We start from the raw sequence: 72,089 nt of genomic DNA, 5'->3' as shown, positions 1-72,089 counted from the left end.
GTCCACTACTGGACACAGGCCTCCACAAGTTCACGCCAAAAATAGCGCGAACTCATGTGTTTTGCCCATAGTCACCACGCTGGGCAGGCGGGTTGGTGACCGCAGGGCTGGCTTTGTCGCACCGAAGACGCTGCTGCCCGTCTTCGGCCTGTGTATTTCAAAGCCAGCAGTTAGGTGGTTATCCCGCCATCGATCGGCTTAAGTTCCAAGGTGGTAGTGGAACTGTCTTAACTCTTAGTCGCCTCTTACGACACCCACGGGAAGAGAGTGGGTAGCTATATTCTTTACTACCGTAGCCACACAGGGGAGTTTGTTGTTTTTAACCGCATGAAAATATCCATTTTTTTTAAATACAATATATACTTAATCTATCCATCCATCACCTTTTGGAATTACACTGCTGGACGTAGGCCTCTCGTTCGCCGTCTTCTCGTTCACGTTTGCCGCTCCGTCCGGTCCTGTGCCCTCTGAACCTAGCGGTTTCTTAAATGAACTTAATATTAAAAAATAAAATTATAGTTATATAAATAGGTACATAAATTTTGATCTCAGCAATTACTACATTAGTGTTTGTACAAATATCTGTCTGGGTGTGGGTGTAGGTCTCGCCACCGACTCTCTCAATTAGGTTCATGGGTGTACCCACGGTCGGGCAAGATGCGGCATGTGCCCCACCCAAACTCGAAGCTAATAATTTATATTTTAAATAATAAGGAAATTTTAGTTACATTTAGCTAGCATATTCACAAACTATTACTGATTGCAATAATTAAAAATTATTTAATTTTCCACTACTAATCAAGTTTCACATTCATTTGTTTTTGCCCCACATTTACAAAATTTTGTGGACGCCCATGAAGAAGTGTATTGTCTTTATTATCAGAACTATGTTAACGATCTTTTCTCGTGTTCAGGAATTTATCCACCAGTCCGCTTTGAGCAACGGGGTGGATTAAGTTCCGACCAATGGCGTGCATAAAGTTTTTAGACAGGGAAGGCAGTCAAAAAAAATATGAACAGCCACACTGCACCTACTTTCTCGATTTTTTTTTTCTAATTTATTTCAATTTTGTTGGGAATAGAGGCTTTTAGATAATTTCAAGAACAGACAAGTAAATTATTGGACACGTAAAGTGCATTTATACTTATAATAATGCAGGCATACACATACACGTACAGCAACCAATTGATATTTATCAAACAAATCAGTTACTGGATAGACTTTGACCTCATAAGCCGGCACTCTGATAATTTCGTTTGTGTCAAACATAGGAAATCATTGATAACACTATTAATTAGTTAGGATTGTATGCTTAATGAAAGTACTTGTTTATTTATTTATAAATGAAAAATTATAACGCCATTGTTATTTATATGTTAAATCGATACGCCTGAAGAATTTGTAATTTATCCGTAAAATCGAACGTGTTGAATTTGGATGCACCATTTACTTTCATCAAACACACATCTCCGTTACATATTTCACAAGTAAACTTATTAATCACTAATATATTAATATTTTCACTAATAACAAGAATGCACAAACGAAAAATTCAAAGCGAATTACTAAATTACTACTATTACGAAATTAATCTGTGGAATGTTGCGATTATGCGACCGTGTCAAAATCATAATTATTGGTAAAAACGGTATCGAATTCAAGACAATTTGATTTAACAGGTTATTCTTAGGCTGTGCCTACTCCAAGAAGCTTAGGTATACAAAACACTTCTTGGCCTACTCTCATTGTTAAACCGACCAATGTTAAAAACACAATACTTTGTTCGTATTCCATATGACGCGCGACATTATAAAATTGTAGGATTAAATAATGTCCTACTGTTATTTCTAACATTTTGTTAGCGATTTTCGGCAGAAGTTTTATAAAAGGCCCGTCGTCGATTCGCGCGAAGCGCTGATATCGCTTATTACGGCGGGTTTTTTAGTTGAAGCGGATTTAAATTGAATTACGGTTTATGTTTTTTTTTTTTTTTTTAATATGTAATGTTCATGTTTTATATATCATTTTTAGTAACATGACAAGGTAGGCAGTGCCTTTCTGCCTATATGGAATGCACTCTACGGGTTCCAACCTATCTCCTATATGGATAAGAGGCCTTTTACTATCAGTAGGATGCTTACAGAATGATTTACTTCAGTTGAGTTTCTCCGAATAAGTCTTTTATAAGTCCAAATACCACTTTTAATTAGTCTTAATACATAAAATTCTCGTGTCGCGGTATTTGTAGTTAAACTCCTCCGAAACGGCTTGACTGATTCTCATGAAATTTTGTGTGCATATTCGGTAAGTCTGAGAATCAAACAACATCTATTTTTCATCTCCCTAAATTTTAAGGGTAGTCCACCCCTAATTTTTTTAATTTTTAGATAAATTATTATTATTATTTTTATGATATAACATTAAAAAATACATACAACCCTAAATTTTCAACCCTCTACGATCAACCCCTATTCTTAAATAGCGTTTAGCGGCAAGACAACGTTTGCCGAGTCAGCTAGTTATACTATAAAAGTTTATAATTCAAACATTAAAGAAGATTAAAATAAAAACAGATGAAATATGGAAACCCACGATGGATGAAGAATGGGTGAATCGCTTCAGACAACCATACAACCCAGCGTGGATGGACTATTGCGACCCTTACCACTGCAATGACTACCACAAGTTAGCATGCGGCCTGAACAGAAAGACGATGAGATTTAAATGGTTCCAGAGCGCCTGTCACGTCATTCTGAACAATAAGTGCGCGAAATACCGAGGCAGTTTGAGTAAGTATATTCATCATCATCATTCCAGCCTATTGCAGTCCACTGCTGAACATAGGCCTACACAAGTTCGCCCAAAAAATGCGTGAACTCATGTGTGTTGCCCATAGTCACCACGCTGGGCTGGCCTCTTAAGTTCCAAGGTGATAGTGGAACCTCGCTATCCCTTAGTCACCTCTTACGACACCCACGGGAAGAGAGGGGGCGGCTATATTCTTTGGCGGCTATATATATTATATTTATGTTACTATACTTATACTGAGGATACTTTTATTAGGTTAGGACATAGCAGGAAATATCCTGTCAACATCTTGAGCGTTGACTTGGGAAGTGGGTTGACTTTATACAAGATTACAGACAAATAATGCTCTCAAGTAGGTGTTCCAGTAGTGAGTAAGGTAGCCAGAGCTCCCAAGAAGGGCTGTAGATAGGTTCGGCAACGCACTTGTTACTACCCTATGGAAAAAAATCTCTTAAACCATGGACAAATGCAGACCAAATTCTCATACCGAGTTATGAGTCTACGAGATCTCTTATGGTAGAACTTTGTATAAAAATTTGGTCTACATTTGTCCATGTTTTAGGAGATTTTTTCCATAGGGTAGCTTATAGACGTCTGCAACACCAGAAGCATCGCAAACAAGTTGGCGATCCTACACGACACTGCTTTGAAGCAGTATTATTTAGCTGTGATCTTCTGTAAGGTCTAGGTACTATCACAGTTGGGCTGCTCCATATTTAGAGCTGGAAATTTCCTGCTGTATCCTACCTCAGTTAAACTTTCGGTAACCGATTCTCATCGAATATACCGTACGTTTGTTTAACACCTCAGTTGTATAAATAGCTTGTTCCTTTTCCAGAATACGATGTGATCGAGACAAAGTACTGTATGCAATATGTGAAGCACTTAAGGTCTAGGTGTGAACTAGAATGTCCAGACAATTTAGACCCGGTGTGTGGGATCAGCGGTTTTGATAATCACGTAGTTTTGTTTAGAAATGACTGCGCTTTTGAACGTGCAAACTGCAGGAGCGGACTTTTAGAAGGTAACATTCATAATATTAATTTATCTTTCGTTTTCTCCCGCAAAAATTTTGACTATGTCATTCAGAGATACGCTTGTGAAAAAGTTTTTACAATCACTGTTCTACTAGTTTTTTAATTGATTGATTACAAAGATTAAAATATACAAAAAGAAAGATCTTTCCTTCTTGTAATCTAATATATAAAATTCTCGTGACGCAGTGTTTGTAATTAAACTCCTCCGAAAAGGCTTGACCGATTCTCATGGAATTTTATGTACATATTGGGTAGGTCTGAGAATCGAACAACATCTATTTTTCATCCCCCAAAGTTTTATTACTTATCTCCCCTTATTATAGGGAGGGGGTTTAAGGGTGGTAATAACAAATATGGCAAAACAACGTATGCGGGGTCAGCTAGTATTAGTATATATTTAGATAAAGAACAGTTTATTTAAATGCACTTTGACAATGACAATGACAATGACTTGAAACAACTGTTTTAACGTAAATGTGTATAGGTATATATAGAAGATTCATTATTGGAAAGATTCATTGTCGAAGAGTATTTGCTTAGATGTCCTGTTTATAATTTATTAATAAGTTATTTTATGTAGATTACAGTTTTGAAATGTCACAATTATTCAAATTAAAAGAACATATATTGGAACACAAAGTACTCATATTTTTTTTGTTTTTTTTTTACAGAATATGAAAAAGTAGACATCAAAGTTTGTAGTTATTATTTAAATATTTAAAAATAAATAACTGAAAAGTATGGTCATTGGATTTTCTTATTGATATCCAATGTCTAATAAAACAGTGTTGAAATGCTGCAATAAATAAAATGTATACGTATAATGTTCGTCACTTAAGCCAAATAATGTCTATACCTAATCCCAAAAAGGCGTCCATAACTACGATAACTGCCTACCAACAGGAAGACGTTACGCTAACTCTACGGTGTAGCGATATGAAAAAAAAGCTAAAAAAAAATCATAAGAAACAGATCATAATTATTATATATTTCACAACTTATCATCATTTCATCATTTCAGCCTATTGCAGTCCACGCGCTGGACATAGGCCGTCACAAGTTCGCGCCAAAAATGGCGTGAACTCATGTGTTTTGCCCATAGTCACCACGCTGGGCAGGCGGGTTGGTGACCGCAGGGCTGGCTTTGTCGCACTGAAAATGCTGCTGCCAGTCTCCGGTCTGTGTATTGCAAAGCCAGCAGTTGAATGGGTGCTTATCCCGCCATCGGTCGGCTTTTTAAGGTGGTAGTGGAACTGTGTTATGCCTTAGTCGCTTCTTACGACACCCACGGGAAGAGAGGGGGTGGTATAACTTATCGTAGCTGAATAAAAATAGATATATAAATACGAGAAATGCCGCGCGAGACTTCTACTTAGTAATTATAAAATACTTATTTTTAAATGCTTGAATTATTTCTTTATCGCTAACGTATAAACGAAAAAACGTTCGATTAAATCAACTCTTACATTTGAAAATGGAATACGTAATAACGTTTTTATTTTTGGGTATGTTATCTTTTTAATATTTTCCTTAAATATAATATTAAAGTTACTGACGTTTTTTTTTTAAACTAACTAATTTATAAAACCAGAACTTTATTAAAATATTAGCTTTCGCCCGGGACTTTGCCTTTTTCCGAAACGCTACAAGCCGACTAAGCTTTTGCAACATTTTTCATTGAGGGCCTGTTTGACCTGTTGTGGATAATGCTAATTGACAGATAACAATTCAATTAGACTTTGACAGCGGGTTGTAGAATAGGTCAGTAGGACCTGTTTCTCCTTAATTAATTAACTGCAACTTTTAGATTCACTTTTGCGAAAAGAAATGCCTCATTAATATAAATGATAGAATTCGATGATAAAAAAGAATAATGAAGCAAAAACTTGTTACTTTCGTATACTATCATTCGTATCAATATCAAATAGCGTTATCCACAACTGCTGAAATAGGCCACGAAACTCCTCTCCTATCGATCGTAGCTTGATGTTATTATAGCCTTCTACGATATAGAGGCTATATATCAGATACTAAAAGACGTTTCAATTCGAATCAGCAGTTCTTTAGATTAGCGCGTTGAACTAAGAAAAATCATTAACTTTACAATACTAGTATAGGTAGATATAAATATTTTAAATTCTACCTTAATCAAGCCTAGTCTAAAATCAATTTAATTGAGTGTCCTTATGCGTATTGGAATATATTATCGTATGTATTATATTATGTATCGTTTATGTGTATGCGTGTATGTATAAGTATCGTATTATTTGTATCTACGTGTGTATAAATTATTATGTATCTGTGCATTTATATATTGTATAATTATGTATTTATATTATATTTTTATTATCTATATGTTTAGATTGTACACGCTAATTTTGCGACTGTTTTATAAGTTTCCTGTAGCAGGACTACTGGAAGAGATTCCATCATGGGATAATTAGTGCCTTTGTACCAGCATTGTTAATAAGAGCTATTTCCTTTTGCTATCCTAGTGTACATAAATTGTTAAAAAATTAATTAAAATAAATTTTAAAAATAAAGTAGGTATGTATTTGCCATTTCATGACAGTAACACAAGATCAAAAAGTGGCACTTGTTTACAACTTTTATTTATTGGACTTTCAAAAGAGGCGTAAAAACAAACGAACGCCATTTCTTAAATCAGAAAAGTATGTATGAACCAACTGTGAAAACATATACCCTTTTAGTTGCAATTTGTTTTTTTTTTTCTTCAACAGATAATTTAAAATTCATAAATTCATAAATAGATTCAAAATATACTTTTATTTATATACTTTATTGCACTAAAAATAATGTACAGAAAAATTATACATAAAGTTGATGCCAAAGGTGGACTTATCTCTAGAAGAGATCTCTTCCAGTCAACCAATGGTCATGAGAGTGTCATATAGCGGAGAACACAGAGCAAGAACGTAATATCTAAAGAACTGTAATATATTACATACTTACAGGTATAAATACATACACTTACATAGATACATATAGATATCATACATATACATATACACACACTACTTAAATACACATACATACGTACACACATAAATACAAATATATGATATAATATTATACTTTACTTTATTATACTTTCTGTATAATAAAAATGTTTTTATAGTTCTTTGGTTACAAGATACTAATTTAAAACTAACATCAACAACGCTCAGCCAAAAAGAAAGAATACAAATATTAAGGCAAAAACTCGACGAAGAAATCATTAAAAATCGAAAAACAAAGGACTTGTATCCTATAGATATACAAGACCCCATAATAGAAGATTACGAATATGTAGAAAATGAAAAATTACCCATTACCCCCATTATGGAACTAGATACAAAGAAAGTTAACGAAAAATTTAAATTGCGAACGATAAAAAATAAAACGTCATCTGTCAAACAAACAAACACGGACATCAAGAATGTCACAGATAATAAATCAAGTAAATTACGTTCGAAAGAGAAACGTCTTCGTAAAGAAAAAAGGGTCAGCGTTAAAAAACCCATAGAGATCTTCTACAGACGATTGTACAATACAGAAATGTTGCAACAAAAGTTGGAATGGTTGCACTGTCAAGACACAATCACACCAGTCTTAAGTGGTGTTAAAGTTGATATAACACATCCAAAGAGGTTGTCTCAAAAAGATCAAACTGTTTTAAGGTAAATATAAAGCCAAGCCAATTTCTTTAGTCATTATTAGTAAAGTCTAGGTTGATTTAGTAATTTTAAAAATTGCACAGTTTTTCGATTACTTTTTTGCAGTGGAACAATAAGGTTTTCTTCTCCTATTATCTATATCTTCTCAATAAAAGAGGCAAAGGTCCAGTAGAGGCTGTTTCGCTAGAACAACTGTTTCAATGCAATTCAATATAAAATAATTATTTTATGCTCGTAATTCAGTATTCGTGCTGATAGCTATCACAGTGACGTAGCGAGCTTAACTCGCGCCCAGTACGCCTACAGTATCTTTTTAACACCCCTCCCGCATTCGAAAACCATATAATATGTCCAGCAATTTTTTGTTTTGAGGAACATTTGGCGCCCCCTTGTGAATAGCACTCGAGGCATGATGCCCCCCATTGCCCACCCCTCGCTACGCCGCTGAGCTATGCTACATTTTTTTTCTAGATTTATTCAGCTGCTAAGTGTAAATACATCGGCATACAGTCGCGACGACGTCTACTCGATATTGTACCAAATCAGTAATTTGCAACTGAGACTGTTCCAATGGGACGTTGTGTCTATAAACATGTTGTTAAACGTTGTTATAAAAGGTAAGAATATAATCTATATATTAATACGTGAAATAAAAATTTGTACACCTTTTTACAAAAATTGCGCGGACGGACGAGTATGAGATTTTGCACACTTATAGTTTATATAAAGGAGTGCAGAATGCTGATATTTTTTTAAAACTATGCATAAAAATATATTAATTCAATAAAAAAAAAAACATTACATACACATTACCGTGTATTTGACACACATGTATATATACTCTTTTGTTTATTATTATAGATTGTATAGTCTTTGACAACAGAACCTTAATTATATTCAAACTTGTAATTTAACTGAATAATGGTTAAATTTCGACTACTGGGCGACCACTAGTAAATATAATAATACATTTGTGTAGCCCTTTTAATCTTTAAGGAAATTATTAAACTTTCGCTATGGGTGCGTTCAAGTATTACGTAACGCAAATTGTAAAGATTTTTTTTTAATTATTCCGTAGGGACAGACCTAAATATAACTCGTTCAATATTATATAACCATAGTTCCCTACACGACCAGTTTAATTAAGATTTTACTGATTTTTAGAAAGAAAACACACATTCGGCAATTTGAAACGCGGTATTCGAGATCTTTTCCACAATTGGCGTTTGGACATTAGTAACACAAGTACTTTACTACGACAAGCACGTATATTCCGACCGCCTTGCGTCCAAGTGTCTACATTTGACGGTAAAATTATTTTACTACAATTGCATCTTATGGACCCGGATAACATTCGTTTCCGTGGAAATAGATAAAAGAAGTGAGTGTGTCAACTCCAAGGAAAAGATTAATACCATACCAAATTGTAAATAGGTAAGGAAGGTAGGAATGTAATGGTGTGATTTGTTAAGATGGCGTTAACAAAAACGTAACGAGGTCATTCGTTCAGTAGATTTTACTTCTTATGGAGCAAACTTCAAAAAGTAGCCTGATATGGGGTTCCGCTTATATCCTTACCGAATTTCATTGCAGTTTGACAAAACGTTGGTTACAGAAACTGTGTGTACATGACAAAATCTCTGTATGAGCCACACAGATTAGAAAGAAAGTTTGTCATCGTTTGTGTCTGCCTGTGCTTGATCCACGACACACTATTTTTAGATCGCTATTATTAATTAATTAATAAACGCTTCACATTCAACGGCCCCCAGTAGGATTTTCTCCTCTGTTGAGGGTCAGGAAACACAATACACAAGCACAACGCCCAGAACACGACAAACATTTATACGGCCGATATAAATATCTATCGTGAGCGGGAATCGAACCCGCGACCGCCAGCGCAACAGCCAGTGCATTGACCGCTACGCCAAGGCGTCGTATACTATACTATTTCAAGAACATTTACTTTTGATCACGAATGACTTACACCGTATCTACGATTTTAATACTTATGAAATAAATTGCTATTTTTCATAAATTTTTTATTTATTTATTTTTATTTTTAATTCATATTTTATGATAAAATTATTAAATGAAATTCGAAAAAATGTTCGTATATTCGTATATAGCACATGTGGTTTAATTTTTTGTCTCGTTTGTATCCCACTATTATATGACTTTTAATATTCTACGACAATGTCTGTAACATATTTTGTATTATAGGGTCAACAAAATCACCGAAAGGCACGAAGTATTCTAAGAGAGGTCGGACACAGACTACACCTTGCGATGACGACGAAGAATGCTAAGATTAATTATAACTATTATAGATTAATTATAGACTATTTTGGTATTGAAATTAATATGTCTTTATTAAATATTCTGTGAAATTAAATCGAAGGCGAATATATTTGTAACACTGTAAATTAATTATTTGTATTTGTTCGAATACGAAAATACCGACTTCACAATTACATCGACAAGTAATACGATGTAAGTAGCCAGTAAAACTCTGAATTAAATACCCGTTACTATAGATAATAATTAAATTAAAAAAGTAATCGTCAGATTTCGATTCGATTCAAATAGGACTATAATTTTAACAAGTACCAGCTTTAGGTCAATTATGAAAAGAATCATCAAAATCGGTTCACCTAGTACACAAAGTACAAAAACAACCGGCCAAGTTGCAAGTCGGACTCGCGCACCGAGAGTTTTGTACAAATAAAATTATAAAAAAATATTTTTATTACATAATGTAACGAAATTTATGCTTTCCCTAATTTTTCCTTTATCTGTGCTTCATACCAAATTTTCAGATTCTGAATTCGCAGGAAGTTTTATTTACCTTACGAATGTCGAAAATTTGCAGCATAAACGGCTGTATCTTTTGATTGCGTTGGCTTAGAAGTTTGATTTTTTCACAGCTCTAAGTGACACTATACCTGAGTATTTGATGTGAATTTCAGCTTTATACCTACACGCAATCTTGAGAAAAAGGATCTTGACAGACAGACGGACAACAAAGTGATCCTATAAGAGTTCCGTTTTTTCCTTTTAACCCTAAAACGGTCGAATTTAGTACCTTCTCCTTATTCCAAAGTCAGTTGGGTATACCTAGAGGCTATCCATTTAATACGTGACACGAATTTTTTACCACTTCCCCATCCTTGTCAAAGCAGGTCTAATTTATGGACACTTTTTTGCAATTTTACACATACTTATTAATTATTATTTATTAAATTAAAACATGTGTTTCGACCCTTTTTTATTTCCAATTGAATGATTTTTTAAATAAAATCAAGATCAATCCAACGTAGGTATAAAAAGTAGTATTATTTTAAAAATAACAATTAGATAAATCACATTTTAAAATGTGATATCACGAAATCTTAGACCCCTCCCAGCCCCATTCCACATTTCGTAGACCCCCTACCCCCACCCCCATAAGGTGGGACATATTATTGATTACGTAAAATCAATTAAAATTAATTATTAGTCATTTTATACCTATTTAACTACTTACCGAACCATCCTTTTGCGTCAGTCACTCACAAATCAGGCGATAAAAAATTTATAATTACTGCTTATGTCGACAGAATCTTTTTAAATTAAATTTATATTATATTTAAAACTGTATCAATATTAAATGTAAAATTCAATATAAATAGGAAAATATATTTGAGCTTGACTGGATAAATAAAAAGTAATTTTCTAACGATTAAAAATTTCAACAATGTAAATAAATATAAGTAAAAAGAGCGAACTAACAAAAGGCAAGTACTGAAAAACAAAACAATATAAACAAGGTGTCATTTGCATAATCGTACTTTTACTAGTGATTACTCTTGTTAGCAGTAGAGATGTGCCGAGTCGCTGTTTTGTGGACTCGAGTAAACTCGAGTTGATTTATTTGAATCATAACTCTAAACCAAAATTAAAACCTAAATCCTAATCTTAATCTAAATCCTACTCCGAGACTCGAGTGCAGGATTAAAAAACTCATCTCGGATCCCAGATCGTCGACCAGGGTAACCGTCGCTGCGCAACTAGATAAACTTTTTGTTTCAAAATCGGAATCGAATTCGTCGATCGAATCGCCTTGGATTCGAATTTTAAACTTGAGTCTTGGACTCGAATCGTGGACTCGAGTTCCGGTTCCGAATCCTGGACTCGAGTCTTGGATTCAATTCCTGAACTCGAGTCCGGACTTGAGTGTAACATACTCGAGTCAAAATAAATTTGTACTCTATCTAGTATAGAAATCCAAAGCAGGAATCAAGCCCTGACTCAAATCAAGCCGTACTCGTCACATCGCAAAGCAGTAGTACTTATAGCGGAAGCTTAGCATAGACTTAAGGCCCATTTCAACCACGGTTTTATCCAATTTCAATTGCGATAGATTAGTATGATAGTGTCATAATTTTTCGTTCGCGTCAACGCCTCTGTATGTCACTGCTATCGATGTGTGCGTCGACGTGGTGCGATGCGCAGTACGCACTGCGCACGTCGCTTTAGTGACGTTTCATTGTTATTGGTTATATTTAGTGACATTTCATTGTTATTGGTTATATTCAATGACGTTTCATTGTAATTGGTTATATTTTAAAATATAAATGCGGTACGTGTGATAGAAAAAGAGACAGAATGCTATTCTATCTTCGTTACATAGCACACCCATCAATCGTCATGCCTCCGGCGGCCGTAAATTAAAAAGAAAAGCGCAACCATTAAGCCGACGTACCCTTGTGTAAAAGACCGTAGTTTCAACTATTTATAAAGTTTGTCCTGAAGATAAGTTACGAATAGGCTCTGTTTAACGTCAATTAATAAACTGCAACTTTTAGATTAACTTTTGCGAATAGAAATATTTCATAATTATGGAATTTGATTGTAAAAAAGAACAACACATCAAAAACTATATCTACGAATATTAGATATCGCCAGCCGTCAAATAGTTATCAACCACCAGTGAGACAAGCCCTTAGAGACTGAAAACAAATATACGCTTTGTTTGCAGTTTTGTTTGTTATCGACGTTCGCAGAATGCTTTAATTACTAACTTCTAGCGAATTTTAATCAACATCTCGCATTGTATACCGTACGCCATTATCCAATTATTGTGGATATGTCTTGTCGATTCGGAACCTTTATTTAAATACGTTCTTTAATTTGAGGTGAGAGTTTGCTGTATTGACGGGATGAACATTTAATGTTTGACAGTTACGAAATCCATAAATATTTTGTATTAAATTTTTTTCTGCTATCCTTGACGGAGACAAATACACCAAATCAAAAATCAGTTGAGCCATACTCGAGCTATAAGTGCGTACTCGGATTTGAACGAAACACGACTTGGTTTTATATTACTAGCTGACCCCGCAAACGTTGTTTTGCCTTATATGTTATAAACCCCCTTATCCCCCGACCTCCTTATAACTTAGGGGTATGAAAAATAGATATTGGCCGATTTTCAGACCTACCCGATATGCACAGAAAATTTCATAAAAATCGGTCCAGTCGTTTCGGAAGAGTACGGTAAGGTACATTGTGACACGAGAATTTTATATATAAGTCTAACTTATCCTGCAAACGTTTGTTTTGCCTCACCCATCCCTTATAAGTTAAGGCTATGAAAAATAGATGTTAGCCGAATCTCAGACCAAATATACAAAATTTCATAAAAATCTGTCCACCCGTTTCGGAGGAGTATTTTAACTAAAACCGTGACATAAGAATTTTATATATATAAGATATAGATGTAGATATGTTACGGCATAACTTTTGACTGGAAGGACCGATTTTGATGATTCTTTTTTTATCAAAAGCTGGTGCATGTCATGTCATGTCCCATTACAATTAATTCTTTTGAGTTAGTTTTTGTAGGTATTTTAAACTATTGTGTGTTTGAAACGGGGATTCCAAAATTTTCATACAATTTTTATCTGGGCTATCTGGATCCAGATAAAAACACTTCCCATTCAAATCATCGCTTTTTATTTTGAATTTTTAGCAGGATCTAATAATATATCGCACTAATTGTTGACGTGATTTAAAGTCGATTTGTTTTTTCAATTGCGAGCAAACACTATTATTTTATATTAAAAGTTACATTAGAGTAATCTCACTTATCTTTATAATAACCACTAGTAGCGTCCCGCGGTTTCATCCGCCCAATTCCCATTCACGTGAGATCGTCGAAATAAAATTAGCCTATGTGTTACTCTAGATCTCCAGTTATCTACGTACTAAGTTTTATTACAACCTGTTCAGTACTTATTACTCAATCATCAATTCTCACAGTGTCGTATTTATATTAGTACGAATTTCTTCTATAAATTGTGCTTTATATTGTTACTTAGATAAAAAGGTTTACTAACGTAGAATCATCTTTAATACCATTCGCATTACATATTAAAAAAAAAAAAACTATTATTGGCATGATATGTATCAAAAAAAAAAAAAAAAAACAATTTCAAGATTGAAAATCCATTTATTTTAACCAGCACACCGTAAAACAGCATAATAGAACATAATTTAGACTAGAATTATAAAAAAATATATATTCTTACACCAATTATATGTGAATACTAAAATTAAACCATAGAGCATAGACAAACGTAAAGGTAACACAATAGATAATAATTTTGGGACTCACAAAAAACAATACAATTTTTTTTTTGCTTAAATTTTACAAGCAAGTATTATCTATGACTATTTCAAAAACTTAAAATAAATCTTTTTAAATGAAAACAGCTTTTACAATAATATATGAACACTGCTAGATCGAAAAAAATTTCAATTCCTACAAAGTTGTACAGGAAATTTTTAGGCAGTTTTTACTAATGTTATGTATCATATACATTATTTTGACAGATATTTAGCGAAATATTTATGTATAAATTTTACAACAAAGGAAAAACACTTAAGCGGATACTTAATGAAATTATCAATAAAAATAATATTTTATTAAAATTAAAAATATGGCAACACCATAATTGCACCACAGATTATAAATGACACTCTAGAGATCATGATAAATTCAACAAAAAAGAAAATATTTACATTAAAGGCATTTACAATTACCTACGACTAAAATACAAACAATAACTATATTTTAAAACAATATTTTTTTCTTGAAATGAGAACATAATTATTACTTATTTAAACAAAAACTGCTATAGTTAATTCCTTTTTTTTTCATATAAAAAAAACTTAATACATCTTTTACTGGCCAATTACACCCATACAAAAAAAAAAAAAAAACCGTAACGTACGCTAAGTGCGAATTACAACACTAAGCATTAAATAAATTCACATTTATCGAAATATCTATTTCAAAACATTTCTTTTTTAATTTGCATGTGCCTCCATTTTTAAACAATTGTATGTTTCAAATGGCGATAGTCTTGTTACTGGACAAGTTTTAATATGTCTTACAATCATATGAGCTTTGAGTTCCCGATATTTTACACTACTGCAATCGCCATAGTTCAGTGGCATAGCGTGGGGTGTGCCAGGGGACCATGACTCAGGGCGGCACACGAAAGGGGTACGGCAATATCATCAAGACTTTTTTCAATTTGCAAAGAAAAATCAAAATTATCACACACACACACATAAAAATACAGTAGAATCTATAATAGCTTCAAATGAGTGTAAATTAATTTAGACAAAAAAAATTAAAGGATTTGGTAGGGGCAAGCTTTCGGTGGCCCCGGGTGGAAAAATAACCACGCTACACCACTGGGTGCAATATCTGTACATGGAATGCAAACATATATTTAATTATTATATGTAAATCAATCACCATAATAGTTTAAAAGTACAATTGTTTTAAATGAAGCAATTAGCACATTTAAAGAATAAGTTTTCATAACAGATTTTAAAAATCATATGCGACCTATTAGTAAAACTTATAACTTGTGTTGTGTTGTAACTTTAAAAAAAGTGATAGTAAATAAAACCCTATTTGAAATAACACTACAGATAATTTAAGTCGAAAAATCTTACAAAAATACCGAATTAAACTTTTAAAAAAAAAACGTCCTTTGGACTAGATATTTGCCGATTTTTTTTTTTTTAATTTATATATAATTTTTGTATTAATAAAAATAGCACCTTATTCAAATTAAAGTAAGCATAAATGAAAAATAATATAATATGTCAAAATCTTCAAAGGATGCGTTGACTACTATTTTAATTCGATGACGTCATAGGTGATATTTCAATCAACTTTAAAGAAGTGATTTCTCAATTATGAAAACATTTCATTCAAAATTAGGTGGCACCTTTCTGGAAACTAGAGTAGAACTTAGTTATACATTCAAATTAAATGTAAAACTCTTATCTATTATAATTATCGGCACAGATGTTGAGCGCTGACCTTAAACAAAACTATTCTCTGTTGTGACTCCTGCACGATATGCAAAGCGATCTCCACTCTGTCACCAAACGCTAAAAACCTCTAATACTCAATGACTGAAATGAAACTCTAAATTGATTGAATATATTGTAACCAACGCATTTGCAATCCAATTTTAACATTTCTTGGCCTTGCCAAAGCAACAAGTAATGACTTTTCTTAAATCTACGTTTTTCTTATCGTAATAAATTTTAAGGTGCACGGCGTTGTAACTTATTGAAAAAATATATCTTTACCCGATCGAGCATATGAGTGTTATGCTTTTTTAATAAACTCATATGAATATAAAGTTACTTTTTCAACGTTTAAACGATTACCAAATTAATATTTATGTCATATTATTTATTTATTTTATATTGCAATAAATAGGCTTCACAAAACATAAGTATAATATGTAATTTCAACACGTAATTTTTTTCTAATTTAAATTCAAAATAACATTATCTTAAACAATATGTCAAAACTATTCCTGACGGCCAAGTCACAAATGTCTGAACAACCGTTTACTTCAGAATCATTAAAAATTAATTTTCGTAACAAGTCAAACGCGATGCATCTCAAAATCTGTATACTAAGATATGGAATAACAAATATGGTCCTTTGAAAAAAAAAATCTCAGGAAAACAATTAAATAATGCTTTTTAAATATATAAAAAAAAAAACTTATGGGGATAGATCAGCGTTTTTGTTTTATGTTCTCATTCTCATCCGTTTAGATACGTCCTAATGACTTAACAACGGAGATATTTTGACTAAAAAAAAAGAAGATAGTTTTTTTTTTTTACGTTCTATATCTAATTATTACTCAATGGTGAATAAATAAATATTATTAATGTGTTGTCATGAAATAACATTCTTTCGTTTATAAAACACAGAATTTTAATGTTACCAATGATCAACATACAAGCTAATAGAGAACCATTTTTTTTTAAGTCAGCTATAAGACAAAAAAGCACAGACCCACGCTTATTTTTGTGACAAGGTAACCTTTTCTCTGGACCATATTACGTTATTCCATAGTCAAAAACTTACCATAGACTATTTCCTCCCTAACACTGAAAGATCTTAAGAAAAATTTTGTATTTACCTAACCTAAGTAGACGTTTCAAGGAGATTTTAAATCTAATATGCTTAAGATTACTTTAAAATTTTGTACTGAAATACTTCCTCCATACCATTTTGTATGCTCTGTGCCATAGATATTTATTGCGTAGATTTATAAATAAATAATCTTAATCGTGATGATGGTCACACACAAGTCAAGTCAGGAGACACACGGTCGTCTACTCCTATGATAGGTAACGACTAACATACCTCTTTTTAATCACATATATATATATATATATATATATATATATATATATATATATATATATATATATATATTAAATATCTATATTTTCCCAAACTTGGTGGGAATCGAGGCCACGAACCCCGTAGCACACTACAGACTACCCCGACGGCCTAGTCAACTGTAGGTAGCATATAAGCTAGTATAATTATGTATAGCATATCTCTGACACAGATCATATATTCACTACGCTACGATCACATTCCGACTGATCACAGATTTAAACCCTGCCATACAATTATTGCTATCATTTTGGTGTATATTAAACTATTTTCTTTATCTTATTTGATAAAACAAAGATAGAATGCATAAAAAAATAATAATGAGTACCGAACCCATGGGTCTATGTCCGGGGCGGCGATTCCGAGTACACGTACTGTATCGATTATTCGTATAATATCGATTTTTTTCGTTTCACTTTCGACCATAAATAAAATTTTAATTTGTATGATGACGATTTGAAATTGATTTTGAAGACTATTTGAATCAAGTTTTGATTTTTTTTTACGTTTTCTGATTTTTTTTCACAGAAAATCGAAAAATTGAAAAAAAAAAAAAAACGTAGCGACAACGTCTAGTAAGTGAACCAGTTTTTCTACACCCATTTATAAAAATTCGGAAAAATAAAATAGTTTAATAAACACCACAGCGATGCAATAATACACGCCTCTCCTTCAATAAATTTCAAAACCTCGAATTCCACTAACTACTAATACCTATCTATTATTATTTTATGGAAATGTTAACCATACCCCCATGGGATAGGGGGTTAAAAATCTTATACATAAAGATGGATGTTTCAACTCAATAGTATTGGTACTTTTATAAACAAAAACATAATCATAAACATAAAGGATCACTGAAATATTTAAAGAAATGTGTTAATTTAATATAATTTGATAGATATAGGTATATTGACTGTAACTCCCAAAACGGACAAAACACCCCCTGAAGGGCGCTAAAATCCTGAGAAACTAAAAGTGCTTATTTTAATTGTATGATCGATTTTATTAAAATTTGAATATCAATTAAAATTTTTAGAATGTACATCCTGTTTTCTCTGGTAAATAATCCTTAAGGGGTCTAAAATTAATTAATGTTTTTTTTTATTTATTTATAACCAACTAATGTATATAAACATTGGTCGATAATATTAAGAAACTCTAAGGGAGCTGAAATAACTGATTTCATAATAATAGTTGAATTCAGTTTTCATTGGTATGAAGAAACCCAAAGCATTATGTCTAAAAAGTTAGTAGTTGTCCAATATTTGCTTTCATGTACCAATATTATTGAAATAACGAAAAGATGCTCAACATAATGACAATAATGATCAAATTATATTAGTTTCTATAGAAATGAAATTGTACATTGATGTAACTTAATTTACAAATCAACTATAGTACTATATTTGTTAATTTTACAGGAATTTAAAAAGAAATCTATTTCGAAATTTGAATTTACTAAATAGAAAATGTACGGAAGCTTCTTATCCCATACGAGATAAGTTCCAAATTTAATCATATATTTCAAATGGAGGAATCAAATAACAGATACAACAACTTGTAGACAGTTTGTTTTGTTTCTCTTATAACTTTATCAAGAGGCTGATTTTTATACATAGGCGTTATTAGATCTTGTGTAATATGAGTGTTTGTTAACGATGAAGTTAGCTAGATTTTGTATTAATTTTAAAACTTAAAAGTCAGCATTTTTGACTGCATTCTTGTAAATACCTTATGATATGTAGTGTATATAATTTAATGACATCGCTTGTATCCACATTTATATCACATTATGTAATGTGTGGTATTTTTTAAGTATCCCATATAAAATTAACGAATATTATTTGAATTTATAAATTAAGGTTTTAATGTTAATCTTTATTTCATTCTGTTAAATTTTACAATCCCACGGAATTGGATTATCGGTTCTTAATTCTTATTACCAAATTTCACTTCAGTATTTCATACCTAATTTATTTGGATTAATATGTTTAAGCAGTTTTTATACTGCGTTAATATCGCGATAGGTTTATAACCTAAAAAAAATATATATAATTTTTTCATGTCATTGTAAACAATATTTTTTTAATAAATTATTTAAAAATAATAGTGTTCATTCTGAATACTTCTATCCATTAATTTAATTCTTGTTTTTTCATTCTGTTGCACTGTATTCAAAAAGGTTCTATATTAACACTATTATCAAACTAAAGAATAATTTTTTTCATAAAAAACATTGCATGTTTTTTTTTTTCTTCAATCACCAAAAATTTCGATATAATTAATTTTTGATATTTTGTGAACTAGCAACATTATTTTTTAACTTAAGTGATATTATCAAATTTACCGATTCATATTGATTCTTCTTTTTTGTTTGCCTTCTTTGCTTCTATCGGGTCTATTACATGCGACATTGTCATGTGGCGTCTAGAAAGAGGTAAAATATTCATTTTAATTAAAAAAATACAACAGTAAGGAATATATCTGCCATCCCGTAGTGCGCTGCTCCAGTGCAGCAAAATAAAAAATTAAGTAAAATAAAGATTAAATTTACCTTAAACCCCTTTCGCCACGAAACGACAAACTGCAAATAGAACAACTCCATTCCGTTGGTTTCTCTTTCTCTACCTTGTCTATGGTTTTTTTATCGTTTTTTTCATCTGTAGTCTTGCTTTGTTTATCTGTGCCCTTGTCTATGACTGTGTCTTTGGATTCTTTTACAGGATTTTGTTTCGATTCATTTTTCTTCGTCGATTTCTTTTCTAGCACTGGAAGCTTGAATTTTTTCAGATCTGAAAGTCGGTTATAAATTTTAAAAATTTTTTTTTCATTAACTGCAATGGCTTCGCGCAGCCGCCATGTTTGATTTTTTTTTAATGTCACCTATCTAAGAACACTTGGGAAGCTAAGACGAACCTAACGATACCTCAATTATGTAAATCCGTTCAGTGGTTCTGGAAATATGAGGTAGTAAAGAATATTACATACAAATATACATACATACAAGATACGCGCGAAAAACATAACCCTTCCTTGGCGGTCGGGTAATAAAACAGATATTTATTGTTATTAGTAGCTGGTACTCGGAATGTTATCTGTATCTTATTCGTTTTTAGTAACTCCTCTTCATGCGTTTTTGATGCGATGAAAGGTAGTCTTTACTATAACTTTCCCAAGATTTACTCTATCTTTGTAGCAAATTTCATCCAAATCTCTTCAATAGTTAAAACGTAGAGTTACTTTCGCTTTTATAATTAGTGTCAATTTATATGTGCCCGTGGGTGTCGTAAGAGGCGACTAAGGGATAACAAGGTTCCACAACCACCTTGGAACTTAAGAAGCCGACCGATGGCGGAATAACCATCCAACTGCTGGCTTTGAAATACACAGGCCGAAGACGGGCAGCAGCGTCTTCGGTGCGACAAAGCCAGTACTGCGGTCACCAACCCGCCTGCCCAGCGTGGTGACTATGGGCAAAACACATGAGTTCACGTTGTTTTTGGCGTAAACTTGTGGAGGCCTATGTCCAGCAGTTTACTGTATAGGCTGTAATGATTGATATATGTACTAAATTTAGGATATACTAGATCTATTTTAAAAAACTCTAGAAAGACTTAAGAATATAAATCAGCCACTTACCAATAGGGGTTATAACAACATTTGGTACTCCCATCACAGCATGAGACGGAGACGGCGTGACTCTGTTCAGAGTGAAGTCTAAATCGACAGCTCTGCTCAGCGGCAGGGCTTCATCACTTGACCCATCGGAGTCTCTTTTAGAACGTTGTTGCTTTTTGACGCGTTTACGGAACCTGGAAAAATAATGGATAATTTTTATACATATATTTCTTTCATGGGAAAATGTTTTTTTTATGTTGAAGGTAGGACGACTAATTTGGACTCGCATGGATTTGGGCATAGATAGATATCCTTGTAAATATTATTAAACTTAGAATAGTTTATTATTATTTTTATACCAACAATTTAATGGCAGTCAAGAATATGGCCTACATGGTGGTAAGCGGTTACCATAGGTTAAGGACATCTACAGTTTCAGAAACATTGTAAGTCCATTGTCAATACCACAATAACTTGCCGCCATCTCGTGGGTAGTGACAGGATTCTGACCTCTAAGATTTTGAGCAGGATATTTCCTACTGTGCCCTACCATAATAAAAATTATATTACATGGCATTGACAAAATTATTTGTATCTAATTGAACGAAAAATGAATTAATAACAAAAGAAGGTAATCTACCTTTTCCGAGGCCTCTTATAAACTGTAGCCGGTTTCTTCTTAGTCTCTTCATTATTATTGTTATTTATGAACTTCTCACATATAGCACTGCCGCGTTCCAACGCCTCTAACTCTGTACTGCTTGATATTGAACTTTTGTCACAAGCGAATAGGTCGGTTTCATTGCTCAATTCATTGCTATCTATTAGATCACTAAAAGACAACGTAACATAGCTGTTACTGATAGCTGACGTCAAGAACAAATATTACTTTTATTAATTAATGAATGTAATGATAAAGATTGATAGAGGTTAATTTATAAACTATGTAAAATAAAGTAAATGCTAATTTAAGAGTCTGAAAAATGCATATGTAAAGGAGATAGGACCATAGTATGAGACAGATATGTAGATGGGAGAGCGATGGGTATAGTGTGAGATACACATATGAGCAAGAGAAGGCCATAACTATTACACCACTCTTCTAATTCGCAATTAAGGTTTGCTATATAAACCGCTACCAGGAGATGGTCAGGTCACTCTCTAATGAATATTCGTCACATTCGCAACAGGAAGAAAATAAGAAAAAGAGAAGAAAACAAGAAAAAATTTGAACTTTTATTTTTGGAAATCTGATGAATAATTTTTTATCAAACATATGACAGCTAAAATAATAAATTACAAAGAACTATTGCATTGCATAATAATGAAGTAACGGAAACAGTCTCTGGGAGAATTTACTACTGTTTTAAGGGTCTGGAAACAATTCTCAAAACAAATTAATAACCGTGTTTAAATTTAAAATGGACTTCAATTACTTCGACCAACGACAACACAGTGGATGAAAAAATAGTTGAGTAAAGACACATTTTAAACTAAAGATGCTTTTATAATAATATGAAATTAGAGATTATCATCGAAAAAAACCAACTTCAATTACATTGACAAGTAATACAACGTTAGTAGACGAAAAAAACCTTATGTGTAATTAGAAATAACACCAAAAATACATGTCAGATCTCGATCATATTTAAATGTATATAGTCCACGTGACAAAAACCAGTTATTGATTTTAAAAAAAAGAACCAACTTATTAAACAAATCAAGCACCCAAACCAAAGGACATCAGGTAGTTGCACTAGTGCACAATATTATAATTTAAAAAAAACTTGATTTATGAAAACTATAGATTCTAAAAGACGAAAATTTTAAAATTGTACACATTATCTACTTAAGCAATGAACAAACATAACAACAATAAGTTCAAAGTCCCATAAGTATTTAAAAGAAAAGTTATCATCGGAAATTAAGGAGACAAATCTTTTCTTTGATGGAAATCGTTGTCTATTTCTTCTCCATAACAACTAGATTTTTTGTATTTTTAAACTTTAATTAAAAAAAAAAAAACTGTTTTTATTTATTACCTGTAGTCAGAATCACTTTGTGTTCCCGTCTCCAATTTTTTAATTTTAAAAGTTATATCGATCCTCTTATAGATCTCCTCGGTAATATTCCGACATTTTTCATACTTCAAATCTGTATTATCACTTGATATGTTCCAGAAGGAATGATTATCTTGAATAGTTGACATATTTATTTTTTATATGAATCGTAAATCCTATGAGACTTGTTGCGATCCACACGTTGCCCCGGTGCTGGTATTTTTTCTGCTTATATTAAGCAATTGTTTCATTTTTTAAAATATTACAAAAAAAATTATTACGAAATAATGAAAAAAATTACTTGCAATATTATGGCGGGACTTCTTAAAAAAATGAAAATTTTAGCATTTATCACATTCAGGACACGTTATGAGCAATTTGCGATCGTTTTTGGAACTATTTCGCTCCATAACTGCCGCGTTAAGCACCGAAAATCACTATTTTCACAACAAAGAGGCATCCATCAACACTTTTATGGCACATTAACGAACGTCAGGAACCTCGGATTGCTCCCTAACTAAAAAATACATGTTTAAGACTAGATAAAATAATAGTTGGTACACTTTTAGGGAAACTATCAACTATAATAAAACAGAAATAAGTTTACAAACTAAATTAAAAACTACAACAGTTGCCTTTCGGCTTTTTTTTTTGGATTTTTTGACGTTTATTTAAGTGTTGCTTGACACTAATTGCTCATAATTTTAATGAAAAATCATTTTTACCATAGATAATGAACCTGTTTACTTCCGTGTTGTAATCAGTAACCTTGAATGCAATTTCGAGATAAACGTAAAGGTAAACAAGAACCACTAGTATTTCAATGGCTTAAGAAATACTAAAACGCGATTTTCTAGCTTTCTAGTTAGATCAAATTCTATACGTCAGAACTACATAATATTATATCTTGTTCGATATGTAGACAACAACAAACTCCGTTCTTTAAATTAAATGCTGCGATTATTGACAATTATTTAAATATCTCATAAAAATAAAATAAAAATTATAAGAAAATTATTTCTAAAATATTGTTAAATACAAATTAAGGTTTTAAAAACATTACAAAATTTATGTATATTTTTGAACGAAAACGAACATTCCCGCCAATCGGCATTATGAACTATGAAGGCATTATTTTCATATTTTGTTTAGACATATGGAAATGCCATGTCTGAATGTAAATGAAAGTAATAACATGGTTATTTTATTCATTAGTTTTATGTTTTTACTAATAAACAATAATGTTATCAGATTTACTTAGTTAAGTGTTTTTAGTGTCTTTTCGTTTTACTTTAAACGTGTTTAAATCATGGCGTCAAAGATAGTTTTTAAAATAAGCAAGTATCGAGCTACTTTAACTATTAAACAAGCTCCCTGTGCGTTTTGTCACCGAATGGTCGATGAAGAAACTACTTATGGCAAGTTATATAAAATCGGCGATATACATTGTCATTACTTTTGCGTGGTAAGTTATTACAATTGATATTCTAATCAAAAATTTACAGTTATTTCGCTGCAACAATATAGGCAGTTTAGTATGATAAATAGTTAGTAAAACAACTAGGTATAAGCTGGAATTATTCAAAGTGTAGTTAGTTAGAGTAGTTAGTTTTGCTATAATTTCTGTAAATTTATTAGAAAAAAGTTGTCTGCAATTTTTTTTCGTGAATAACACACACCTCGTAGTATTTATTTAAATTGTACTTAGTTTTATTAAAATATATTCAGTTTCGGCTTGATGGGACTTCAAAGTACAGACAGACAATAGTAACAATGAATATTTTTGGCTTTAGTTCCTATTAAAGAGTAATCAATTTAAAGTTTAAACAAAAGTTTGACTTTTGCCTGAACTTCCGTTTTAACTTAAGAGTGCTGGTAATTATGTACAATCGAGGAGTTTCGTTTAACAAAAAAAAAAAATAACCCTAACCTATCTAACTTAAGAAGTACAATGTTTAACGACAGTTTCGTTTAACCATAAATTACACTCCTCGATTGTACATAATATCCAGAGTGCTAAATAAAAAAACAGTTTTGAATTTATTTTTAATATACAGAATTTGTCCTGTTACAGTATTATTGCAACTACAGATCACATAATCTCCGTATTGTGAAAATATTTCTTGTTTGCCTATTTTCCATAGAATAGCCTCAAATTATACTCCAAACCTTCAATATAACAGGAGAGGCTTGTTTTGTTAGCCCTACTATAGATCTTTCATAGGCTATACTACTGTATAGTACATTATAGTTTAACTCAACATTAAAAATGATACCTACATGATATTTTGATATATTAATTGATGATATAGTATTCAGCCTGTAAAATCTCACTCCTGGGCATAGGCCTCTTTCTCCATGTAGGAGAAGAATCTTAATCCACTAAGCTGCTCCACTGCTGGTTGCCGGATATACTCCCTACATTGATAATAACCGGGATGGACTACTTAACATTCTCTCCGAGGCACGGTATATTAATATAATATAGTATGGGAATATCAATTCAGCACCAAGATATATTAATATACAATACAATATTTGGCTATGTATGGATTAAACTATGTCAATATTTTTTTTATAATTAAATTTATATGAATCACCTTACTCAATACCATTAGTTAACTACACCTTTAGGTAAGGCTTTAGATTAAGAACCGTCAAATTATCTAAGCTCAAAATTTTACCGCTTATCGGTATAATTTCATTACAAAAAAAAGACCCTAACCTATCTAACTACCAAATTAGACTGTTTATCGACATAATTTGGTTACAGAAAAAAAATAACCTATCAAACTTTAAAATGCGGCTCTTAATCTAAAGCTTAGCCCACCTTTTTTTATGGCAAACAAGCATATGGCTCACCTGATGGTAAGCTATTGGTTTCCGATAGATGGCGTTAACAAAAACGTTACGAGGTCATTCGTTCAGTAGATTTTACTCTTCATATTTTTTTTCATACCGGATGCCTTATATGAAAATCGATTCTTAAGGAGTATACTCGCAACAATGTTATTTTGTTACAGCTGCTGTCCTGCTGCTTGATACAGAAAGGTAGAGACGAAGATGGCCTCTTTGGTTTTCTATATCCCGATATATTGGCTGAAATCGAAAGGAGCAAGAAGCATGTAAGTTCAAATTGACACCAACATAATATCCTCTCGAAGTGAAATGTCTTTAGAATCATTGTGATTTGAAACTCGGTGAAACGAAAATGCGTCGCGATATAAAGAAGAGAATGAGATAGTATAAGTTCATCATTACAGCCTATACAGTCCACTGCTGGACATAGTGTTTTGCCCATAGTCACCACGCTGGGCAGGCGGGCTGGTGACCGCAGGGCTGGTTTTGTCGCACCGAAGACGCTGCTGCCCGTCTTCGGCCTGTGTATTTCAAAGCCAGCAGTTGGATGGTTATCCCGCCACTGGTCGGCTTTTTAAGTTCCAAGGTGGTAGCGGAACTGTGTTATCCCTTAGTCGCCTCTTACGACACCCACGGGAAGAGAGGGGGTGGCTGTATTCTTTAGTACCGTAGCCACACAGTACAGATATATATATATATATATATATATATATATATATATATATATATATATATATATATATATATATATATATATATATACATATATATATATATATATATATATATATATATATATATATATATATATATATATATATATATTCTTTATTTCACTTTAAAAAAATCATAATTACAAGTCATTTTTACAAAAAATGTTGGCAAGGGCGAACTTATCTCTGTAAGAGATCTCTACCAGTCTACCCATGGTGGTGAGAGAAGATGTTATCGTGGGACTCATAAGCGCATTTGTGATAAAGTGAAAAAAAACTGAACAAAAAGTTAAAAATAATAAAAAAAAGCCATATACATATTTTGCTATATATACATTCAAAATTAGTGATATAAAATACATATATACTTAAATACATACATAGTTACATGCACATATACATGCATACATACCCACATACATACCTACAAATACACATACATAAATACATACATACACACATACATACATACACATATACATACATAAATACATACATACACACATACATACATACATACATACATACATACATACATACATACATACATATATTGAGAGTACAACAATTATGAGAGGTTCATAGCTTCGGAGAGAAGATGTTTCCTTAGCCTGTCCTTGAAAGCATAAATTGAAGTGCTGTCTTGGATCACTCTCGGTAAATGATTCCAAAGTTTTGCAGCGCGTATTGTGAATGAATTGAGGATATATATATATCTATATATATATCTATCATATATTGAGGATATATATATATATATATATATATACAGGGTGTGGCGTAAATAGTGGTCCACCGTTAAGGATTCGATAAACCAGGTAATTTACTATAACATATTACAATTTTATCCATTTTTACCCAAAGCTTCCGGAAATATTTTTATTCTTTATTTTTTTACGATATTTGTACCCCTTGTTACAAATTTGGTTGTAGTTTTAACAAATACCATTATTTTTTCATTTTGATTACTGGTAATTACTGCTGAACACTAGAGCTATCGTTAAATAACACGTTTTTAATGTAAATTTAAGGCTTTTGAAGAAAAAAATTGGTTTTACTCTACTTTAAACCCAAATTTTTAACATATCATGCTAATTTAAGAGCGATTTTTGTAAAAAAAATGTACTAAGCTGTCAGTGCCCATTCATTTAAAAATATGCCTACTAAATACCAATTTCAAAATGGTATCACAATAGCAGATCCTATTGTTTAACAGAAAGATATCCAATTTTAATTGAAGAAAGGAAGATTTTCATTAAAATACATTATAAAATTTAGTTGCGTTAATACTTATGATTTTTGTAAAAAAAGTAACTACACTGTCAGTGCCTATTCATTTTAAAACATTCCTACTAAACACAGATTTTAAAACGATTTGCCATCCCATTAATAAAAAAAAAATATTGCAATTTTAATTGAAAAAGACTTTAAATAATAATAAAAAATTACTACTGTTACAGGGTGATCTTGGCCTAACTTGTAAATTAGAACAAGGTATTAAAAAAAACAAGTCATACTGTCATCGTTTATTATTATTCTTTGACATGATTACAAACACTGTAAAAATTACACCAAATGCTCGAAATGGCCCCCATTCGCAGCTATACATGCTCTGCAACGTCGAATATACAGTGTTTGTAATCATGTCAAAGAATAATAATAAACGATGACGGTGTGACTTGTTTTTAACCGACTTCCAAAAAAGAAGGAGGTTCTCAATTCGACTGTGATTTTTTTTTTTATGTATGTTACATCAGAACTTTTGACCGTGTGGACCGATTTCGAGAATTTTTTTTTAATCGAAAGGTGGTGTGTGTCAATTGGGCTCATTTAAATTTATTTGAGATCTAACAACTACTTTTCGAGCTATATCTAATAATGCGTTTTTACTTGACGCTTTTTTCGTCGACCTACGGTGTATTATACCGCATAACTTTCTACTGGATGTACCGATTTTGATAATTATTTTTTTGTTGGAAAGGGGATATCCCTAGTTTGGTACCATGATAAGAAAACTAGGATCTGATGATGGGATCCCAGAGAAATCGAGGGAAACTCTCGAAAATCCGCAATAACTTTTTATTGGGTGTACCGATTTTGATAATTTGTAATTTAATCGAAAGCTAATGTTTATCATGTGGTCACATATAAATTTTATTGAGATCTGATCACTACTTTTTGAGTAATCTTTGATAACGCATAGTTACTTGACTATTTTTTCGTCGATCTACGTTGTAGTACTCGTCGATGTAATTGAAGTCGGTTTTTTTTTTCGTTTGTAAGCAAACACAATTATTTTTTAATCCCTTGTTCTAATTTACAAGTTAGGCCAAGATCACCCTGTAACAGTAGTAATTTTTTATTATTATTTAAAGTCTTTTTCAATTAAAATTGCAATATTTTTTTTTTATTAATGGGATGGCAAATCGTTTTAAAATCTGTGTTTAGTAGGAATGTTTTAAAATGAATAGGCACTGACAGTGTAGTTACTTTTTTTACAAAAATCATAAGTATTAACGCAACTAAATTTTATAATGTATTTTAATGAAAATCTTCCTTTCTTCAATTAAAATTGGATATCTTTCTGTTAAACAATAGGATCTGCTATTGTGATACCATTTTGAAATTGGTATTTAGTAGGCATATTTTTAAATGAATGGGCACTGACAGCTTAGTACATTTTTTTTACAAAAATCGCTCTTAAATTAGCATGATATGTTAAAAATTTGGGTTTAAAGTAGAGTAAAACCAATTTTTTTCTTCAAAAGCCTTAAATTTACATTAAAAACGTGTTATTTAACGATAGCTCTAGTGTTCAGCAGTAATTACCAGTAATCAAAATGAAAAAATAATGGTATTTGTTAAAACTACAACCAAATTTGTAACAAGGGGTACAAATATCGTAAAAAAATAAAGAATAAAAATATTTCCGGAAGCTTTGGGTAAAAATGGATAAAATTGTAATATGTTATAGTAAATTACCTGGTTTATCGAATCCTTAACGGTGGACCACTATTTACGCCACACCCTGTATATATATATATATATATATATATACATACATCCAGATACATTTTTGGCGTCAAGCACAAACTGCATTATTACGACGTCCCTCAGTTATGCTTACATTTTATATGTTTTTTCTGCGAATGTTGCTTATTTTTTTCATTTTAAATTCCGTGAGTTATATCAATTTCTTTAAATTTCTTTTTTGAGAATATTCTGCTTACAGTTGTGCCCAACCATTTATGAACCCCTTTCATGATACTTATGTTATTGCTTCCTCCATATATCCATATAGCCTCACTTAATGCACCGATTATTTAGCGTCCTATATAAGTAATGATGAAATGAGTGAGAAGTAAGCTGAAATGCGACGTTGCCAGTTTTCTAGTAGGTGTGATCATCTATCGTTAACTTAAGAAATAATTCTATTACGCTCGTTGAAATTTTAACATGTAACGGTCATAGGAACACCTCCAATTTTTCATCTTATAATAGCTCTCTTAATGAGTTGCAACATATATTATATTTAGGCTTTTAACATTTTAATTATTGATGACGTAGCACATCATCAGAATAATAATATAATAAATAATTATTTATCGTTGTGTCCATTTGTTATAAGTATTCTTTGACGGTTCGCAGGTTATGTCCACTTTCCTGCGAACCGTCAAAGAATAATAATAAATAATGTTCCCTTTATCCTGCCACGGATACTTTCTGTACATTGAAGATATTTAAAAAAAGTGATACGGTCTATGAATACAGGTTACTGAATCGAACATTTTTTTTTATATGTTTGTATGTGTCGTTGTGTCTTCATCACGCCAAAACAGCTAAACGGATTTCAAGTAATTTTGGAACATGGGTAACTGGGCATCCAAGAATACGAGGATATTATTTTTTCTTCTTCGCTGACGAATCTTATAGGTTAATTAAGTTTAATAGCCACAAATAGTTGTGCTGCCTGCTTTTACAAACAACATATTATTATCATTTTCAATATAAAAATGTCTCACGGCTAAAATATTTTTTATACAGACTAAATAGTCTAACTACTTAACTCTATTTCACTAGAATGATTTACCTAAGTCGTCGTCTGGCAAATATAAACGTCGTCAAACAATATTTACTTATAAAATATAAAGTATATCTTTTAAGTAGGTTTCTAATTTTTTTTAAGTGGATAACAATAGTTTATTAAACATTATACATATTTACAATTCACAACTTAAGAACTAAATATTTACAGATAGTTTTGGTATAAATCATGTCCGCGTGGAATCGTGTCAAGAAGGCTGACAGCATTTTCTCGTTGAATCGCTATGCCGATTCTCTGGGCAAAAAAATGCACCAGCCCTCTTGTCACCAGTGGAGGCAATAAGGCGAGGAGTTATCTCATTTAAAAAAAAATTTAGCACTGCTACTCCAAGGTCCAAGTGTTTCTTCAAGTGACGAATACTTGTGCCGTTTAGTCGTTTCAGCTTTTTCCGCTGTGGCTCCCGCTTTTAAGGCTGTTTCCCTGACATGAGAAGGAGCAAGTGTGTCAACGCAGGTTGCGTCCCACAAAAGCGCCCGTCCCCTTTCCCAGGGAACCAACGTCAATCCATCAGGTCTCTTGCCATCATTGCGACTAATTCCAGTAGGCTCGATAAGAGCAGGAACGTCGATGGTGGCAAGAGCTTTTTTATGGTATCGTTTAGGGAACCGTGGCGGGAAAACCTACATGAACTCTTGTTACAGGAAAGGCCGTGTAGTCCGAAAGAATCGACCTCTTTTCCGCACGGAGATCTGTGTTCAAAGCACAGTGGAGCTCCCAACCGGAGACCGAGAGCAATTCTAAAACTTTCATTGTCTAAAAGTGTCCCAAAGTTTTTTGACGGCATTGCGTGTAGCCTGGATTGGGTCAAAAGCCAGAACAGCTGCAAAAAAACTTCGTATCCTTAATAACAGTATGCGTCAAACTAACGTCCGTATATGTGTTACGTATTGCGTAGCCCTTACCTTATATACGGACGTCGTAAATCTGTATACCTACTATTCGAACCACTACATATTCGACGTCCATGAGCAAACCGTCAGTAAACAAAAAACACAAATTTTCAGTAGGGGTGCTCAGTAACCAAATAAAAAATCATTGCAAAAATGTATTAAATGTAACAGAACCTTTGTTTTTTCAGATTCAAAGACTGCTACCCAGCCTGGCTTCCATATTCATGCAAAAAAGTATAGATAATGTATATCTAATATATAAAATTCTCGTGTCGCGGTGTTTGTAGTTAAACTCCTCCGAAACGGCTTGACCGATTCTCATGAAATTTTTTGTGCATATTGGGTAGGTATGAGAATCGAACAACATCTATTTTTCATCCCCCTAAATGTTAAGGGTAGTCCACCCCTAAATTTAATTTTTAATTTTTAGATAAATTATTTTATTTTTTATTTTATTATGATTTGGCGTTGAAAAATACATACAACCCTATGTTTTCACCCTTCTACCACCAACCCCTATTTTAAAATAGCGTTTAGCGGCAAGACAACGTTTGCCGAGTCAGCTAGTTAACTTATAGAAATATTTTTATTTTTATGACAAAATAGTGTCACTTTTCCGTTTAATATGTAAATTCAATTCGTAAATTCGTTAAAGCCTCACTTTTTCCTTTTAAGTGTACTTTTATTTTATTTTACTACTTAAGCAGTATTTTGCAACCGAGCGTCAAATAAGCAGCGACACGTGCGTAGCAACTTCGGCAAACTGTTTTTAAATGATTTGTTTTGACTTAATTGAATATTTCAAAACCTTCAAATACAGTCAGTTTGGCAACGTCGCAATAGGACGTCAAATAATCGGTTGTATCGGAAGAGTTTTAGCAGAGTATACGCTCTGTCGATATACGCGCTAGACTAGCGCTGCACCGTGCGGACCGGTGCGGAATTTCGCGGAAGTTTTAGTTATACAAATGCAAATGTCTCAACGATTTTTTGCCTTCCGGCGATTTTTGTTGTACAGGTAGCTAGAGCCAAAAGGACTAATGGGACATCGATTAAAAAAGTGGCCTCCGATATGCGGACGTCTAAAGGAGGTGGACGCCAGTTTAGATGCATTTCGGCCCATGTGGGACGCCTAATTATTAGCAGGATGTATATATATATATATGATAGATAGTATACGTTACTGCTCCAAAACGCGTAAGCGACGCGTTGTGTATGGCGCTTACGACGTTTTGCATGGCCGTGATCATCGTCAATAGAACAAATCGCATTTGTCTATCTCACTACGACTTTCCAGAAGTTTCACCTTTGCCGTGTGTGAAATGCATATACACACTTTACATACTTTTTTCACACACAAATTTTTGCATATACACACTACACACACTTTTTTAACCGACTTCAAAAAAAGGAGGAGGTTACTCAATTCGACCGTATATATATATATATATATATTTTTTTTATGTATGTTCGGAGATAACTTCTTCGTTTATGAACCGATTTTGATAATTCTTTTTTTGTTGGAAAGGAGATATTCATAGTTTGGTACCATGATAAGGAAACCAGGATCTGATGATGGGATCCCAGAGAAATCGAGGGAAACTTTCAAAAATCGTAAGGGTGACTAGTAAATTTAATCATGTTTTCATTAAGTACTATAAAGCACTACTATTTAATAAAGGTCTGGAATCGATCTGATGATGGAGAAGAAAGATAGTCGAGGGAAATCTTCAACAATTTATAGCAATTACCTGCTTTTTGAACTTAATTCGTTTGTATTGATGAGAACTTTCCACCTGTATGAGTTATAAGTGCCATTATAGTCTGATGATGGAGACAAAAGATAGTCGAGGGAACTCTTTAACGATTTATATCAATTACCTGCTGTTTGAACTTAATTCGTTTCTATTGATGAGAACTTTGCATATATATGAGTTATAAGTACCATTTCAGTCTGATGATGGAGACGAAAGATAGTCGAGGGAACTCTTTAACGATTTATAGCAATTACCTGCTGTTTGAACTTAATTCGTTTCTATTGATGAGAACTTTGCATATATATGAGTTATAAGTACCATTTCAGTCTGATGATGGAGACGAAAGATAGTCGAGGGAACTCTTCAACGACTTATAGCAATTACCTGCTGTTTGAACTTAATTCGTTTCTATTGATGAGAACTTTGCATATATATGAGTTATAAGTACCATTTCAGTCTGATGATGGAGACGAAAGATAGTCGAGGGAACTCTTTAACAATTTATAGCAATTACCTGCTTTTTGAACTTAATTCGTTTCTATTGATGAGAACTTTGCACCTGTATGAGTTATAAGTGCCATTACAGTCTGATGATGGAGACAAAAGTTAGTCGAGGGAACTCTTTAACGATTTATAGCAATTACCTGCTGTTTGAACTTAATTCGTTTCTATTGATGAGAACTTTGCATATATATGAGTTATAAGTACCATTTCAATCTGATGATGAAGACGAAAGATAGTCGAGGGAACTCTTCAACGACTTATAGCAATTACCTGCTATTTGAACTTAATTCGTTTCTATTGATGAGAACTTTGCACCTATATGAGTTGCAAGTGCCATTACAGTCTGATGATGGAGACGAAAGATAGTCGAGGGAACTTTTCAACGATATATAGCAATTACCTGCTGTCTGGTCATCTGTGTCGCAGGACCAGGTTTGATCATGGAGCCTATCAACACTCGAGGTAATTTCTCAACAATTTACAGCAGTTACCTTTTGCTGTTTGACGACCGCTTTGATATAATGTTGCATGTGCCGTGTCGGCGGCGCCTAAACACCGACGGTCGCGGGTTCTATTCTAGCTCGGAGTGGATATTTATGTTTATATAAATATTTATTTTTGGTCTAGTTGTTAATCCTTGTGGTTCTCCCAACCTAGCCTCGGAGAACACGCTAGGCTGTAAGTCCCGGTTGTTATTACGTACACCTGATAGCGAACTTTACTCATAGTATGTCGACGCTTTAGCGCAGCGGTCACAGCACCGGCTGTTGCGCTGGCGTTAGTGGGTTCAATTGCCGCGCACGACAGACATTTGTATTGGCCATATAGATGTTTGTCATGATCGGGTGTTTGTGCTTGTGTATTGTGTAGGTTTCCGAACCCCCGACATAAGAGAAAAAGCATCCTTGTTAGGTCTACCCATCACTAAAAATTGTAAAATAAAATAATTTTTAACAAAAAAAAAAAAAACCGACTTCAAACAGGAAACTAAAAAGTGAAAAATAAATTTACTTAGTACAAAGTAATTCGTATTTTGATTTAGTTAATCAGAAATGATTAAATAAATATTTTATAATTTTGAAGTTGGTGCCAAGTAAATACTACAACAACCTGGCTACAATAACAAATACAAACAACACACACAACAAACAAGTACAAAAAATATTATTAGATATGTCAAAACAATAACAGAATAATAACAGTATTCAACCTAATAGTCAATGAAACAAACTATGAAAGAAAACTGAGTACAACTTACGAGTAGATACTAGAGTAGTTATTGTTTTACTTGGCACCGACTTCAAAATTATAAAATATTTATTTAATCATTTCTGATTAACTAAATCAAAATACGAATTACTTTGTACTAAGTAAATTTATTTTTCACTTTTTAGTTTCCTTTTTGAAGTCGGTTTTTTTTTGTTAAAAATTATTTTTTAGTGTGTAAATAACACATATTATTTTCTAATGTTACGCGAATTTCACTCATTATAATGAAACAACTTCCTCCTTTAACCATGGTTGATGTAAAGTATCCGAAACGTCGGGCATCTAAAAAACTTAATATGTACGATTTTATTTTTGTGTTACCCACACATTAGGAATTCTAAACGTTTTTGAATATCATATCAAAAATTGACCGCTCCAGCGGGGATCGAACCCGCGTCTCCTACTGACCGTGTCGGCGCTCTAGCCAATTAAGCTATGAAACGATGTACCCGCTAGAGCGAAATTCTTGATATGATAATTTTGTGTGTGTAGTGATGTACTAAGTTGTTACATTACCATGGTTTGGATAGGGATTGATGAAGGTGATGTAAGTAAGGTTAGGATGCATGAGATTTGAGTGTTCGTGGAAGACTAGCAAGGGGGATTCATATTCGATTCCGTACATTCCGCAAATTCTGGATAGCCTAAAATAAGCTAAATTTTTGTCATCAATTGATTTAAGTTCTAGTTTTTGGCAAATTCCGTTAAGTGAAGATTCTCAAGAAAAAACTAGTTTCACAGTTCCGGGTAGGGGTTTGTTTAAATTTAAAGTTATGCCTTTTGGCTTATGCGGTGCTCCAGCACGACAACTTTTTCCGACAATGGGCCGGGTGGCAAATGGCTGTTCGGGGTTCGATCCCCGCTGGAGCGGTCAATTTTTGATATGATATTCAAAAATATCTAAAAACTTAATAAACCGCGATAAAATCCGAAAACCTTGTTTGATTTTTTACTATATGTTAGGTATTTTGGTAACATATTTTTGTGTCTATATTTTTTTGTTTTATTGAAAAGATGTTGCTTGTCATATGGTCCCGTTCAAATTTGTTTGAGATCTCTAGTACTTTTTTAATAATTCCTAATTATGCGTATTTACTCGACTATTTATTCATCTACGTATGTTGTATTAAATGTCTGTTTAATTGAAGTCTAACATAATTTTTATTTATACGTATTTTTCTTTACAGAAATGTTCGTATTGTTCACGTGAAGGCGCAACGTTAGGCTGTAGTGTCACTCAATGTAGGAAGCAATTCCATCTACCTTGCGGACGGGAAAGGCATGCTGTTTCATTGTTTTATGGGAATTATAAGTAAGTTATAATTAATTTCTGAAAACTTTACCGATCAATGAATATCTTTGATGAATTTAATGGCTCTCGCTTGCATCCATGATGTATGTAAAAGTACTAGATTTTGTTACGATATTTGTTTTTCTTTTTACTTGGTGTATTTACTCTATGGTCAAAAAGGACATTGCCCGGGGCGGCGCAAGCCGAGCATATTATGTAATAGAAATGTGACAAATCAATCGATTTTTATAAAAATAGATACCCACCCAGTGTGTGAATGTGGAAGAATGAAAGAAAGAAAATTAGTATGCAGGATGAAAGTGCGAGAAGAATAAATGCGAGAACTGGTATGAACGAGTAGCTTAAGTAAGGACTCCGATCCCCATGACGGAGGTGTAGAGTAAAAAAATAAAAAATAAAAATATAACAAAAGATAGCTATGGAATCGATGGCCTACAGAAGGCCAGCCAAAAAAAAAATCACCGAAAATAACTCATTTATCAACATCTCTAATTCATACGGTGTTTTTACCTTTTTCCCCCCTTAATTTATGGGGTGTGAAATTAAAGTAGCCCGGAGCACTGAATATTAAAACACGCTACTGTTTTTGCTTGTTACATTAATAATAATCTTTCAGGACATTCTGCAAGGATCACGCTCCAAAACAAAAAATAACAGAAGACGTCATGGCTAAAGCAAAGCTACGGTTATCTGTGATTAGAAAAATGAAACGCGAAAAGGGCACATCTAACCTGAAGTATGCTAAAAAGCAGAACTCTTGTGATACTGGTAGGATTTTTTGAACTATGTAATGTAATTTAGGTTACACACATTAGGAAATTTCCTGCTCAAAATATGGAGCAGCCGTCTGGGATTGTACCTCGACCAAGGTGGCAAGAGCTCCTGGGCGGGATTGGAGGTAGACAGCAACGCGCTTGTGATGCTTCTGTTGTTGGAAGCGTCTATAAACTACAGTAAACGTTTGTCATCAGGTGAGCCGTATGCTTGTTTGCTGACCTAGTTATGTATTAAAAAAAATTTGTTATGTTTTCATAATATCACTGGTGTGGCAATAACTGTACGGCCCACCTGATGGTAAATGGTTACCGTAGTCGATAGACGCCTGCAACAACAGGTGCATAGCAAGTACGTTGTCGACCCCACCCCCGACCCTGACCAGCAGTTCTTATTCACAGGAACACAAAGCTACTTAAAAGCAGTGCTATTTAGGTGTGATCTACTGTAAGGTCGAGGTACTTAATAGTACAGAGTGCCTAGTGCGAGTTTAATTCACAGAAACGTGACAGAAACGCATTTATACGTGAAGATTATTTTGTATGGGAATTTAAACAGTGCAGCCTAGATGATAAAGAATAGTATACGATACAATCGATACAGAGTCATCTAGCGGCAAACGCGAAAACTAGGTTGAAATCCCGAATTTCCCATACAAAATGAAGTTAAAATTTGTGCCCGTTATTGCGAGACGGATTAAACAAAACTCGCACTAGGCACTCTGTATTCATAATGTATTTACTAAAGATACTTCATTAGAGGGATAGATTATTAGGAAATTGATAGATTGTAAACAAAAACAAATAATTTTTTTTAAAAAAAAACTTACGCACGCTTGAATACTCCTCAAGAGTAAGCTGGTGAATGTGTGACGACATCGTTGCGAAAATTGTGACCGGGCGAGGCGAACGGAAGTTGAAAGAGTGATAGTGAGTAAGAGCGAGAGAGAGTTATGTTTCGTAAGTTTTACTTCAGTCGTGTGGTCTAAAGCACACTCGTTATTTTTAAATATAAAAACCTGAAATAATTATTCTCAATTAAATTTGACACGAATCCAAAATCCTTCAATTCACTAATACACACATTTTTATATAAATCTAAATATTTTTTCAGCAGAAAATCAACCCGAACTCCAGTCTGTATGTGTAATATGCTATGAGGCAGTGGATGGATTTCCAACGACGCAAACTTTCTGGCCTCCGTGCTGTGCGAGAGACGCGTGGTTTCATAGGAGTTGTTTAGAGGTAATAGTATCTATACTAATAATCAATTATATTAATACGTGAAGCAAAAACTTTGTACGTTGTAAAAAGGAGTTTTTATACGAAAATTGCGCTGACCGAGGAATAACAAATTTCGCACACTTATAGTTTATACAGAGAAGTGCAGAATGCTAATTTTTTTAATATATGCATAAATATATAATGTGCTGTGTGGCTACGGCACTAAAGAATTTAGCCACCCCCTCTCTTCCCGTGGGTGTCGTAAGAGGCGACTAAGGGATAACAAGGTTCCACAAACATTTTGGAGCTTAAGAAGCCGACCGATGGCGGGATAACTATCTAACTGCTGGCTTTGAAATACACAGGCCGAAGACGGGCAGCAGCGTCTTCGGTGCGACAAAGCCAGTACTGCGGTCACCAACCCGCCTGCCCAGCGTGGTGACTATGGGCAAAACACATGAGTTCACGTTATTTTTGGCGTAAACTTGTGGAGGCCTATGTCCAGCAGTGGACTGTATAGGCTGTAATGATTGATTGATTGATATGCATAAAAATACATCAAATCCACAAAAAAAAATTACACGCATATACTTTTTTGTTTATTATTATAGAAGTACTAGTTGACCCCGCAAATGTTTTGCCATATATATTATTAACCCCCTTAATACCCCCCTCCCCCTTATATCTTCGGGGTATGAAAAATAGATGTTCGATTCTCAGACCTACCCAATGTGCGCACAAAATTTCATGAGAATCGGTCAAGCTGTTTCGGAGGAGTTTATAAGATAGATGAGTTATTAAGATAGTCTTTGACAAAAAAACATTGATAATGTTCAAACATATAATTTAAATGAATGATTGTCGAATTACGACCAGTGGGTGACCACTACTAAATATAATTATAGTAATAGAGGGTACATGAACTTTTTAACAAAATATATGTACGCTAAATAGTTTGTTGTGTGCCTTGCGTTGATGAGCCTTGATGAAATAAATGAGTCAAATGTGCACCGAACAGAAATTTAAATAATCATATATTTATTTAATTTACAGAGAATGGCCCTAAGTGCTGGCGTCCACTACTTAAAGTGTCCATTATGCAATGATAAAGAAAACTTTTACAAAGCAGTCCTCAGCCAAGGATATTATATACCAGATAGGTAAGTCAATGACTAGAAATGTTCGCTTATAAGTTACCTGTGTGGTGCAAGGTGATAAAAAAATGTGTGTGTTTGCCGATTACAGATAAAGTATAGTTATTTCTTTCTCGGAAGAGACGCGATATTAGAAAAAAAATTATATCAACTTAAACAGTAATGCTATACTATACTATTTATCCAGATTTTTTTTTTAATTTAACGAGGTTGGCAAACAAGCGTATGGCTCACCTGATGGTGAGCGATTACCGTAGCCTATAGACACCTGCAACACCAGAAGAAATGCAAGCACGTTTCTGACCCTATCCCCAATCCCCCAGGAGCTCTGGTCACCTTACTCACCAACAGGCACAGAATACTGCTTGAAAACAGTATTATTTAGCTGTGCTTTACTACTACTTAGGTGTGGTGTGGTAATAGAATACACTCCTCACATTTTTTCATACCATATAAAAAAAAATGTTCCATCACAAGAAATTAATAAAAATACGTGTACTAATATTATAAAGCTGAAGAGTTTGTTTGTTTGCTTTAACGCTCAGGAATTACTGGTTCGAATTTAAAAATTATTTTTGTGTTGTGGACAGTCCTTTTACTAAGGAAGGCTATAGGCTATACAATATTTTAGTGAGTTTTTTCCTCAAACTAACGCTGGCAAAACGGCGGGGCACATATATATGTATAATAATAAAAATCATCAAAATCAGTACACACCCAGTAAAAAGTTATACCATAACACATAAAATATACAGTCAAATTGAGATTTTTAAAGTGAAAGTTATTCTAACGTTCCAAAATTTTTCGTTCATCTATCGCATGTCGCACGACACGACACGGTGACCGTGGAGTAGGGATAAAGAGAAAAGCGCACGACAGACTAGCCAAAGCCAATATGGCGATGCCCATAGCTAGCATTAGCTGAGCATGTAGCATTTATATTCTCACTTATTCGTAAATGTTTTTGTTCACGAAACTTGCATTGTGGTTTTATAAAACCATACAATTCTTTTTTTATGTATGTTACCTCAAAACCTTTGTGTGGACCGATTTCGATGTTTTTTTTTTTTTTTTTTTTTTTTTTTTTTTTAATCGAAAGGTGGTGCTTGTCAAGTCCCACTTAAATTTAATTGAGATCTGACAAGTACTCTTCGAGTTATATCTAATAATGCGTATTTACTTGACAATTTTTTCGTCGTTGTACCTACGTCGTTATTATACCGCGTAACATTTTACTGGGTTAATCGATTTTGATGATTCTTACTTGTCATGTAGTCTCGTTTAAATTGGACCGAGATTGTTTTTGGATTTCGTTTCAAACATTTGATGGGATGAAATGAAAATTCATTAATATATATATATATATATATATTTTTTTTTTTTTTTGTTGTTTTCAGAGATGCCGCTTGGGAATTAGAACAGAATGCATTTTCTGATATATACGAGCGACCAATTGTATGCACAGTTGAAGATTGCAAGTGTCCGAATGGAAGGAAATTTGATGCTGATTACGGGTAAGTTATAATTAGTGCAAGTAATGTTTAAATAAAATTTATAATACTATTAATTCTTGAAATTGAATTGAATTGAATTTGAATTGAAAATATATTTTAAATTAGGATTCTTGACGAACATAGTGCTAATTTTTGAAGAAGAGTGAGCCAGTGATGCATGACGTGATCGTTACGAAAAGTGTGATCGGGCGAGGCGAACGAAAGTCGAGAGGGAGATATAAGTCAGTGGAGATAGAGAGTAACATTTCGTAAGTGTGACTCAGTGGTGTGGTGTAAACGTTCCAGAGAGTGGGACATCGAGCTGTGCGTGCTGTGCGGCGGCGGCGGCGCGCACGCGGGCTGCGGCGGCGGCGTGCGCGTGTGCGCGGCCTGCGCGCCCGCCGCGCCCGCGCCGCCGCGCCTGCAGCTGCTGGCGCAGAGTGCGTGCACCACACGGTCCACACACCGCACACACACACACCACACAGTGCGTGCACCACACGGTCCACACACCGCACACACACACACCACGCAGTGCGTGCACCACACGGTCCACACACCGCACACACACACACCACACAGTGCGTGCACCACACGGTCCACACACCGCACACACACACACCACACAGTGCGCGTGTGCGCGGCCTGCGCGCCCGCCGCGCCCGCGCCGCCGCGCCTGCAGCTGCTGGCGCAGAGTGCGTGCACCACACGGTCCACACACCGCACACACACACACCACACAGTGCGTGCACCACACGGTCCACACACCGCACACACACACACCACGCAGTGCGTGCACCACACGGTCCACACACCGCACACACACACACCACACAGTGCGTGCACCACACGGTCCACACACCGCACACACACACACCACACAGTGCGCGTGTGCGCGGCCTGCGCGCCCGCCGCGCCCGCGCCGCCGCGCCTGCAGCTGCTGGCGCAGAGTGCGTGCACCACACGGTCCACACACCGCACACACACACACCACACAGTGCGTGCACCACACGGTCCACACACCGCACACACACACACCACACAGTGCGTGCACCACACGGTCCACACACCGCACACACACACACCACACAGTGCGTGCACCACACGGTCCACACACCGCACACACACACACCACACAGTGCGTGCACCACACGGTCCACACACCGCACACACACACACCACACAGTGCGTGCACCACACGGTCCACACACCGCACACACACACACCACACAGTGCTTGCACCACACGGTCCACACACCGCACACACACACACCACACAGTGCGTGCACCACACGGTCCACACACCGCACACACACACACCACACAGTGCGTGCACCACACGGTCCACACACCGCACACACACACACCACACAGTGCGTGCACCACACGGTCCACACACCGCACACACACACACCACACAGTGCGTGCACCACACGGTCCACACACCGCACACACACACACCACACAGTGCGTGCACCACACGGTCCACACACCGCACACACACACACCACACAGTGCGCGTGTGCGCGGCCTGCGCGCCCGCCGCGCCCGCGCCGCCGCGCCTGCAGCTGCTGGCGCAGAGTGCGTGCACCACACGGTCCACACACCGCACACACACACACCACACAGTGCGTGCACCACACGGTCCACACACCGCACACACACACACCACACAGTGCGTGCACCACACGGTCCACACACCGCACACACACACACCACACAGTGCGTGCACCACACGGTCCACACACCGCACACACACACACCACACAGTGCGTGCACCACACGGTCCACTCACCGCACACACACACATCACACAGTGCGTGCACCACACGGTCCACACACCGCACACACACACACCACACAGTGCGTGCACCACACGGTCCACACACCGCACACACACACACCACACAGTGCGTGCACCACACGGTCCACACACCGCACACACACACACCACACAGTGCGCGTGTGCGCGGCCTGCGCGCCCGCCGCGCCCGCGCCGCCGCGCCTGCAGCTGCTGGCGCAGAGTGCGTGCACCACACGGTCCACACACCGCACACACACACACCACACAGTGCGTGCACCACACGGTCCACACACCGCACACACACACACCACACAGTGCGTGCACCACACGGTCCACACACCGCACACACACACACCACACAGTGCGTGCACCACACGGTCCACACACCGCACACACACACACCACACAGTGCGTGCACCACACGGTCCACACACCGCACACACACACACCACACAGTGCGTGCACCACACGGTCCACACACCGCACACACACACACCACACAGTGCGTGCACCACACGGTCCACACACCGCACACACACACACCACACAGTGCGTGCACCACACGGTCCACACACCGCACACACACACACCACACAGTGCGTGCACCACACGGTCCACACACCGCACACACACACACCACACAGTGCGTGCACCACACGGTCCACACACCGCACACACACACACCACACAGTGCGTGCACCACACGGTCCACACACCGCACACACACACACCACACAGTGCGCGTGTGCGCGGCCTACGCGCCCGCCGCGCCCGCGCCGCCGCGCCTGCAGCTGCTGGCGCAGAGTGCGTGCACCACACGGTCCACACACCGCACACACACACACCACACAGTGCGTGCACCACACGGTCCACACACCGCACACACACACACACCACACAGTGCGCGTGTGCGCGGCCTACGCGCCCGCCGCGCCCGCGCCGCCGCGCCTGCAGCTGCTGGCGCAGAGTGCGTGCACCACACGGTCCACACACCGCACACACACACACCACACAGTGCGTGCACCACACGGTCCACACACCGCACACACACACACCACACAGTGCGTGCACCACACGGTCCACACACCGCACACACACACACCACACAGTGCGTGCACCACACGGTCCACACACCGCACACACACACACCACACAGTGCGTGCACCACACGGTCCACACACCGCACACACACACACCACACAGTGCGTGCACCACACGGTCCACACACCGCACACACACACACCACACAGTGCGTGCACCACACGGTCCACACACCGCACACACACACACCACACAGTGCGTGCACCACACGGTCCACACACCGCACACACACACACCACACAGGGCGCGTGTGCGCGGCCTGCGCGCCCGCCGCGCCCGCGCCGCCGCGCCTGCAGCTGCTGGCGCAGAGTGCGTGCACCACACGGTCCACACACCGCACACACACACACCACACAGTGCGTGCACCACACGGTCCACACACCGCACACACACACACCACACAGTGCGTGCACCACACGGTCCACACACCGCACACACACACACCACACAGTGCGTGCACCACACGGTCCACACACCGCACACACACACACCACACAGTGCGTGCACCACACGGTCCACACACCGCACACACACACACCACACAGTGCGTGCACCACACGGTCCACACACCGCACACACACACACCACACAGTGCGCGTGTGCGCGGCCTGCGCGCCCGCCGCGCCCGCGCCGCCGCGCCTGCAGCTGCTGGCGCAGAGTGCGTGCACCACACGGTCCACACACCGCACACACACACACCACACAGTGCGTGCACCACACGGTCCACACACCGCACACACACACACCACACAGTGCGTGCACCACACGGTCCACACACCGCACACACACACACCACACAGTGCGTGCACCACACGGTCCACACACCGCACACACACACACCACACAGTGCGTGCACCACACGGTCCACACACCGCACACACACACACCACACAGTGCGTGCACCACACGGTCCACACACCGCACACACACACACCACACAGTGCGTGCACCACACGGTCCACACACCGCACACACACACACCACACAGTGCGTGCACCACACGGTCCACACACCGCACACACACACACCACACAGTGCGCGTGTGCGCGGCCTGCGCGCCCGCCGCGCCCGCGCCGCCGCGCCTGCAGCTGCTGGCGCAGAGTGCGTGCACCACACGGTCCACACACCGCACACACACACACCACACAGTGCGTGCACCACACGGTCCACACACCGCACACACACACACCACACAGTGCGCGTGTGCGCGGCCTGCGCGCCCGCCGCGCCCGCGCCGCCGCGCCTGCAGCTGCTGGCGCAGAGTGCGTGCACCACACGGTCCACACACCGCACACACACACACCACACAGTGCGTGCACCACACGGTCCACACACCGCACACACACACACCACACAGTGCGTGCACCACACGGTCCACACACCGCACACACACACACCACACAGTGCGTGCACCACACGGTCCACACACCGCACACACACACACCACACACCGCACACACACACCACACACACCGCACACACACACCACACACACACACACACACCACTACAGGCGCGTCTGAGCGATGAGAGAACCGTCCAGGAACAACTAAATGTCACTAATAATGCGCTCGATGAGTCCATTCTCCAGTTACCACAGTGCAGGCCTATTGCGCAGAAATTTTACTTCAGTCGTGTGGTCTAAAGCACTTGTTTTTTTTTTAATATTTATATGTTTTTTTATCTATCTGTTTCAGTACCTCTGCCCTCACAAAGTAACGGTACACAGAGACACAGAGCGGGACCGATCATGCCTAGTCGGATGTCGCTGAGGCGGACAAAAGGCAGACAGATACGGGAGAATGCGTATGTATTTAAATATATTATGGCCTATTACCAGAACTTCGAAGATTCCGCAATGCTTGAAGACAAAAGTTTTCGAGCAATGCGTCCTGCCTGTGTTAACATACGGAGCCGAGACGTGGACACTGACGAAGGGACTGATCCACAAGTTTAAAGTCGCTCAACGTGCAATGGAACGGGCTATGCTTGGGGTCTCTCTCAAAGACAGGATTAGAGAAATGAGACTATCCGCGAGAGAACGAAAGTAACCGACATAGCCCACAGAATTAGCAAGTTGAAGTGGCAGTGGGCTGGTCATCTGTGTCGCAGGACCGATGGCCGTTGGAGCAGACGGGTCCTAGAGTGGAGACCGCGTCTTGGCAAACGCAGTGTGGGACGTCCTCCGGCCCGTTGGACCGACGATCTAAGTAAGATTGCTGGTGTAGGCTGGATGAGGATTGCGGAAGACCGGGATGTGTGGCGCGAATTCGGGGAGGCCTATGTCCAGCAGTGGACTGCGATAGGCTGAAGTGTGATGGCCTATTACATATCCATGCTAAAAATTCATTTTCAGTGCACACTGATTGCTCGTGTCAATGCTTTAGTTTAAAATGTGTCTAACAAACGAAAAAAAAAACGACTAAACAATACTTTGCTTCGTTTACGTTTGACACGTGTGCCTCGCCCACTTAGAACTTGCATAGATTTTTTTTTTTCTATTCCGCGGTATTAACACGTTAAAACTATAATATGACGACTATATCGAATTGACAACCTTCTTCCTTCGAAGTCGATCAATAGTTCTAACCCTACAGTATTTTATTTGTGTTTTTTAAAATGAATGTATATTTTTTCAGGTCTTCCACGTCGAACTGTAATAAAACCGAAGTAATAAACGTTAAAACAGAAGTAAATGATGATTGTAAGTACATTTGATTCAAGATATTTATGTAACATAAATTTTTACAATAAGTTCTACAAAAATTGTAATTATTGTTTGATATCAAAAAAAAAAAAAAATGTTATAAAAACCGACCTAATAATTTAACAAGTACACAATACAACGTAAGTAGACGAAAAAAAGTCAAGTAAATACGCGTTATTAAAGATTCCCCAAAAATTTGTCATCAGATCTCGGTCAAATTTAAAAGGAAACACAAGACAAGCATCAGTTTTCAAATTGACACGAGATCCATCAAAATCAGTATACCCAGTGAAAAGTTATTCGGTATAATACAACGTAGGTCGACGAAAAAATAGTCAAGCAAATACGCGTTATTAGATATAACTCGAAAAGTACTTGTCAGAGCTCAGTTAAATTTAAATGGGATGACATCACGGACATCACCTTTCTTTACATTCTTTCTTCTGTTTAACTGAGGTAGGGACAGCAGTAATTTCCTGCTCAACCTTACAGAAGATCACAGCTAAATATTACTGTTTTCAAGCAGTATTGTGTTCCTGTTGGTGAGTAAGGTGACCAGAGCTCCTGGGGGGATTGGGGATTGGGTCGGCAACGCGCTTACGATGCTTCTGATGTTGTAGGCGTCTATAAGCTACGGTAATCTCTTATCATCAGGTGAGCTGTACGCTTGTTTGCCGACCTGGTGATATAAAAAAAAAACGTACATTAGAAAAACTATCGGTCGGTTAGGTTAGGGTAGGAGTCGGTTAAAACACATCATTAGGGTTAGCTAAACTATTCTTGAGATTTCAAATTTAAATGGGACCACACAAGCACCAGCCTTCGTATAAAAACGAATCATCAAATATGCACACATAAAAACATAGTTATATTATCTCCTCCTTTTTTAAGGCGGCTAAAAATAAGTACCTATATATTTTTTACAGCGAGTGCAACCGAATTGGGTCGTCGTGAACTCAATTTAAAATCACCGAAGAGGCGTATCACAAAAGAATCGTCATTAAGAAATGTCGAAAAGAAAATATTTTCACCGTTTAAACTATTGGAGAAAGATTTATATGAAAAAATCTGTGATAATAGATTTGAACTGGATCAGAAAGTATTGGATGAAGTGCAAAAAAAGTTTAAAAGGCCGAAACCTTTGACTGTAAAGAAAAAAATTGTCAAGTAAGTATTAACGCTAGGAGCATTACATTATATACCATACCCTTCAATGTATAGACAACGTATACCTATTTCCTCAAACTAATGGTCGCTGGTGGTGGAAATTCGACCATAATTAATTTAAATTATAAGCTTTAACATTATTAAGGTTCTGTTGTCAAAGACTGTGCTGTGTGGCTACGGCACTAAAGAATTTAGCCACCCCCTCTCTTCCCGTGGGTGTCGTAAGAGGCGACTAAGGGATAACAAGGTTCCACAACCATCTTGGAACTTAAGAAGCCGACCGATGACGGAATAACCATCCAACTGCTGGCTTTGAAATACACAGGCCGAAGACGGGCAGCAGCGTCTTCGGTGCGACAAAGCCAGCCCTGCGGTCACCAACCCGCCTGCCCAGCGTGGTGACTATGGGCAACACACATGAGTTCACGTTATTTTTGGCGTAAACTTGTGGAGGCCTATGTCCAGCAGTGGACTGTCTGTATAGGCTGTAAAGATGAATGATGTCAAAGACTATGCTTCTATAATAATAAACAAAAGAGTATATATGTGTGCGTGTGTGTCAAATACATGATTGTGTGTAATGTTTGTTTTTTATTGCTTCAATGTATTTTAATGCATAATTTTTATACAAATAGGTATTATCATTCTGCACTCCTCTTCTATATAAACTATAAGTGTGCTAAATTTCATACTTCTCCGTCCGCGCAATTTTCGTAAAAAGGTGTACTATACACGAAGTATTTGCTTCACGTATTAATTAATATATTATATATAAGGTGTATTTTAAACCATGATCAAAATCTAAAGCAGCCGGACTCGAAAAGTACCTCTACCTTACAGAAGATCACAGCTAAATACGTGGCGTAAATTTTAGTGACCCTGTCTTCTGTTCTGGGGGATGCATATTTCTATGTAAATTTATCAAAAAAAAGTGTATGCATACTTATCCGTCTACGGCCTGTGTATTTCAAAGCCAGCAGTTGGATGGTTATCCCACCATCGGTCGACTTTATAAGTTCCAAGGTGGTAATGGAACTGTGTTATCCATAATCGTGTTTGCTCGCAAACGAAAAAAAACTGACTTCAATTACATCGACGAGTAATACAACGTAGATCGACGAAAAAATACTCAAGTAACTGCGCGTTATCAAAGATTACTCAAAAAGTAGTTATCAGATCTCAATGAAATTTATATGTGACCACATGACAAACATCAGCTTTCGATTAAATTAAAAATTATTAAAATCGGTACACCCAGTAAAAAGTTATTGCGGATTTTCAAGAAGTTCCCTCGATTTCTCTGGGATCCCATTATCAGATCCTGGTTTCCTTATCATGGTACTAAACTAAGGATATCTTCTTTCCAACAAAAAAGAATTATCAAAATCGGTACACCCAGTAAAAAGTTATAGCGGATTTTCAAGAATTTCCATCAATTTCTCTGGGATCCCATCATCAGATCCTGGTTTCCTTATCATGATACCAAACTAGGGATATCTGCTTTCCAACAAAAAAAGAATTATCAAAATCGGTACATCCAGTAGAAAGTTATGCGGTATAATACAACGTAGGTCGACGAAAAAAGCGTCAAGTAAAAACGCATTATTAGATATAACTCGAAAAGTAGTTGTTAGATCTCAAATAAATTTAAATGGGACCAATTGGCACACACCACCTTTCGATTAAAAGAAAATTTGTCGAAATCGCTCCACCCAGTCAAAAGTTCTGATGTAACATACATAAAAAAAAAAAATTACAGTCGAATTGAGAACCCCTCCTTTTTTGGAAGTTGGTTAACGAAACTCACGGGAAGAGAGGAGGTGGCTATATTCTTTACTACCGCAGCCACATAGCAGAAAATCACTATCAGAATAACATTCACTATTAACGTAAGCGACATTGCGTTGGTAGTAGAGTCTTAAATATATATTTCTTTTGTTTCAGTGAAATATTAGAAAACTTTTTAAATAATATATCCAAAGAGAACATGAAGACGAAGGAGCCTATCAAGGAGTGGAACTCGCCTAAAAAGACTTATGACAAGGAAAATGATACAGAGGTATGTATTCTAACGATTCAGGGTGTAACATCCCATTGATAATAATAATAAACATTTATTCACACTCACACACATACATCGATATACAGACAAGAACAAAAAATAAAAATTACAACATAACAATTCTATTAAAATATAACTATACAGATAGTATGACAAATAATTACATTGAAAACAATAAACTTATTATACAACCAAAATAAAACAATAAAATTAAAAATAATAATAAAAGATAACTACCCACATAAAATCAACAATAATAATTAAAAAAAAAGGAAAAATAATAAGCAAAATGTATATAAAAAAGAAAGAAATCGGCAATCTGCATAGCGATGCACTGATGGGAGCATTGAAATGGATGACGCTCGGCATTTGTTGGAGAATCAAGACTCTCCAACGCCGATTTTCAGTGTCACCCATAAAGAGATAGGCGGAAAGCAGTTCTTATATAAAATATATTAATAAATCTAGAATGATATAAAATTTTGAATATTGCTGGTATAGGCCTCTTTCTCCATGTAGGAGAAGGATTGGATCTTAATCGTATCCGCGGCCGCAAGCGCAACGGCTAGTGCCGTGACCGCTGCGCCAATGCATCGTCACTCAAATAAAGTCGTCAGTAAAAGAAATGTTATTAAACCTATTTTATTGAATTTGAAGTAATTTTTCACAGATTTCGATATTTTATACTACGGCCTAAGCACGGTAGAAATTTATAATATGCAATTTTTCACTTTAAAACTTCAAGTATATAAAGTTATATAATTGAAAACGTAATAAATTATCATTGTTCCGTTTTTAATTCAGATTAAAGATTAACAATTAATTTCAAAGATTTGTATATCATTACATATGTAGTATAAAACAAAGTCGCTTCCCGCTGTCTGTATGCTTAGATCTTTAAAACTACGCAACTGGTTTTGATGCGGTTCTCTTTAGTAAGTGGAGTAATTTCAGAGAAAGGTTTTTATGTGTATAATACATGTATAATATAGTAGAGCACTGTTTCCCAAAGTGGGCGATAACGCCTCCTTGTGGGCGCTGCAGCTATAAAGATGGCGGCGTTGTGTAGAGGCTTGGGGGGCGATTTGTCATTTAAGCTATAAAGACTCTCGACTACAACTTGTCTCAAAGGGGGCACTATAAAATAATTTATTCTCTTAGTGGGCAGTAGACAAAATAAGTTTGGGAACTTATTTTAGATAGAAGAACATTGATAGTTTTAGAGGTTTCTATATGTGATGTCATAAATTAAATTTTCTTTTCGCTTACATTGCAAATATTTATATATATATTATTATATTATTATATGCATATAAAGATATTTTCCATGTTTGCTATTGGTTATTTTTCGCTTCAAATTCTCGGTTTCATAATTACTTTGTAAAAAATTTAATCTCTTTCTGTTTACAGGGTGATAAAAATAAATTAAATGCCATATTAACAAACGAAATTGCAATGAAGAAAAAAGTACCAGACATAATAAACGAGAACTTACAATCTGAGACGATGGAAGTATTTAAAGAAATAAACATGTCCAAAAGTATATCGAATCAAGACGATGACACCAACAGCACTTTCCATTTACCGGCCGAGTTTATAGCGGATTACAGCAGCGATCAAAGCTTACCAATGTTCGATACGCCGAAAAAATTAAAAAAAGTCAACATAGAAAATGATAGAATGGAAATATCAACAAGCGATCAAATAATTAACATTGATTTAGTTAAAATTCAAAACGATGAGTGTGTAAGAGACGTAATAATACCGGAGAAAGCCGGGAAATGTGCTTTAAAGTTCAGTACGTTCGATAAAGAAGTACTTGAGAAGAATAACGTTGATATAGACGTTGAATCTTTTAAGAATCAGTATTTGAATGAAGTTGATAGACAATTCAACGGTATATCTAAACAGATTAATGTAGAAAATTGTGATTTATCAAGTATGGTATGTAATGAAGATATAATAAAGGATTCTCCTAAAAAATCTGCAAAACGAAAGCTACCAAGGGATAGCGTTGCCAGTAAACGCAGAAAAACTACCAAAATGGATCATGAAACGGATAAAAATATCGACGATAGAAAGCGTAAAATTAAAAAAAACAGCAAATCGAAACGAAATCGTACGAACAAAACTGAATTGTCAATTAGAAATAAGAATATCAATTTGAAAATTAAATGGAAAAATGAGGAGTTGAATCTGAAAATATCAAAAGCCAAGAAAAAATCGAGGAAAGACAAAACAAAAGTCTTAAAGCAGTACGTTTTGAAGTACTTCAATCAAAATAATCAAAATGGTGTCATCGGTAAGCCCGATGTTGATGTAGTTCCAATTAAAAGACAGTATGTAAAAATGGAAAAGTCTCCGGATAACATGAAACAAATGTCTATTGATAGCTTTTTTAAGAGAAACCATTAAGCATTAGATTCAATGATAATTGTCAACCACAAAAATGACAACCGCTCTGGTGTAATGTGTGGGCTGTGTCCGCGGCGCCTAAACATCGACCGTCGCGGGTTCGTTTCTCGCTCGGAATGGAGTTTGTGTAATCCTTTATGGTCTCCCCACCGTGCCTCGGAGAGTCGGTCCTTGTTAGCAGGGAATATATACCCAAATCTGCATTGGAGCAGCATAGTGGATTAAGCTCTGATCCTTCTCCTACATAGGGAAGGAGGCTTATGCCCAGCAGTGGGATATTATAGGCTGAAGCGTTGTAACTACCTTTGGTAGCTAGATGTGAAATAGAAAATTAGTAGTTTAATCTCAGGAGTTACTCATATTGAAAATTTATTTCTTTAATTGAATAGTCCACTTACTGAGGAAGGCTAGCCTTCCTAAATGGCTATAGGCTATATATAATATTTTTGAACATTTTTCAACAAATTAATGCGGATGATACCGCAGGGCACAACTAGTCGCTTACATAGAAATAATTACACACCTAGATAATGTATCAAAAGATGACCATAAAAACAGGTTTTAAATTATATCTATTATTACAACTGAAAATGTGTCCAATTTCTTTCAAGACACAAAACACACAAAAATTGTAAAAAATAAGTTTAGAAATCTACTTATATCACACAGTAAAGGTTTTAAAAACAAAATATTTTAAATATTATACAGTGTTCGACTCTTAAGAGAAAAGGATACCGGCCCTTTCTCCATACTGTTTCCTCCCTCGATAATGACACTAGATCAAATATTTTTCTTACATAAAACCTTAAACTGCCATGACCCTGTGTCTTGGTTTTTTTCATATTCTTATTATCATAGGGAGTAGGAGTCTTCAAAAACTAGAAATATTACCTAATTTTTTATACATTTTCAGACAAATTAAAAAAAAAATTACGCATATTTACAAAAAAACTAGAACATAGGGGAAGCCATAGGCTGAAGGTCTTTTAATTACATAAAAAAATGGCATATTTTCAATTACATGTGTCAATAATTATTTTCCTAAAACGGTCCAAGCTACAGTTCTTTCTTCGCTCGGGGCGCGGCGGTGGCATACAGCGAGACAGGAACATTTTATTCAAATACCTATTTTTCAAGTCTCTCAGGTACCCTTTCCTCTAAGTACGTTACTTCAAATGTAGGGTTCTGTTGGTTTGATAGACTCGTGCCCCCATTATACCTTTCGTGAGCACGCAAGCTCGGCTATAATTTACAATGAAAAACATTCTACGAGAAAAAAAAAATCGTTTCCATGGTTCTTTAGTTGTATGCGGTAGTTAGTATTAATATTTCACCTTATCGACTTTTGTAGGGCTAAGAAAAATAATATTGGACAGTTATGTAGAAGCCAGAGTAGCTCGTATATTAAGGCAATGTCAAATTTCAATGAGGGCTAGGAATTTTTTAACAAAACTTTGAACATACTTAAGAATCGAACACTATATATACAATTTGTAAATATCAATATAGATACTTTTTATAAGATATTTTGTATATATTTATAATATTGCTTACTTACAATTGTGTTTTAGTATTAGATATAGAATAATAGTGAAGGCATTGTGAATACCTTTTTTTATTTAGAAGTTGGTTAAGAAAACGTGTGTGCCTTAAAAAGTTGAATGGTTTTATAGTTTGGTTTAATCCATTTAATTTTGTAGTCTTGTTCATTTACTGTTTTTATAAGTTTAATGTTTTAACATAAATTGTAATAAATATTTTGTGTATTTTATCTTCTTTTTTTTTCTACCGGAAATGGTTATTTCTTAAACTACCTCCATTTTTCCACAATTCCTCCAATGACTTGAAAGTAAACTCGTTTTTTATAGACTATTAAGACTTAAAAAATGCTTAAGCGATTTATATTACGTTAGACTTGGTTTGAAATTAATCAAATCGGTACAAAAACCTCGGAGGTATCTGAAAAATTTCGTTTTTAAATTTGAATTTTTGATAATTACTTTTTGTTATTTATTTCTGTGGTATTGGAGAAGTTGCCGCGAACTTTTTTGGGAGACTCAAGAGGGATCTCCTATTGTGAACTCTGCCTAAACTTTTAATTTAATTGACGACTACTTCTTGACTGTTCGCTGGTGCAATTAAACGCTTTATCAATTTAATTTCTAAAATTGCTTATATTATTCATTTAATAATTTGGATTAACGGCTTACATCATTATTTAAAGTCATCGTTTGATTGATTATAATTTTCGTTCTCGGAGCACTCAATTGCTTAAGTGTTGATATTTTTGGATCGCATTTTTAAAACTGGACTTGGGCCGCATTAGTAAAATGTTTTCATGCTCCATATTCGTGAAAGTGCCGCCAAAATAAAAGCTACTAAGATAATGATAGTAATACAAGTTAATTTATTCACAAATACTACCAATATGGTAAATAATCTTCATTAAAAAAAAATGAGTCGCTAAATGTGTGAGCGTGTCGCTAAAAAGCGCTAAACTCGATAACGCCTAGACTAATTCCGTGATTTTTTTAAGTTAACTAAACCTTTGTAGGAAGTTCTTACTGCGGTATAATACAACGTAAGTCGACGAAAAAATAGTCAAGTAAATACACATTATTAGATATAACTCGAAAGAAATACTTTTGAGATCGTAAATAAATTTAAATGGGACCACATGAAACACACCACCTGTCGATTAAAATAAAAATCATCGAAATTGGTGCAGCCAGTCAAAAGTTCTGAAGTACTGACGTTAAAAAAATACAATCGAATTGAGAACATCCTCTCCTTTTGGAAGTCGGTTAATAACGGGCGTGCTTTAGACCACACGACTGAAATAAAACGAAACGTAACTCTCTCTTTCTATCATCACTAACTTATATCTCCCTCTCAACTTCCATTTGCCTCGTCAGATCACACTTCTCGTAACGCTATCGTCACGCATTCATCAGCTTCCTCCCCAAGTCAAGCGTAATGAATAATGATTACGACTATTAGCGCCGCCGGTTGTTTTGAAGCTGTCTGCTCGAAGCTATTTTTGAGTTTTTGTTTCTCATCTGATTTTTTATGCTTGTGGAATGCTGATAGTCTTAAGTACTTATCACTATAAAAAAGTTAATCATTATCGTCGTTGATTTTTTAATTATTTGTAAGTCTACGGTAGAAAGTATGGTAAATTAAGTTTAGAATAATATCTTAATGATAAGACTGTGTTGATTGGTTTCAATTATTTATTAGGAATTTATATTTAATTCAATTATTAAATAATAATAAATTCTTTGCAATGTAAATGCCTAAATAGTAGAATCTCAAATTCTTATAGAATCTCAAATTCTTATTAGAATGGCAACATCGCCCTACTTTTTTGTTTACCGTTTACATAGCATCGCTTTACCAAAACAAGTTTAAAAAGCTAGTCAGTTACGTTTGTTGTCTCGGTAAACAGTGAATGTGTACTTACTTTATTTTTTAAATTAAATCTCAACAAACTAATAATCAATTAAACATTCTTTAATTTTAAAAGACTGTTGACATTTAATTCTTGTATACAAGAAACGTTTTTTTAAGAACATAAAAAGTCTTTGTTCGTTGTGTGAAGTTAGCGACGTTGCCGTTCTTACTGTGTGAAACTTTACATTAATAGAGAACTCAATTTCTTTTGTATTTTAAATTTTTTAAACGATTACGTGAATAATTTTAAAGGATATAAACAATAAGTTATGTACAAGTGCCTTGAAATGTGTGCTTGCGAACAATTTTCATTTTCTGACGCAATAACCGTTTGGCAACAGCGCGAGGAATCGGACTGAACTAAATCGTTCAAATGTATTAGAAAACTATTTGGAGTTTTATTAACTCACAACTGTAAATACTATATGAGGTGAGTCGGAAGCTTAATTTATTATATATTCTTCAAATTGTTACCTGTAAAATTTCGTATACAAAAAATAAATTACGTGTATGAGTAATTTGATTTTTCCCGCGTAATGACGTAATTTTTGGGAGTTCGGCCATCTTTATCCCGACTGTGACAGTCATATGAAAAGTGTTCGGAGTTTTATTCGTGCGAGGAGTAAAATAAAATTTCACAACTCATAAGGAGTTTTCAACCCCTAAACTACCACGGAAGCATCCGGGTAAGTCATTATTGCTTATACACGTAAATTTATTTCTAATGTTTGTGTTAATGTAGCACAAAATTGCGATTCTTACTTGACGCCTAATATAACCTAGTTAGCTCTCACTTGGGAACAAATTTTTTGGGTCAACCGATGTCTTTATCGTTAAATATCCGTTTGACTCGCTACTATTTGCATAACATTAACTTAAATCCATAGATTAGTATCAACTGTTCAGTCAAACATTTTAGTCAACTTGTGACGTACTTGTAGGAACTTATTCGACTTTTCTGTTAGAGATAACTAGACATTTCTAATAACTCCCCTCTATTTTATAGCGTCTAAGATATTATGCTATTTTATTGTAAATAGTGAGTCTAGAAAGTTCTATAAAGTTTGCAAAGACTTGTCGAAACTTGTCCGTGATGACACACTGCGTATTTTTGGAATGTAGGTATCTTGAGGCATGGTGAAATTATCTATGTAATAATGTAATTAATTGAATATGGAAAAAATATTATGAAGGTAGTTTTTCGTACCAGATTAATATAAATCTACCTTCAAATTGCCTGCATGCCTGCAACTGTAGAAGCATTGCCAACCCTACCACCGACTGTCATCTGGAGAAGTAGGAAGGAAAAAGGAACAGGATTTTAGGAATTAAACAATATATTTTAGTTACGGTTTAGCAATTAAACAAATATATATAAGTTATTCACAATTTTATTTGTTAAAAAACTAAATTACGTTTTACTCGCTAGCCCTTGTCAAAATTCTTGAACATGTGCTCTGAGCTCTTTCTAGAACGTTATTTTAGAAATGCCAAATTAATTTGAATTTAGAAATTGCGGTGCATACTACGGGTACCGTGTGGATATTCTTGTTTATTAAATATATATAAAATAATATTTTATAAATTAAAACAATTGTAAATATTCTCTATAATATATTAATATAAGAACACTATACATTTACACGGGCCGTAGCGAGAAACCAGTTCAACAAAGCTCGTGCCAACAATTTATATGGTGAGAGAACGGCCGCTTACATAGACCCTTGATTAATTAATCTTCTACAATTACATTTGGTTGCATGTATCAAAAATAGTAATATTAAATGAAAAAAGAAAAATTTCTATCTTTTGACAAAACCTTTTCAAAGAATATAAAAATATTGAAATACATTGTATAAAAATTTAACCTTTTGAGGAAACTGTATAGGAAACTTTCGTGGTTTTTTTTTTTGTTACTTATAATTGGGAATTTGTACATATAGTATCTTTATTTGATAATTAATTATAAATTATTAATTATGGTGTTTTTATAGTTCTAATATGTTATTCCTAACAGAATATGTACCATAGAATAAATTGTAGGTATTTAGATCTTTGACTATTAACGACCACAACTCAGAACAGACCCAATTTGTATGGAGCTTACGTTAAAATTTTGTTTCTAGTAAGCAAATACAGAAATAGAATATTGATACTGGCCGTTAATGGAAAATGAATACATACAATATGATAAGAACTCCAAAAGATACTATTATCAATTGTCTAGAACGTATTGATGATGATCAAATTGAATATGAGTTTTAAATTTCAGTGCTGCTCTGATTACAGTGCATTTATTATTAAAGCTAATATAACATGTAACATGATGTTAAACAGTTAATTCTTTCTTAACATCTTAATATAAAACCCAACAATATAATAACATATACACATATATATATTAAATTCTCGTGTCACAGAGTTGTGGCTAAACTCCTCCAAAACAGCTTGACCGATTGTTGTGAAAATTTTTCTGCATATTTGGTAGGTACGCATTATCAAAGATAAGTCAAAAAGTAGTCTTCAGGTCTCGATCAAATTAAAAAAAAAAAAACTACAAACACACTCGAACTTTATTATTTGTAAGTAAACATGGTATACTAATTACTAGGTGATGTGATTTTCTCTACTACCCTACTAAGAGCATGGGTGCTAAGAAGTAAATAATAAATAAATAAATATTTACAACATACACACACGGTCATCTGTTCCTAAAGTAAGCAACTTAACGCTTGTGTTATAGGTAACAGCTGACTGGTTTGGCTACATAATTTTTTTTATAAACACATATAAATAATACATATATAAATAAATATATATATATTACACCCAGACTCAGGGTGGGAATCGAACCCACAACCCCCGGAGCAGAAAGCAGGGCTACTACAAACTGCGCCAACGGGTTAGTATGCAATGTGAATACACAAAAGCTTAGGATTATTTCATATTTGTATCTTTTGCTGTTATATATCTTTTGATTTCTATTAAGTATCAGTTATAAAGATTAAAAGTTTAATTCGTCAATGTAATCATCATTTGACCTCTAAATGAATTTCGCGAGCCAGCTGCATAAATAATATAAACTAATGCGTATTTAAATACACAGAGAAAGAAAGACGCTGCTTTATCCAGCGTATGATTAGATAATACGTCGAACTGCGTCGTTTTTTTTTTTACTATACGTCGAACCGAGACTTTTTTTTTTTGCTTTATGCAGCTTTAACTACACTTTTTAAGAAGGAGGTAGGTTCTCAATTCAATTGTACTTTTTTTTTTTTTAACGTATGTTACCTCAGAACTTTTGACTGGGTGGACCGATTTAGATGACTTTTTTTTTAATCGAAGTGTTGCGTGTAATGTCATCCAATTTAAATTTAATTTAGATGTAACAAAGTACTTTTCGAGTTACATCTAATGATGCGTATGACTGAGTATTTACTTGACAATTTTTTTGTCTACCTACGTTGTAGTATATTGCTTAACTTTTAACTGGGTATATCGATTTTGATGATTCTTATTTTAATCGAAAACTCATGCTTATTCTAGTAGTATGTGAACAATATTCTGTTGTCAGTCGTACTGTAAGTGTTTTATTCCTCTATGGACAGACTTATTAAAAGTTTATCATTAAGTTTATATTGTATACACAAACAAATATTTGGTTATAAAAAATAAGATTTTCCGTATTTATTTAATATATATTATATAAATATATATTCTAATTAACTAGACTCTTGAATTACAAAAACTGAAAAGAAGTCTTTATTTTTTAGTAGGTCGATACAGCGCTAGTTGTTTTGAAATTCTTATAAAATAATATTTTAAGTTTTTTTTTAATAAAAAAAGATCGTGAGTTGCAATATTCATAATGTCTCTAAAATTTTATTGTGAAAGGATTCTCGACTATACGCAACACTCAACTGTGGTCTCTCAGTCGTACATACCATTGGAATAATTGTCAAACAACTTAAACTCATACAACGAAGAATTGAATTGAAATCGATAAACGAATGTACGTTATCGTTCAAAGTCCAAACGAAATATCGATTGAATTGTGTTCGACTTTAAAAACAATTTTAACATTTAGCATACGTTAACACCTTGTCAAATTAGCTCTATACGACTGTTCAAGTTTTTACAATAAAAATATTTTGAAATACATATTTTTGTTAAATATATTAATATAATCCGCTCGCTTCGATCCTTATACTACACGGAGAAAGAGGCCTATGCCTAGCAGTTGGATGTTACCGGCTGAATCGATCGAAATAATTTTAAAAAGCGCTTCTACTTGAATTGAAATCAATTTAATTACTTTCAAACCACGTCTAATCTATATATTAATACGTGAAGCAAAAACGTATACATTTTACGAAAATTGGATTGTCTGGAAGCCATAAGTAAATAGCCATAAATCCGCCATACATCTCCGAATTGCTCCGTCTGTAATGTTGTTGATGACTTCTACCACATATTGATGGAATGTGCCCGGAACAAGGACATCAGAAATAGATGTCCTTTTATTAATGAGTTAGGAAAATTTAACAGCATTCTAGCTGACCCACTCTCAGACTTGGCCCGAATGTTATATAAGTTAGTGGATAAGAGAACTTAAGTTATGAATATTTAATAATTAATCTACCTCTCCTAACCAGGACGACATAATCGCTCTTACGATAAAGCCCTTAAATCTGATTTAAAAAAAGTCCTTTTTTAAATATGTTTATTGTTTAAAATGTAGTTGTAGTGTACAATAAAGTATAAATAAATAAATAAAATTGCGCGGACGGAGGAGTATGAAATTTTGCACACTTATAGTTTATATAAAGAAGCAGTGCAGAATGCTAATGTTTTTGTTAAATTATACATAAAAATACATTAAATCAATAATTTTTTTTTGTAAATACTTCTTTATTTTCACTATTTTGTTTTCTCTTTTAATATTTTAATTACGGTCGAATTTCGAACTCTGGGCGATCACTAGTAATATAACTAAATGACTCTACCAAATTGGCACCGCCATAAATTCTCTACGAATATATCGATATTGTCTTAAATACACATCTTCTTCTATCAGTAACGAACCAATTAACATAAAAAAGAATCATCCAATTTGTTAGAAAAAAAAAATCGGCAAGAATTTTTTCAGCCGTTTTTATTTATTGCGCCTAGCAACACAGCGATTTATTTTAACCGACTTTAAAAAAGGAGGAGGTTACTCAATTCGACCGAATATATTATGTAATGTATGTTCGAGGATAACTACGTCGTTTATGATAATTCTTTTTTTCTTGGAAAGTAGATATCCTAAGTGTGGTATCATGATAAGTAAACCAGGATATGATGATGGGATCCCAGAGAAATCGAGGGAAACTCTAAAATCCTCCTAACTGTTTTATTACTGGGTGTACCGATTTCGATGATTTTTAATTTAATCGAAAGCCGATGTTTATCATGTGGTCACATTTAAATTTCATCGAGATCTGATTACAACTTTTGGAGTAATCTTTGATAATGCGTATTTACTTGACTATTTTTTCATCTACCTACGTTGTGTTACTTGTCGATGTAATTGAAGTCGGTTTTTGTTTGCCAGCAAACGCAATTATTGTTGATATAGATATATTTGCTAACATCATTAACTAAGTATAATTAAATTACTACTGTCTAAATGATACGTTTAGCAAGTCACAAAACAAATAGAATTCCAAATTATTTGCGATATCGTTGTGCAAAATTTGACGTTGTCACGTATGATGGAAAAAATCACGGAGTATTCGATCTAAAAATTTACAATAATAATAAAGATAAAACGTTCAGTTCATAAAAAACATCGAGTAATATTTGAAATGTGAAACAATACTTAGGCGTAATGCTTGTTTCATGTTTTACGGGTTATGTTATCAATTTTAAATTTCACTAGTACGTAATTAGGTAATTATTACGAATGACGCCATTATTTCGTGTTCTATTGGATCGTGTGTTAGTATAGCCTGTTTATTGCTGAAAGCTGTCAAATATCACGCTACGAGATGATAAGTGGAGGGAAAGTAGATATGTACGTCGAGGGCTTATATCGCGCTTAAAAGGTATTGCGGGTAGTTTCATAATAAAATTTAAATATTATTACTGAAGGGAATCCAATGTCACTCGGTACGTAGATAGCTGAAGGTCCAGAATACCACATAGACTACAGTTTATCCCGATATTCCCGCAAGATAATGGTGTTAGTATTCTATAAATTTTCTTTGTCCTGACTATTAAGGTATTACAACAATGAAACAGTCAAAGCCTTCCTTTCTAAATACATATCCTATCACGCTACAATTGACTTTTGTTTCATTGTTCTTCCAGTTAACTATAGTCGCGATATATTACGCGTACCTACAGCCAAATATAAAATGAACAGTCGTTCCATTTTCGTATACGCACAGCGACACGGCTTCCCTGCGTGAACGTACGTCACGGTCTTACGTCATCGTCATGTCGGTCAACACAGAAAAATCTACTTTATATCAAAGGGGATAGAGATTATATTTAAATGAAATATATAATAAACGCGTTTAACCCATATAAGGGGCCTTGAGGCCTTGTTGATAAAACTAGCTTGGATTTCCATACAGATACTCTCGTTCGGTTGTACGTTTTTTTATGTAGGTATGTTATATTTGGTGCGAATCAATCAAACTTTAATAGGGGGTCACGCATAGATGTTTTCGTCAAAATCTTTAGCTACTGTTGTCTAGTATTTTGTAATGCAGGGTTAAGAGCCATTTCACAATTTTACGCTCTGCAAGTTTAGGTAAATTTGGTCGCATCGCGCGAGTCGTACGAGCCGCGCGATCTTTGTGCTAGTACGTATAGTGTGACAACCAAAAGACCATCGTGATCATTTTCTGATGTATAATAAAAATTATAACTATGGTATAAAATGTTTTTTACATAATTAATTTGTTAAAAATTTCAAGTATGTTATATAACAACAGTCAATAAATTTTAAATAAAATTAAAAAAATCAATTTTATGAAACAATTTTTTTAAATTGATTTAGTTTTTTCAGTTTACGAATGAATCTAATATTTACGATATGAATAAAAAAGCATTTAATGACATCGACACCGACAAACATATTAATTAACAAATAACAAGACAAACAGATTGAAATGCCTATTTGTATTGATAGTGTGAGAAAAGAAAATTAAATTATACATTTGTTTACAGAAATTATCATTATATTATTTTACAGTCATTTTCGTAATATGTTATTTTATTTATATTTTATTATGAAAGTATCAAATGCGTTTTATCCGCTATAACAACAGGCGCTTGGCGCGTGTGAGCGAAAGAGACGGCTGCGCAGAATTTGGCGTGGACCTTACCTCTAAGAGCGCTAGCGCTCGACTGATTTACCGGGCGATGCGTGGCAATATATACTATCTTTTTATTATTTAATATAAAATGTATTAAAAATAATTACATCTTTTAATTTTTTTTTTTTTTTGTATTCCTTAATGATGTAAGTTTACTTTGATGAAGATAGTTCGTTAAAATTTCTTAGTTTTCTAAGAGAAATATCGCTTTTAAAATTGTACTTATTTGGAAAATATTTGTACCTTTAAATTTTTTTTATCGTTTAATAGAGATACAAATGGAATAAAAATCTATGATAGTGGACAACAAAATTATATTCCACATATTATGATATTTTTTTAAAATGGTTTAAACGTAGAGGTTATTGAAAAGTAGGACTTCAAAGTATACATTGCGACCGTTTACCCAGGGAGGAGGCTGATGAAAAGGTTAATAATTTTATACACATAATTAAAATCAAAATTCTGATCGGACTATGGACTACAACAAAGGTTGCTCTATTATATTTCAAGAATATAAATTACATTATTGCATCCAACACTGAGATTAACGACGTCAAAATATTACAATTTCGCGGATTGTTACCGATTTTTGTGAAATGGCTCCTAATTGTTTGTCATTAAGTGGATAGTCTAACTGGACTGACTTAGACTTAAATACTTGTATAGTCATCATAAAATTACAAGTATTTCATTGAATGAAATAATTTTTATTTTGATAATCCGATCGTTTAATTCAAGGTCCAGTAGTAACTCGCCTTGAATTTTTTACGCACAATGGGGCACGGTTGATTCAATTTAAAAAAAAAAATGGTGATATCATCTGCGAGTGATTTTAAATGGCATAGACTGAGATACATATAAAATAAAAGATATATATATATATATATATATATATATATATCTCGATATCTTTTGTCGGAATGAAAAGTAGCATGTTACTTAAAATCAATTAACCCTTTATCAAAGTTACGAATAACTTATTTAGGTCAATTTTTAATATCAAAATTATAGAGTTATTTCAACAATAACTTTCGCTCGTTGTGTGCTCATCGGCGCATGCGCATAACGTCTCAACCGTCACGTACGCACTCGTCTTATGTAGCTGTGTGCGTGTTTTCGCTATGTGTTTAATATAAATATTGCGAAAGTGCGGTCTGTTGATAGAAAATCGATTTTATTAGCGTACCTATATAATAGTTTTAAACATAACGTTGATCACTTACCGTTTTCATATATATATATGGTTTAGTTTACTAGTGATTTGTGTTTGATATCATTTGTATGGAGCTTACATCAAAATACCGACTTCAAATTCGACATTTAATACAACGTCTTTATTAGAGTGTCCTTAATTGATAAATGACTTCAATTGGCACGTTGAAATTCAAAATCATTTCATTACGAATATGAATAGAGTAAGCAGGAAGGGTAATGATGTGAAAGGGTGGTACCATGATAAGGAAACCAGGATCTGATGATGAAATTCCAAGAGAAATCGAGGGGAACCTTCGAAAATCGTAGTGACGGATAGTGCGTTTGTTAATTTTTTTCGTCTACTTACGTTGTATACCTATTACAAGTTGTATTTTTTCGTTTGCGTGCAAACACAATTATTATTAGGTACTTATATGTATAGATGTTATGACAATTTCTTTTTACTATTTTTTTTTCTAACCAGTACTATAGCGATAAGGAAACAAGTAAATAAATTAGAATTGACTAGTATTAATTATTAAGGTCTCAACACTCGTACAACCTCGGCGCGGCATTGCGGCGCGGACGTGACTGTCGTTATAGGCCTTTAGTAAGGACAATTAATTGTTATCTAATTTGTTATACCTATTTATTCCTTTACCCGAACCTTGGACCTTTTATTTGTAGTTTGTTACTGTAAAAGATGCAATAATTGAAAAGTATGTAAAATTAATTTTTTATAAAAATAATCTATAATAAAATTTACGTAACTAGGTATATAAATATAGGTATATAAAAAGCCAAAAATTAAATTGAATTAAATTTGAAGTCAAAAGATAAATCAAAGTGATAAAGGAATATATTAAATCTTGATTAGAATTTCTATTATTTTAATTTTTGCATTTCACTTTTAAAAATTATTAAAACTAAAATATTAAGTCATATCAAACGAATAAAAAAATAAAACGTTAAATAATAGACTAAAGATCCTTTACGAAACTTTACAATAACAAAAATGTATTTTCGTGTCATTGGTCGCTTTCCAAAACTTGAAAAAGAAATACATTTCAAAGTCACGGCTGTTCCTAACGTAGACCGAGGTAACGTTTGTTTTGTAATTGTATTAGGCGCGTTCGCTTTCGACTTTAGAAACCTTACAAATGTATCCGACATCACTTATCCCGAAAATAGACAATTATAGACTAGTATTTTTAACTAGCTCTAATCTCTCATACCGTCTGAAATATTAGCATTCCAAAATAAGGCCTTGAAAAAACTATCAACAAAGTTGTCTAATCTAAAAGGGTAAGGCGGATGTTTTTCTTTATAATTCCTATCTTCAGAGTTAGCCCTAGATTGTCGAGTTTTTCATACAAACAATTGTTACCATACAATCCATGGTATTTAGTGTTTATGGGGGTCGATAGGGTATGAAAACATGACGCAACTTATTAAAGGGGGAGAGCAATAACTAACTACACGAGTCGAATTTTAATAAGGTCTTCCAAACAGCTGTAGAGAGCGAACGAGGCAGCAAGATATTGCTTTTTCGCACATTCGAAAGATTTGAAGCAGCCAATGGCGAACGTCCGTTTAAACGCCATATTTGTTTTATTTTTATCGTTAAAATATTCACTCTATTACGGCAAACGTATTTTTTGCGTAAATCAAATTTCAGAGTTTATTATTAAAACTATAAGCTTTGTAAAAATATTTGCACCCGGTTTTATTTACATTTTTTTTCATATTGATAGGACTGATTTTTCATCTAAAAAAGTTGAAATTGATCTCAAAAAAGAGATCTGTTAAATACTTTTATCTTTCGTATAGCGTTATCAGTAACAGATGACAGAGTCTTATTACTTTTTATTGATATTCTTATTTAATCTGTAACACGAACTTTGGGTCTTAGATTTAATTTGGTCTCGTCAAATTCAAGATCACACCGCCATGAAAAACTATCTGTGATGCCTTGACATACTTAAAAGCTGAATAATCTAATTATGAAACATTTTATATTAAATATTTAATTGTCGTATTGTATATTTTGAAATGGTTTTATGAAACATCTAGACCAGCGGTCGTCCGTCACACTTTTTCGGCTAAAGGCCCCATAGGTCAACGTTGATTTCCTTTCCGGGCCGCACAATACAAAGCCGTTTTTGGGTTTATTAAGAGCTAACAAAATTCCACTACCAACTCAACCACCTTTAACGACCAAGTATCTAGACTGTGTAGAATACTACGTACTATAAACAAGGCTTATTGTTATATTTAAAAAAGAATGAAGTTATCCTGTCAAACGTTAACAACAAATGCGTAAGTTACTGTGTTTACATGGCCTAAAAATCTCGTCTAAGTTGTTTATATTTTATAAATATTTTTTTTCTCAATATCCATCTAATATACTTTTATAAAATTCGAAACTGTAGGAATGGAAATATATCTTCCATGTAACAAAAATCTTTATCGATTTTGATGGTAATCATATATATAAAATTCTCGTGTCACAATGGTTGTTAAAATACTCCTCCGAAACGGTTGAACCGATTTTTATGAAATTTTGTGCGGGTACCTATGTGGATCGGCCAACATATATTTTTCATACCCCTGAGTTGTAGGGGATTAAGGGGGCTTATAACATATATGGCAAAACAATGTTGATATATAACGTTTATAATATATATAAAGACTAGCTGACCCCAGTCTTGATATATCTTCTTCTATAATATAAAAATGAGTCGCTGAATATGGTGCTAAGCGCAAAACTCGAGAACGGTTGGACCGATTTCGCTAATTCTTTTTTTAAAATATTCCTTGAAGTACGAGGATGGTTCTTACGGAGAGAAAAATTCAAAAAAAAAAAAATTTAAATTTCCTGAAAAAGTCTAAAAACAACACTTTTCTATACTCCCATACAAAAGATTTGTGATAATACTTAGAAGTCAATTTGAACTTTAATGCCATACGATAAAGTTTGTGTTAGGCGATACGAAGTTCGCCGGGTCAGCTAGTATTTATTAAAAACAAGATTATTTTTTTTCGAAATTTCAAATATCAAGCAACTCACGAAAACCGCGAGCTGTAACTAGTATTAGCGCGATATCCTTGACTTTTGATCTCGCTTTGAAGACGATTTCCTGTTTTTATTGTTTTATAGCTTACAAAAATATATAGATGCTTAAAACTCCATCTTAATGTCTTTAGTGGTTTGCGTATATTATTTTTATATATTTTGAATAATAACATAGCCTGCTCATTATTGTTTTAGAAATTCGTTCTTTTAGCTACACGTAACTATTTTTTTAAACGTGGAAAGACAACATTTTGGCAGACAGCCACCTTCAAATTAAAAATTACATCATAGTTAAACTTTTTAAGCAAATTAACTGTAAAAAAAAATATGGCGGAAACAATGCGTGGGATGTTTCAAAGTTAGTCAAGACGAGGTCGTGTATTATTATGGTTTTTTTTTCCCTGTACATAAACGAAGTTGTTCCACTTTCTCGCGAAAATACTGGAGATAGCCGGCGATTTTAAAATTGCAACGCGACGCATCGTTGAATTTTAAAACGGAATTCCATTTTTTTAAATTTAGTTTCAGCGTTGGTAATTGTGGGTAGATGGATAAAAAAGTTTATTTCGTAAAGGTTAAATTATTTTTTTAATTCAAGACACGTGTTTGTTATTATGCCAAAAATGGGATTTATTTTTAAAGTTCTTTGCGTGTGAGTTTTTATCTCATCCTTTAACTGTATGCTTAGGAATACCAAACAGAATATAGCTTAGAGTAAATTTTGTCTGTTTACTAAACTAATTTTATTGATAAAACATCTTCACTAGGAGGATTATATGTTGCAAAGTTCACAGCTGTGCTTTTGACCGCTTAAAGAGATGTTAGAGGTCATACGGTATACAATATGTGCCAAAGAAATCTTATATCTCCTTGAATCCGTATAAAATTTAATTTTATCTACACTATATTGTACAACTAAAATTTTATAAGCGGATTTGAACTAGAATATAAAAATTAACTAATGAGTGATTTTTTGAATTTTTGAAGTTATACTTCTTTTAACGCGTTAAGGAAAAATTATTAGGGTTCATTTTTAACATGCGCGCACACACCGTCACAAATAACCGACACCCTCACGTTACCTCGTCACCGAAGTTGCCAACGTGTAGTAACCTAGTGCGTACATAAGTACTCACTTTTTTTTTTGTTAGGATGCTTTTGGGAGTTACGATGTAATCAAAAATAATTTAATTTAGACTTTTTAAAATTTGTTATTTTGTTATTTTATTTATTGTCGTTGTCAATCACAAAACGCTCAGTTTGCAATTATGATTGACGTTCTACAATTGACAAAAATATCAACTAAATCGAGTACCTACTTGTCGGTTTTAAATGATTTCTTATCGAAGCGTAAAAATTAAAATTCTTTGAATATTTTATGTTTACACGCGACAGATGCTCAAAACAGCTGCCGTGATAATTCGTGTGTGAATAATTTTTGACGTTACAGTTTGGGGTTCGCATCTTTGCTTTGAACTTGGCTACACGCGATTCCGTCTGTTTTATATTAAAAATATATTTTACGTTCTTGGGAAAAAGAAAAATTTTAAAAATTAATTTGTTAAACTTACGAAACTTACCGTTATTGTCATTTTGAAACTTCTAATATTTCGGCGATGCATAAGACGCCACCGTCTCGCGTGCGGAACGCTGTCCAATCCAATAAAAGTTATTTTTCATCTTATACGTATATAAAATTCTCGTGGCACATTGCTTGTTACACCTTTACCATACTCCTACGAAACGGCTGGACCGATTTTTATGAAATTTTGTGTGCACATCGGGTAGGTCTGAGAATCGGCCAACATCTATTTTTCATAACCCTAAGTTATAAGTACAGGGTACTAAGGGGCTTGATAACATATATGGCAAAACAAAGTTTGCTGGGTCAGATACTAGTGACATAAAACTTTTATAACGGTTAAGAAAAAATACTCAGAAACGTAATTAAAATCTATCCAGAAGTTATGCTAATGAGCGCACACCGGCATAACTTCTCCCTTCTGTAACTTAGTACTTCAGTTGCCATTGATTAATCCGCGATTCTATTGAATTTTGAATGAAGTTGACGCTTTGAGTTTGGTACGCGCATATATTTGTGCGACATACGGGGAAAGTTTTATGTGAATATAAATTTTAAATAAGCAGGTGGCTTTTGGTAATGAAACTATAAAAAAGTTGTACAAGTATAAAAGTTTATTATAGGCTATAAAATATATTCGTAATCAAAAAATGCTAAGGCCCTGTTTGACTAATTGTGGATAAATAAGTTTATCAAAAGATTAATCTATATCCATACAAATAAATAAAATTGGATTGTCTGTTTGTAATATTAAGATAACTGCGTAAATGCGTATGGATGTATACACGGTACATATACCAAAATAACATTTTTTACAATTTTTCTCTGTGTCTGTTTGTTTGTTCCGGCTAATCTCTGAAACGGCTGGATTTTTTTTTTTTTTTTTATGTCACTAGGTCGGAAAACAAACGTACGGCTCACCTGATGGTAAGCGATTACCGTAGCTTATAGACACCTGCAACACCAGAAGCATCGCAAGCGCGAACTCTGCGAACCGAACAATAACTTTTTTGTTAAATTCCACGCGGACGAAGTCGCGGGCACCGCTAGTACATCAAGAACACGAGCATTAAGTTGCTTACTTTAGCAACAGACGACGTGTGTATGTTGTAGAAGTTTATTCATTGTGCCTAAACTACTTAAATCTTACTGATATTCTTGTACATAGGTATCTTAGAAACATTTTCGACTAGCCCGTTGGCGCAGTTTGTAGTAACCCTGCTTTCTGCTCCGAGGGTTTTGGATTCGATTCCCACCCCGAGTCTGGGTGTATTATATAGTTCATCATTACAGCCTGTACAGTCCACTGCTGGACATAGGCCTCCACAAGTTCATGCCAAAAATAGCGCGAACTCATGTGTTTTGCTCATAGTCACTACGCTGAGCAGGCGGGTTGGTGACCGCAGAGCTGGCTTTGTCGCACCGAAGACGCTGCTGCCTGTCTTCGGCCTGTGTACTTCAAAGCCAGCAGTTGGATGGTTATCCCGCCACCGGTCGGCTTTTTAAGTTCCAAGGTGGTAGCGGAACTGTGTTATCCCTTAGTCGCCTCTTACGACACCCACGGGAAGAAAGGGGGTAGCTATATTCTTTAGTACCGTCGCCACACAGTAGTTATTTATATGTATGTTTATCTTAAAAAATATATGTAGCTATACCAGTCGGCTGTTACCCAAGCATTAAGTTGCTTACTTTAGGAACAGACGACCGTGTGTGTATTATGTAGATATTTATTTATTTTCATGTGTTTTAATTAAATTCACTTCGCTTTTATCCGTTATGAATATACACATTGAATAATTTAATTTCTTCACTTTAATTTGTATGAAAGTAATTTGCCTCTAGAGCATAACTTAGGGGATTATGAAATGTTTTATATTACGCTTGTGCGCGGGAGAAAGTTAAAAAAGTCATAATAACAAAGGCGTTCGTCTGCAAATATACACGCTTTCGTGTTTTCTAAACGTTTAAAACAATATCTACTATGGATGTACGTACGTGTTTATTGTAAACCGACTTTGAAAATACGAGTATGTTAAATTTATTTATGTTTTGTTTCATGTTTTAATTATTTTAAAATTATTATTATAAGTGTACAATTTTGGTTTTAACATATCGTCTTGTTAAAATATTACCTTATCAATTAGTGATATCGTAGTGTTCTACTGGTGGAATATTTTTTAAAATCGATCCAGTAGTTTTATTTACTTTTTATTTATTTAAATTCTTTATTGTACAATAAATACACTAATACAAGTGTGTACAAAAGGCGGGCTTAACGCTAATGCATTTTCTACCAGCCAACCTTGGTATGTGCAAGAAAGTATGGTGTGTAGGTGTACAATAAAAAACAAATAATATAACATTACATATCATACCATAATACTAAGTACTACATAAGTTTTAGTATGGACTAGTTGCAACTCTTGACTTCATCGATACGTTTTGTTTAAACTCGCCTTTTTTTAAAGTAGCTAATTGTAAGTCACCTTAATTATCAGCTAAATTAGCTAACAGATGCTTCAATCTTATTAATTTCCTAGTACGTGATACAAGAAGCCCCTCAAGTTTTTACGTTCTGAGAGAAATTTGTGTCACCGCTATATAACAGTTAACGCATAAAATTGCCATAAAATCATTGCGTAGGTCTGCGTCTGCACATGTAGGTATAGAAAAATTGACTAACGAACATTCTGTTTTTAAAATTTCTTCAAATATGGGACGTTTTTTTTTTTAGTATGCGCTATTTCTCTTTTTTTTTATATGTAGGAACTTGCGTGATTATTTAATACATAATAATATAAGAATGAGTCGCTGAATGTGCTGCTAAGCGCAAAACTCGAGAACGGTTGGACCGATTTCGCTAATTATTTTTTTTAAAATATTCCTTGAAGTACGAGCATGTTTCTTACGGAGAGAAAAATTCTAAAAAAAAAAAAATTTTCATTGTGATTTTTTAGTGACTATTAAAAGAATTTTGTGAGTTTTATAATTTTTAATTTTTGACATAATGTAATTGTTGACTTATTAACTTAAAAAAATAAAAAATTAAAGAATCGACTGTTAGGCGATACGAAGTTCGCCGGGTCAGCTAGTACATTATATAGTTTTTTAAAGTAAGGG

The 72,089-nt window shown here is 34.8% G+C and overlaps 4 protein-coding genes across 4 annotated transcripts in view; 3 read left to right on the top strand and 1 right to left on the bottom strand.

Annotated features, from left to right (window-relative positions):
• Positions 1-4,670, top strand: part of LOC123666052 (protein artemis-like) — an 11,140-nt gene extending 6,470 nt beyond the window's left edge. The window contains exons 5-7 of the mRNA XM_045600260.1: positions 2,556-2,790; positions 3,648-3,833; positions 4,518-4,670. Of these exons, the coding sequence (XP_045456216.1) occupies positions 2,556-2,790; positions 3,648-3,833; positions 4,518-4,567 (471 nt within the window). The 3' untranslated portion in view covers positions 4,568-4,670. The remainder of the gene's footprint in view (positions 1-2,555; positions 2,791-3,647; positions 3,834-4,517) is intronic.
• A 22-nt stretch (positions 4,671-4,692) lies between these two features.
• LOC123666051 lies at positions 4,693-9,949 on the top strand. The gene is made up of 6 exons (XM_045600259.1): positions 4,693-4,774; positions 6,986-7,209; positions 7,327-7,526; positions 7,995-8,140; positions 8,688-8,831; positions 9,747-9,949. Exons 1-6 carry the CDS (start codon positions 4,693-4,695, stop codon positions 9,830-9,832), a joined length of 882 nt encoding a protein of 293 aa, XP_045456215.1. The 3' UTR covers positions 9,833-9,949.
• Positions 9,950-19,465: 9,516 nt separating this feature from the next.
• LOC123665975 lies at positions 19,466-23,912 on the bottom strand. The gene is made up of 5 exons (XM_045600193.1): positions 22,965-23,912; positions 21,563-21,754; positions 20,944-21,116; positions 19,859-20,096; positions 19,466-19,731 (listed from the first exon to the last, which is right to left on the bottom strand). Exons 1-5 carry the CDS (start codon positions 23,129-23,131, stop codon positions 19,656-19,658), a joined length of 846 nt encoding a protein of 281 aa, XP_045456149.1. The 5' UTR covers positions 23,132-23,912; the 3' UTR covers positions 19,466-19,655.
• Positions 23,913-24,291: 379 nt separating this feature from the next.
• On the top strand, positions 24,292-52,291 carry LOC123666050. The gene is made up of 23 exons (XM_045600258.1): positions 24,292-24,447; positions 26,006-26,107; positions 36,267-36,391; positions 37,008-37,150; positions 38,279-38,409; positions 39,442-39,548; positions 40,940-41,056; positions 41,342-41,475; positions 41,665-41,730; positions 41,920-41,985; positions 42,551-42,616; positions 42,994-43,059; positions 43,578-43,643; positions 43,741-43,806; positions 44,184-44,249; positions 44,533-44,598; positions 44,976-45,041; positions 45,137-45,202; positions 45,638-45,746; positions 46,580-46,644; positions 47,574-47,814; positions 49,759-49,909; positions 51,287-52,291. Exons 1-23 carry the CDS (start codon positions 24,292-24,294, stop codon positions 52,289-52,291), a joined length of 3,246 nt encoding a protein of 1,081 aa, XP_045456214.1.
• Positions 52,292-72,089: the final 19,798 nt, after the last annotated feature.

This window comes from Melitaea cinxia, chromosome 25, assembly GCF_905220565.1.
Source record: "Melitaea cinxia chromosome 25, ilMelCinx1.1, whole genome shotgun sequence".
NCBI lineage: Eukaryota > Metazoa > Arthropoda > Insecta > Lepidoptera > Nymphalidae > Melitaea > Melitaea cinxia.
The sequence above is the reverse complement of the archived record's forward strand: the minus strand, read 5'-3'. Positions and strand labels throughout refer to the sequence as shown.

Coding starts and splice junctions, on each gene's coding strand:
- LOC123666051 (XM_045600259.1), top strand. CDS start 4,693: ATGTCTATACCTAATCCCAAAAAGGCGTCCATAACTACGATAACTGCC. Junction 4,775..6,985: donor CGTTACGCTAACTCTACGGT/GTAGCGATATGA, acceptor ATGTTTTTATAG/TTCTTTGGTTACAAGATACT. Junction 7,210..7,326: donor TGGAACTAGATACAAAGAAA/GTTAACGAAAAA, acceptor CGTTCGAAAGAG/AAACGTCTTCGTAAAGAAAA.
- LOC123665975 (XM_045600193.1), bottom strand. CDS start 23,131: ATGTCAACTATTCAAGATAATCATTCCTTCTGGAACATATCAAGTGAT. Junction 21,117..21,562: donor TATAAGAGGCCTCGGAAAAG/GTAGATTACCTT, acceptor TTATTTTTCCAG/GTTCCGTAAACGCGTCAAAA. Junction 20,097..20,943: donor TGTTGTTATAACCCCTATTG/GTAAGTGGCTGA, acceptor ACCGACTTTCAG/ATCTGAAAAAATTCAAGCTT.
- LOC123666050 (XM_045600258.1), top strand. CDS start 24,292: ATGGCGTCAAAGATAGTTTTTAAAATAAGCAAGTATCGAGCTACTTTA. Junction 37,151..38,278: donor TGCTAAAAAGCAGAACTCTT/GTGATACTGGTA, acceptor ATATTTTTTCAG/CAGAAAATCAACCCGAACTC. Junction 41,476..41,664: donor CCTGCAGCTGCTGGCGCAGA/GTGCGTGCACCA, acceptor CACACCACACAG/TGCGCGTGTGCGCGGCCTGC.